Raw genomic sequence first — 72089 nt, forward strand, 5'->3', positions numbered from 1 at the left:
CTAAGCAAATGAAATTGTTATATGTTGAATACAATCACCAAGCCAAGAATCTGTCATGAGTAAGGATCTCTTGGTGATGTATTAACAAAAACAGTTAATAGAAGAAAGCATTAAATCATGGAAATGACTAAAACAAAGAGGAAATTAAAATGTTAAACCGAAAGAAAGATAAATTTGCGGAGGCATTATGATTATGCAGACAAGTGATGCTGCTGGATGGCTTGCATAAAAAATATAAGTGGCACACCAAACTTAGAATCTTAGTGTGACACTTCCATGTAGAATTGATGCAATCATCCAATAAGATTGAAAACAATTTGTTGCAAGGCAACACCAAACTTAGAACGTAACCATATGCCAATTTATTGAATTTAAACAAAGCAAAGAAAGAAAACAAAGCAGAGAAGAGAATTTATACCTACGGTTGACATGTTGTTCACTTTCTTCCTCTTCTTCCAGTTTGTTAAGAGAAATGACCTTAAGGGTGGGAGAAGATTCAGCTAATGTCCTTTGTCTTGGCCTTTCCTCAGCAAGCTTCCTTTTGCAAATGGCTTGATTCATCTTTCTTGCTGGATGATGAGCGGATAATTTATACGCTTTTTGGCATTGTTTTTACATAGTTTTTAGTATGTTTTAGTTAGTTTTTAGTATATTTTTATTATTTTTTATTTAAAAATCATATTTCTGGACTTTACTAGGAGTTTGTGTATTTTTCTGACTGAAATTGAAGGACTTGAGCAAAAATCTGATTCAGAGGCTGAAGAAGGACTACAGATGCTGTTAGATTCTTACCACCCTGCACTCAAAGTGGATTTTTTGGAGCTACAGAAACCCAAATGGTGCACTCGCAATTGAGTTGGAAAGTAGACATCCAGGGCTTTCCAGAATAATATAATAGTCTATACTTTGCCCAAGTTTAGATGATGCAAACTGGCGTTTAACGCTAGCTTTCTGCCCTATTATGGCGTTAAACGCCAGAAACAAGTTGCAAAGCAGAGTTCAACACCAGAAACAAGTTACAAACTGGCGTTCAACTCCAAGGAAGACCTCTACACGTGAAAGCTTCAACACTCAGCCCAAGCACACACCAAGTGGGCCCGGAAGTGGATTTCTGCATCATTTACTCATTTCTGTAAACCCTAGTAACTAGTTTAGTATAAATAGGACTTTTTACTATTGTATTTATATCTCTGGTTAGTCTTTGACTAATTTTATGTTCTGAGATCACGATTAGGGGGATGGCCATTCAGCCATTCCTTGACCTTGTTCTTATGTATTTTCAACGGTAGAGTTTCTACACACTATAGATTAAGGTGTGGAGCTCTGCTGTTTCTCATGAATTAATGCAAAGTACTATTGTTTTTCTATTCAACTCAAGCCTATTTCTTCTCTAAGATATTCATTCGCACACAAGAACATGATGATTGTGATGATTATGTGACGCTCATCACCATTCTCACTTATGAACGCGTGCCTGACAAGCACTTCCGTTCTACATGAAAGCAAGCTTGAATGCATATCTCTTAGCCTCCTGATCTACGATCAGAGTCTTCGTGGTATAGGCTAGAATTATTGGCGGCCATTCTTGAGATCCGGAAAATCTAAACCTTGTCTGTGATATTTTGAGTAGGATCTGGGAAGGGATGGCTGTGACGAGCTTCAAACTCGCAAGTGCTAGGCGTAGTGACAGACGCAAAAGGATTACTAGATCCTATTCTAGCATGATCGAGAACCAACAGATGATTAGTCGTGTGGTGACAGCGCATTTGGACCATTTTCACTGAGAGGACGGGATGTAGCCATTGACAACGGTGATGCCCAATATACTGCTTGCCCTGGAAAGGAGTATGAATGATTGGATGAAAGCAGTAGGAAAGCAGAGGTTCAAAAGGAATATAAGCATCTCCATACACTTATCCGAAATTCTCACCAATGAATTACATAAGTATTTCTATCCTATTTTATATTTTAATTATATTTTAATTATCAAATCTCCAAAACCAATTGAATCCGCTTGACTGACCCTTACTCACGTAAGGTTTATTACTTGGACGACCCAGTGCACTTGCTGGTTAGTTGTGCGAAGTTGTGACAAAGAACTAAGATTATGAACATGCGTATTAAGTTTTTGGCGCCGTTACCAAGGAATGAACGATCACGATTTCGTGCACCAAGTTTTTGGCGCCGTTGCCAGGGATTGTTCGAGTTTGGACAACTGACGGTTCATCTTGTTGCTCAGATTAGGTAATTTTATTTTAATTTTAAGTTTTTGTTTTTATTCTTTTTATTTTCGAAAAATTTTCAAAAAAAAATTTTAAATTTATTCTATGTTCTTCAGAATTTTTAAGAATGAATTCTAGAGTTTCATCATGATCTGTTGTAACCTGGCTGGCTGTAAAGGCATGTCTAAATTCTTTTGGACTGAGGCTTCCTCTTCACATGCTTGAACTATGTATGCTGAAGTTTGGCTGGCCATTAGCCATGTCTAGTGTTTTGGACCGGAGCTTTCACTGAAAGCTTGGCTGGCTAGTAAGCCATGTCTAATTCCTGAACCGGAGTTTTAGACTAACATTGCAAGATTCCTGGAATTCCTATTAAAAATTTTGATATCCTTATTTTCTTTTTCAAAATAATTTTCAAAAAATACCAAAAAAAAAATTTTATAAAATCATAAAACCAAAAATAATTTTGTGTTTCTTGTTTGAGTCTAGTGTCAAATTTTAAGTTTGGTGTCAATTGCATGTTCTAATTTTTCCTAAAAATTTTTGAAAACTCATGCATAATGTTCTTCATGATCTTCAAGTTGTTCTTGATGAATTTTCTTGTTTGATCTTTGCATTTCCTTATTTTGTATCTTTTCTTGTTTCTCATATGCATTTTCAATTTGTTAGTGTCTCAACATTAAAAATTTTTAAGTTTGGTGTCTTGTATGCTTTTCTTTTCTTAAAAATTTTCAAAATCATGTTCTTGGTGTTCATCTTGACATTCAAAGTGTTCTTGGTATTCATCTTGACATTCAAGGTGTTCTTGCATGCATCATGTGTTTTGATCTTAAATTCTCATATTTTGCATCCTTTTTATGTTTTTCTCTTTCTTCATTAAAAATTCAAAAAAAAAATATCTTTCCCTTATTCTCTCATAAATTTTCGAAAATTTGGTTTGATTTAGTCAAAAAGTTTTTAAATTTAATTGTTTCTTATGAGTCAAATCAAATTTTTAATTTAAAATTCTATCTTTTTTTTAATCTTTTTCAAAAATAAAATCTTTTTCATTTTTTTCTTTCATAATTTCGAAATTTTCAAAATTTATTTTCAAAATCTTTTTCTTATTTCCATTTCATATTTTCAAAATTAATGCTAACAATTAATGTTATTGATTCAAAAATTTTAAGTTTGTTACTTGCCTAGTAAGAAAGGTTCAATCTTTAAATTTTAAAATCATATCTTTTTGTTTCTTGTTAGTCAAGTAATCAACTTTAATTTTCAAAATCAAATCTTTTTAAATTTCTTTTTCAAATATTTTTCAAATTAAATTTCAAAATCATATCTTTTTCAAAAATCAATTTTCAAAATCTATTATAACTTCCTATCTTTTCAAATTTGATTTTCAAATCCTTTTTCAATTAACTACCTGACTTTTTGTTTGATTTTAAAAGTTTTCTATTTCAATCATATCTTTTTCAAAATGACCTAACTAATTTTCTCGCTCTAATTTTCAAAATCTCCTTCCCCCTTTTTCAAAATTCTTTTTAATTAACTAATTATTTTAAATTTTAATTTAATTTTATTTCTCTTTTTAATTTTTTAATTCTAATCAATATTTAAAATAAAACAAAATATTTTTATTTTATTTTAATTAATTTTTGAATTTTTCTCTTCTCATTCTTCTATTCTCCTCTTCTTCTACTCACATAAAGGAATCTCTATACTGTGACATAGAGGATTCCATATTTTCTGTTCTCTTCTTTTTCAAATGAGCAGGAGCAAGGATAAGAACATTCTTGTTGAAGCTGATCCGAAACCTAAAAGGACTCAGAAGAGGAAGCTAAGAGAAGCTAAAACACAACACTCTGAAGAGAACTTTACTGAAATTTTCGTAAAAGAAGTAGAGATGGCCGAAACCAATAACAATGGTGGAGGTGCAAGGAAGATGCTTGGTGACTTTACTGCACCAATTTCCAATTTCCATGAAAGGAGCATCTTAATCCCTGCCATTAGAGCAAACAATTTTGAGCTAAAGCCTCAATTAGTTTCTCTGATGCAACAGAATTGCAAGTTTCATGGACTTCCATCTGAAGATCCTTTTCAGTTCTTAACTGAATTCTTGCAGATCTGTGATACTGTTAAGACCAATGGGGTTGATCCCGAGGTCTACAGGCTTATGCTTTTCCCGTTTGCTGTAAGAGACAGAGCTAGAATATGGTTGGACTCTCAACCCAAAGATAGCCTAAACTCTTGGGATAAGCTGGTCACGGATTTCTTAGCCAAGTTCTTTCCTCCTCAAAATCCTAGCAAACTTAGAGTGGATGTTCAAATCTTCAAATATAAAGAAGGTGAATCTCTCTATGAAGCTTGGGAGAGATACAAGCAACTGACCAAAAAAGTGTCCTTCTGACATGCTTTCAGAATGGACCATCCTGGATATATTCTATGATGGTTTGTCTGAATTATCAAAGATGTCATTGGACCATTCTACAGGTGGATCTATTCACCTAAAGAAAATTCCTGCAGAAGCTCAGGAACTCATTGACATGGTTGCAAATAACCAGTTCATGTACACTTCTGAAAGGAATCCTGTGAGTAATGGGACGCCTCAGAGGAAGAGAGTTTTTGAAATTGATACTCTGAATGCCATATTGGCTCAGAACAAAATATTGACTCAGCAAGTCAATATAATTTCTCAGAGTCTGAATGGATTGCAAGCTGCATCCAATAGTACTAAAGAAGCATCTTCTGAAGAAGAAGCTTATGATCCTGAGAACCCTGCAATCGCAGAGGTGAATTAGATGGGAAAACCCTATGGAAACACCTATAATCCCTCATGGAGAAATCATCCAAATTTATCGTGGAAGGATCAACAAAAGCCTCAACAAGGCTTTAATAATGGTGGAAGAAACAGATTTAGCAATAGCAAGCCTTTTCCACCACCCTCTCAGCAACAGACAGAGAATTCTGAGCAGAATCCATCTAGCTTAGCAAATATAGTCTCTGATCTATCTAAGGCCACTCTAAGTTTCATGAATGAAACAAGGTCCTCCATTAGAAATTTGGAGGCACAAGTGGGCCAGCTGAGTAAAAGAGTCACTGAAACTCCTCCTAGTACTCTCCCAAACAATACAGAAGAGAATCTAAAAAGAGAGTGCAAGGCCATAACCTTACTTGGTGTCGCCGAACCCAGAGAGGAAGAGGAGAACGTGAATCCTAGTGAGGAAGACCTCCTGGGACGTTCACTAACCAATAAGGAGTTTCCCTTTGAGGAACCAAAGGAATCTGAGGCTCATCTAGAGACCATAGAGATTCCATTGAACCTCCTTTTACTATTTATGAGCTCTGATGACTATTCTTCCTCTGAAGATGATGAAGCCATCATTGAAGAGCAGGTTGCTAAATATCTAGGAGCCATCATAAAGTTGAATGCCAGTTTATTTGGTAATGAGACTTGGGAGGATGAACCCTCCTTGTTCACCAATGAACTAAGTGCATTGATAAGGCAGATATTGCCTCAGAACAAACCGGATCCCGAAAAGTTCTTCATACCTTGTACCATAGGCACCATGACCTTAAAAAAAAGGCTTTGTGTGACCTTGGGTCAGGGATAAACCTCATGCCACTCTCTGTAATAGAGAAAATGGGAATCTATGAGGTACAAGCTACAAGAATCTCACTAGAGATGGCAGATAAATCAATAAAACAGGCTTATGGATTAGTAGAGGACTTGTTAGTAAAGGGTGAAGGCCTTTACATCCCTGCTGATTTCATAATCCTAGACACTGGGAAGGATGGTGATGAATCCATCATCCTTGGAAGACCCTTCCACGCGACAGCAAAAGCTGCGATTGATGTGGATAGAGGAGAGTTGGTCCTTCAACTGAATAAGGACTACCTTGTATTTAAGACTCAAGGTTCTCCTTCTGTAACCATGGAGAGGAAGCATGAAAAGCTTCTCTCACTGCAGAGTCAACCAAAGCCCCCACAGTCAAACTCTAAGTTTGGTGTTGGGAGGCCACAACCAAACTCTAAGTTTGGTGTTGAACCCCCACATTCAAACTCTAATTTGGTGTTGGGAGGTCCCAACAATGCTCTGAACATCTGTGAGGCTCCATGAGAGCTCACTGTCAAGCTATTGATATTAAAGAAGCGCTTGTTGGGAGGCAACCCAATGTTATTTAATTATATCTATTTATTTTCCATTGCTATTTTATGTTTTCTTTAGGTTGATGATCATGTGAAGTCACAAAAACTACTGAAAAATCAAAAACAGAATGAAAACAGCATTAAAAACAGCTCACCCTGGAGGAAGATCTTACTGGCATTTAAACGCTAGTAAGAAGCATCAAACTAGCATTTAATGCCAGAAAGAAGCATCAAGCTGAAGTTAAATGCCAGAAACAAGCACCAGACTGGCGTTTAACGCCAGAACAGAGCATGGAGTTGGCGTTTAACGCCAGAAACAAGCAACAAGCTGGTGTTTAACGCCAGACATGCATTCTAAGGGCGTTTGCATGCCTAAATGGAGCAGGGATGATAAGTCCTTGACCCCTCTGGATCTGTGGACCCCACAGGATCCCCACCTACCCCACCTCTTCTTCTTTCCCTTCTTTCTTTCTTCTTTTGCTCGAGGACGAGAAAACCTTTTAAGTTTTGTATGGTAAAAGCATTGCTTTTTGTTTTTCCATAACCATCAATGGCACCTAAGGCCGGAGAAACCTCTAGAAAGAGGAAAGGGAAGACAAAAGCTTCCACCTTCGAGTCATGGAAGATGGAGAGATTCATCTCAAGGGTCCATAGCTCAGTAGTAGAGCATTTAACTGCACAACAAGAGAGCCCACTCATGGACCTCAACAAGAGCATGAGGAATTCCCTGACCAAGAAATCCCTGAGATACCTCAAGGGATACATTTTCCTCAACACCTTCCTAGGAGAATTAAGTTCCAACATGGGACAACTAAGGATGGAACACTAAGAGCACTCCATCATTCTCCATGAGATTAGAGAAGATCAAAGAGCTATGAGGGAGGAGCAACAAAGACAAGGAAGAGACATAGAGGAGCTCAAGAGCACCATTGGTTCTTCAAGAAGAGGAAGACGCCACCCTCACTAAGGTGGACCCGTTCCTTAATCTCCTTGTTCTTATTTTCCTGTTTTTCGGTTCTTGAGCCTTATGTTTTATTTATGTTTGTGTCTTTATTATATGATCATTAGTGTTTAAGTGTCTATGAGCTATGAATGTCCTATGAATCCATCACCTCTCTTAATTGAAAAAAGTTCTAAAAACAAAAGAACAAGAAGTACATGGTTTTCGAATTCATCCTTGAAATTAGTTTAATTATCTTGATGTGGTGACAATACTTTTTGTTTTCTGAATGAATGCTTGAACAGTGCATATGTCTTTTGAATTTGTTGTCTATGAATGTTAAAATTGTTGGCTCTTGAAAGGATGGTGAAAAAGGAAAAATGTTATTTGATGATCTGAAAAATCATAAAAATGATTCTTGAAGCAAGAAAAAGTAGTGAATAGAGAAAACTTGCGAAAAAAAAGGAAAACAAAAAAAAAGAAGCAAGCAGAAAAAGTCAATAGCCCTTAAAACCAAAAGGCAAGGGTAATAAAAAGGATCCAAGGCTTTGAGCATCAGTGGATAGGAGGGCCCAAAGGAATAAAATCCTGGCCTAAGCGGCTAAACCAAGCTGTCCCTAACCATGTGCTTGTGGCGTGAAGGTGTCAAGTGAAAAGCTTGAGGCTGAGCGGTTAAAGTCGAGGTCAAAAGCAAAAACAGAGTGTGCCTAAGAACCCTGGATACCTCTAATTGGGGACTTTAGCAAAGCTGAGTCACGATCTGAAAAGGTTCACCCAAATATGTGTCTGTGGCATTTATGTATCCGGTGGTAATACTGGAAAACAAAGTGCTTAGGGCCACGGCCAAGACTCATAAAGTAGCTGTGTTCAAGAATCAACATACTGAACTAGGAGAATCAATAACACTATCTGAATTCTGAGTTCCCATAGATGCCAATCATTCTGAACTTCAAAGGATAAAGTGAGATGCCAAAACTGTTCAGAGGCAAAAAGCTACTAGTCCCGCTCATCTAATTGGAGCTAAGTTTCATTGATATTTGGAATTTATAGTATATTCTCTTCTTTTTATCCTATTTGATTTTCAGTTGCTTGGGGACAAGCAACAATTTAAGTTTGGTGTTGTGATGAGCGGATAATTTATACGCTTTTTGGCATTGTTTTTACATAGTTTTTAGTATATTTTTATTAGTTTTTATTTAAAAATCACATTTCTGGACTTTACTAGGAGATTGTGTGTTTTTACTATTGTATTTATATCTCTGGTTAGTCTTTGACTAATTTTATGTTCTGAGATCACGTTTAGGGGGCTGGCCATTGGTGCACGAAATTGTGATCCCTGGTAATTGATGTGTATTTTTGTGGAAAAACGAATTTTTCCAAAACACACAAATCTAACCGGCAAGTGCACCGGGTCGCATCAAGTAATAAAACTCACGTGAGTGAGGTCGATCCCACAGGGATTGATGGATCAAGCAACTTTAGTGGATGATTAGTTTAGTCAAGCTAACATTGATGTGAATTGAGTGAAATTGTAACCAACAGGAAGTAAAGGACAATGAATTTAAAGTTGCAGAATGTAAATTGGCAAGTAACTTTAAGAGCAAGAAATGTAAATTGCAAGAATCTTAAATTGCAAGAAAAGTAAAATTGCATTAAATGTAAAGGGAAGTGGGTGCTGGAAATTAAAGAGAGCAATAGATCAAAGCTTAGAGAAAATTAAACTTGCAGGAAAAGTAAATCAGATCATGAACAGAAATGTAAAATGCAGAGCACTTGCAGAAGAATTAAATTGCTTGAATGTAAATTGAATTCAGTGAGAACAGAAAGCAATGAGAACCAAAGATCAAAATCAAGCTCAATGTAAATTAAATTGTAAACTTGCAGCAAAGGAACTTGTAGTAGAGGAGACATTAAAATTGCAGAAGAAGAAAACAGAGAGAATTCTCAAGGTGAGATTGAAACAGAATTTTTTTCAATTCTCAACCCAAGATTTAAAACAAAAAGAAACACTAAAGAGAGAGAGTTATGTATTCCTAATGCTCCCTAGTAGAGCTCGCCTCCCCTATAAAATGAAACAGATGCCTATTTATAGGTATTTTTACAAAATGAAAATGAAATTCAAAACAAATTATAATTAAAATGAAATTTCTATTCTAACTATCTCTTGTGCCTTTGAGTGGTGTCAATTGGGCCCTTGCTCTTGATGGAATTGGGTTGACAAAAGCCTCTGTTGATTGCTCTTGGAGTTGGAGAGAAACCCATTGTGAACCGGGCCATGAATCATAAAAGTTTGAGTAAAAGTTTGAGTAAAAGTTTGAGGCAAACTTTTACTCAAACTTTTTATACCAGCTGCCCTCATTTTCTGCTACCAACGTTTGGGCTAAAGTTTGAGGTCAAACTTTTAGCCAAACGTTGGGCCTTCTTGCATGCATGTTGGGGTACTACTTTGTCTGCTTGTCAACGTTGCAAATTTCATGCCCACTATAGACTATTATATCAGGTTAGAAAGCTCTGAATGTCAGCTTTCTAACCCAACTAAAATCACCTCAATTGGACATCTACAACTCAAGTTATGCTCATTTGAAGAGGACAAGGTCGCTGGCTTTGGTGTGCAGCGTTTGAGGTAAAGTTTGCCTCAAACGTGGTCGAAAACGCCAGTTCTGGAGGCTCAAACATATTGTCCATTCCATACTATTATATATTGTTGGAAAGCCCTGAATGTCTACTTTCCAATGCCGTTGGAAGCGCATCATTTGGAGCTCTACAGCTCGAGTTATACTCCGTCGAAGGTGCAGAGGTTAGTTGGCCTCACTGCAGGTTGCCACCATGTTCGTTTATGCACATTACGGGGCAGTTTTCTCCCTCAATTTTAGTGTCCACCATGCAGTGCCATATATGCTTGGAAAGCTCTCGATTCCTACTTTCCATTGCTTTTTGAATCACCTCATTTGGAGCTCTATAGCTCAAGTTATTCTTGTTGGAAGTATACCCCTTTAGGCTGTTGTGGTGTGTGGCGCCAACGTTTGCCAAAAAGCTTGAGGCAAACGTTGGCGCAAGCTTTTTCCTCCAGGGTGTTTGTTTTGTGGTGCCAACGTTTGCCAAAAAGCTTGAGGCAAACGTTGGCGCAAGCTTTTGCTCCCTCCAGGGTGTAGTCAAGCTCCTCCAAAAGTTTGAGCTAAAGTTTGAGGCAAACTTTAGCTCAAGCTTTTTTGTCCTCTCTTGCTCTTTGTTTTGAGCCACGCTTTTCTTCCTTTGGGCCACGCTTCTCTTCCTTGATTTGGTCATGGGTCACGCTTTTAGAAGCGTGGCCTAAGCCTCCAAAGTGTGCTCCAACTTCAAAGTGTGCCCAAAATTCCTCTTTTCTTCTTTTTAGCTTATTTTGTGCTCTTTTTGCTTCTTTTTTTTTCTTATTTCCTACAAAGTTTATCAAATCAAAAGATCAAAGAAATATACCATTTAAGCACTAAAGAATGCAATATTTAAACACTAATCATAAATTTCTTGTATGAAAAAGCATAGAAAAACATGACATGGTGACATGTCATCACAACACCAAACTTAAACCTTGCTTGTCCCCAAGCAAGAAAAGAATCATGCATTTAAAGATTGACAATCCAAGGTAAGAAGAATAGCAACTCAATGTTCATGGCGAGCTAGTTTTCTATGCGTGCTACAATCACAAAAGAATTGTAAATGATTGATGCTTCTATTTAGCTCATTTTATGAAATCTTTTCTTTATATTTCTTCCTTGAAACAAGCTTTTGATTTTCTTATTAGCTTCTCCTTTTGGGTGCTTTGCCCCATGAGTTGATAACAAAGCTACGACTTCTAAATGCTTTGTTTTCAAGTATTACCACTTGATACATAAGCACCACAAGCATTTGATTAGAGGACTTCATTAAGCTCATTTTTCTTTTCTTTTCTTGACTCTCTAATCATTGATGCTCAGAGCCTTGAGCTTTGAGGGAGTGCTTTTGCACTTTGAGCCTAACCTTGACTTCTAAGTGTTTTGTTTTCAAGCATTTGGCTTGATACATAAACACCACAAGTACTTAACAAATGAATTGCCATTGGTACTCAGAGCCTTCAGCTTTCTCATTCTTTCCCTTTTTCTTTTCTTGCTTTAATTGTATTTGCCTCTTCAAGGTTTTCATGATTTTCAAAAGATTTCACAAAATGTCCTAGATGAAAACTTCAATTAAATAAAATCCAATGCAATTAAGCAACAATCAAACATACTAGCTTTCCAATACTTTTATGCACATGCTAAAATCTTCTTTAATGCCTTGTTTGTTTATGATCATGATACTTTGTTGCTTTTGAATTCACAAAACTCAAGTTGGTAATCATAATGACACAGCACCATATTGCAAATCAAGATTCAAAAGTTATGCTTTATTCATACACACATGTAAACAGAAAGGATGAAGACAATCATGCAATTTAAGTGCTGGAAACAAATGAGGAAAAAAGGAACTCTACAACCTTGTAGTTCATCTTCATTATTGTTGTCCTTTTTCCTCTATTCTTCCTCCTTCCCTTGCCAAACTCAGAATGCTTGCTCATCCTTAAGCAACAATTAGAACCATGGCTATGGGGCTAAGATGGATCATGAATGTCTTACACAATAAAAAGTTAGTAGTACATGTGCTCTAAGCAAGCAAAATTAAAGATAATAATCAAGGCACAAGAGACAGAGACATTGTGATTGCAAACTTAAGAAGGTGAGCATAATCCTTTGCATAAAGAATAAGTGGCACACCAAACTTAGTGTGACACTTTCACTTAGAATTGATGCAAGTATCTTGTAAGGATTAGAACCAAATTTTGTTGCATAGCAACACCAAACTTAGAATGCAACCACATGTCAATTTATTTGAAATAAAACTAAACGAAAGAAACTGTTATATGTTGAATACAATCACCAAGCCAAGAATCTGTCATGTATAAAGCTCTCTTGGTAATGTATTAACAAACACAGTAAATAAGCAAACTAAAATGAAAGCATTAAAAACAAAGAATTAACTAAAGTAAACAGAGTAACACAATATCAAACTAAAAGAAAATTAACACTGCAAAGACATTATGGTTATGCAGACAAGTGGTGTTGCTGAATGATTTGCATAGAAAAATAGGTGGCACACCAAACTTAGAATCTTGGTGTGTCACTTTCATGTAAAATTGATGCAATCATCCATGAAGATGGAAAACAGTTTGTTGCAGGGCAACACCAAACTTAGAATGTAACCATATGCCAATTTATTGAATTTAAACAAAGCAAAGAAAGAAAATAATGCAGATAAGAAATGTTACCTACGGTTGGGTTACCTCCCAACAAGTGCTCTTTTAGTGTCATTAGCTTGACATGTTGTTCTTCACTTTCTTCCTCTTCTTCCAGTTTGTTAAGAGGAATGACTCCAAGAGGGGAGAAGTTTCAGTTGTTGTCCCCTGTCTTGGTCTCCTTTCAACAAGCTTCCTTGTGAAATTGGTTTGATTGATCTTGCTTGCTGGATCAGGAGGAGGATTGTTTGCAGTTGACCTTCTCATGAATGTTGTCCTTGGTGTCTTAGTCACAATCCTCTTCTTGGTGCTTTTGTCAATTGCCTTCACTTCTTGGATGTCAAGACATGGTTGCTGTGTGATTATTGGAGTGATTTCTTCATTAAGAGCCTCTTGTATTGGTGGTTCCATGAGCCCTTCCTTCATGTGATTTTCTGCTTCACTTGAGTGTGAATTCTCTGGAATGACTTCCTTACTTTCATGCTCTTCCACTTCCTCCCTTGCACCCAACATTTGACTTAATAGCTTTTTCATTGAGGAGGTTTGTTGATCTTCCCAACATTTCTTCATCTCCTCTTCATATTTTTCAATCACAGATTCAATTGTCGAGAGTTTTTGGGTCAGGGAAATTTGTGAGAGTTGTGATTCTTCATGTTCCTTTGTCATCTCAAGTGTAGTTTCATTTTTAACCACCTCATTCTTCATTGAAAGTTCACGTGATGCAGTAGCCTCCTCATCTTGTTTTTCCACTTCCTCACTCACAAATTGGTCTTCATCTTCACTATTTGATGGTTCTAAGTTCCCCCTTGATTGCTCTGAGGACTCATTCATCTTCTTGAATACGAATTCTTTCCAGGATGGGGATTTTGTGTATCTTTCCACGAGTTTTCTGTGTATTTCAATGGCTTGGAGGTAATCCTCATCTGTTGGTTCAAGAGATGAAGGTTGAGAGTAATTTTGGTGACATGGATGTGTTGTGGTGAAGTTGTGTTGATGGATATGGAATGAATTGTGTGATTGATGGGGTAACTTGTATGGATTTTGGAGGAAACTTTGTGTTGAGGCATAATCAAGTGATGAAGAAATTTCAAATGAGAGACTGGGACGTGAGGGTGGATGCTCTTCCATTCTTTGGTGATGCTTCCATCCACCATGAGGATAATGATATGAATCATTTTGTGGTGGTGGTTGGTATCCCATATGAATTTTTTGCTCATCTTGTGTCTCTGAAGCAAGTCTCCATGAATTGGAGTGCTCAGAATGTGTATTCTCTTGGTGATATTCCCAGCCACCATTAGAGATTGGTGATGGTGGGTAATATCCCATAAAATTTGTTTGATCATAAGATGAGTTGAACTCCATTTGAATTTTGTAAAACACAACACCAAGGAAAATTGAAATTCATATCTCAGAGATGAATTTCTTAGTGAGGCAATAACTCAAACACCTTGGTTTCAACTTAGAACAGAGAACAAAAATAAAGAAAATGCTTGATCTAGACCTCTCACCCACTTAATCATTGTTGATCTAAATCAATCCCCAGCAACGGTGCCAAAAACTTGATGTGCGGAAAACGATCCGACACAAAACTCACCGGCAAGTGCACCGGGTCGCATCAAGTAATAAAACTCACGTGAGTGAGGTCGATCCCGCAGGGATTGATGGATCAAGCAACTTTAGTGGGTGATTAGTTTAGTCAAGCTAACATTGAGTGATTTGAGTGACAATTGAAGCCAACAGAATGTAAATTTGCAGGAATTATAAAGTGCAGAAAGTAAATTGGACAGTAACTTAAAGAACAAGAAAGTAAAATAGCTGAAACTTAAATTGCAAGAAATGTAAATTGCATTAATTGTAAAGGAGAGTGGGTGCTGGAAATTAAAGAGAGCAATAGATCAAAGCTTAGAGAAAATTAAACTTGCAGGAAAAGTAAATCAGATCATGAACAGAAATGTAAAATGCAGAGCACTTGCAGAAGAATTAAATTGCTTGAAAGTAAATTGAATTCAATGAGAACAGAAAGCAATGAGAACCAAAGATCAAAATCAAGCTCAATGTAAATTAAATTGTAAACTTGCAGCAAAGGAACTTGTAGTAGAGGAGAAATTAAAATAGCAGAAGAAGAACAAGAGAAATCTTAGACCGAGAGGGAAACAGAATTCCTTCTCCCCTCAATCCAAGATTCAAATTCAAAGAAAGAAAAACTAGAAGAGGGAAAGCTCTCCAATCCTAATGCTCCCTAGTGGAGCCAGCCTCCTTTCTATGATGAAAATGATGCCTTATATAGGCTTTTTACAAAATAAAAATGAAATTCAAAACAAATTACAATTAAAATGAAATTTCTATTCTAACTATCTCTTGTGCCTTTGAGTGGTGTCAATTGGGCCCTTGCTCTTGATGGAATTGGGTTGACAAAAGCCTCTGTTGATTGCTCTTGGAGTTAGAGAGAAACCCATTGTGAACCGGGCCATGAATCATAAAAGCTTGAGTAAAAGTTTGAGTAAAAGTTTGAGGCAAACTTTTACTCAAACTTTTTACACCAGCTGCCCCATTCTTGCTGCTACCAACGTTTGAGCCAAAGTTTGGGGTCAAACTTTTAGCCAAACGTTGGGCCTTCTCGCATGCATGTTGGGGTACTACTTTGTCTGCTTGTTAATATTGCAAATTTCATGCCCACTATAGACTATTATATATGGTTAGAAATCTCTGAATGTCAGCTTTCTAACCCAATTGGAATCACCTTAATTGGACATCTACAACTCAAGTTATGCTCATTTGAAGAGGACAAGGTCGCTGGCCTTGGTGTGCAGCGTTTGAGGTAAAGTTTGCCTCAAACGTGGTCGAAAACGCCGGTTCTGGAGGCTCAAACATATTGTCCATCCCATACTATTAAACATTGTTGGAAAGCCCTGGATGTCTACTTTCCAATGCCGTTGGAAGAACATCATTTGGAGCTCTACAGCTCGAGTTATACTCCGTCGAAGGTGCAGAGGTCAGTTGGCCTCACTGCAGGTTGCCACCATGTTCGTTTATGCATATTGTGAGACAGTTTTCTCCCTCAATTCTTGTGTCCACCATGCAGTGCCATATATGCCTGGAAAGCTCTTGATTCCTACTTTCCATTGCTTTTTGAATCACCTCATTTGGAGCTCTGTAGCTCAAGTTGTTCTTGTTGGAAGTATACCCCTTATATGCCTTGTGGCGCCAACGTTTGCCAAAAAGCTTGAGGCAAACGTTGGCGCAAGCTTTTTCTCCCCTGGGTGTGTTGGTGTGGCGCCAACGTTTGCCAAAAAGCTTGAGGCAAACGTTGGCGCAAGCTTTTGCTCCCTCCAGGGTGTAGTCAAGCTCCTCCAAAAGTTTGAGCTAAAGTTTGAGGCAAACTTTAGCTCAAGCTTTTTTGTCCTCTCTTGCTCTTTGTTTTGAGCCACGCTTTTCTTCCTTTGGGCCACGCTTCTCTTCCTTGATTTGGTCATGGGTCACGCTTTTAGAAGCGTGGCCTAAGCCTCCAAAGTGTGCTCCAACTTCAAAGTGTGCCCAAAATTCCTCTTTTCTTCTTTTTAGCTTATTTTGTGCTCTTTTTGCTTCTTTTTCTTCTTATTTCCTACAAAGTTTATCAAATCAAAAGATCAAAGAAATATACCATTTAAGCACCAAAGAATGCAATATTTAAGCACTAATCATAAATTTCTTGTATGAAAAAGCATAGAAAAACATGACATGGTGACATGTCATCAGTAATGGCTCCAAAAACTTGGTGCTCTAATCTTAATTTATAGTTTATCACAACTTCGATACAACAAACCAGCAAGTTCACTGGGTCGTCCAAGTAATAAAACCTTACGTGAGTAAGGGTCGATCCCACGGAGATCGTTGGTATGACGCAAGCTATGGTCACCTTGTAAATCTCAGTCAGGCGGATATTAAATGGTTATGGAGTTTTCGAATAATGATAATAAATAAACAGAAAATAAAGATAGAAATACTTATGTAATTCATTGGTGAGAATTTTAGATAAGCGTATAGAGATGCTTTTGTTCCTCTGAACATCTGCTTTCCTGCTGTCTTCATCCAATCATTCCTACTCCTTTCCATGGCAAGCTTTATATAGGGCATCACCGTTGTCAATGGCTACATCCCATCCTCTCTGTGAAAAAGGTCCAAATGCTCTGTCACGGCACGGCTAATCATCTGGAGGTTCTCGATCATACTGGAATAGGGTTCACCCTCCTTTTGCGTCTGTCACTATGCCCAGCACTCGCGAGTTTGAAGTTCCTCACAGCCATCCCTTTCCAGATCCTACTCGGAATACCACAGACAAGGTTTAGACTTTCCAGATCTCAGGAATGGCGGTCCATGGGTTCTAACTTATACCACGAAGATTCTAATATCTCGGACTCGATCCTCTGTATTAGATATTTAAGAGATATTCATTCTAGCTTGGTTGCATGTAGAACGGAAGTGTTTGTCAGGCACGCGTTCATAAGTGAGAATGATGATGAGCGTCTCATAATCATCACATTCATCATGTTCTTGGGTGCGAATGGATAATTTAGAAGCGGAATAAGATGAATTGAATAGAAAAACAGTAGTACTTTGCATTAAATCATGAGGAACAACAGAGCTCCACACCTTAATCTATGGAATGCAGAAACTCTACCGTTGAAAATACATAAGTGATGAAGGTTCAGGCATGGCCGAATGGCCAGCCCCCAAACGTGATCAATGGATCAAAAGATAATCCAAAGATGTTTCAAAAAGATCCGAAGATACAATAGTAAAAAGTACTATTTATACTAGACTAGCTACTAGGGTTTACAGAAGTAAGTAATTGATGCATAAATCCACTTATGGGGCCCACTTGGTGTGTGCTTGGGCTGAGCTTGAAGTTTACACGTGCAGAGGCTTCCTTTGGAGTTGAACGCCAAGTTGTAACGTGTTTTTGGCGTTCAACTCTGGTTCGTGACGTGTTTCTAGCGTTTAACTCCAGACTGCAGCATAGAACTGGCGTTCAACGCCCTTTTGCATCGTCTAAACATGGGCACAGTATGGGCTATTATATATTGCTGGAAATCCCTGGATGTCTACTTTCCAACGCCGTTGAGAGCGCGCCATTTGGAGTTCTGTAGCTCCAGAAAATCCACTTTGAGTGCAGGGAGGTCAGAATCCAACAGCATCAGCAGTCCTTCTTCAACCTCTGAATCTGATTTTTGCTCAAGTCCCTCAATTTCAGCCAGAAAATACCTGAAATCACAGAAAAACACACAAACTCATAGTAAAGTCCAGAAATGTGAATTTAACATAAAAACTAATAAAAACATCCCTAAAAGTAACTAGATCCTACTAAAAACATACTAAAAACAATGCCAAAAAGCGTATAAATTATCCGCTCATCACAACACCAAACTTAAATTGTTGCTTGATGAGCGGATAATTTATACGCTTTTTTGCATTGTTTTTAGTATGTTTTTAATAGGATCTAGTTACTTTTAGGGATGTTTTCATTAGTTTTTATGTTAAATTCACATTTCTGGACTTTACTATGAGTTTGTGTGTTTTTCTGTGATTTCAGGTATTTTCTGGCTGAAATTGAGGGACTTGAGCAAAAATCAGATTCAGAGGTTCAAGAAGGACTGCTGATGCTGTTGGATTCTGACCTCCTTGCACTCAAAGTAGAATTTCGGGAGCTACAGAACTCGAAATGACACGCTTTTAATTGCGTTGGAAAGTAGACATCCAGGGCTTTCCAGCAATATATAATAGTCCATACTTTGGCCAAGAATTGACGATGTAAACTGGCGTTCAACGCCAGCCTTCTGCCCAAATCTGGCGTCCAGCGCCAGAAAAGAATCGAAAACCAGAGTTGAACGCCCAAACTGGCACAGAAACTGGCGTTCAACTCCACAAATGGCCTCTGCACGTGCAACACTCAGGCTCAGCCCAAACACACACCAAGTGGGCCCCGGAAGTGGATTTATGCATCAATTACTTACTCATGTAAACCCTAGTAGCTAGTTTATTATAAATAGGACCTTTTACTACTGTATTAGGTATCTTTTGAACATCTTTGGATTACCTTATGATCCTTTGATCACGTTTTAGGGGGCTGGCCATCTCGGCCATGCCTGGACCTTCACTTATGTATTTTCATACGGTAGAGTTTCTACACTCCATAGATTAAGGTGTGGAGCTCTGCTGTTCCTCAAAGATTAATGCAAAGTACTACTCTTTTCTATTCAAATCTTCTTATTTCTCTTCTAAGATATCCATTCGCACCCAAGAACATGATGAAGGTGATGATTATGTGTGACGCTCATCATCCTTCTCCCTTATGAACGCGTGCCTGACAAACACTTCTGTTCTACATGAAATAAGCTAGAATGAGTATCTCTTAGATCTCCTAACCAGAATCTTCGTGGCGTAAGCTAGAATGATGGCGGCATTCAAGAGAATCCGGAAGGTCTAAACCTTGTCTGTGGTATTCCGAGTAGGATTCAATGATTGAATGACTGTGACGAGCTCCTAACTCGCGATTGCAGGGCGTTAGTGACAGACGCAAAAGGATAGTAAATCCTATTCCAGCATGATCGAGAACCGACAGATGAATAGCCATGCCGTGACAGGGTGCGTGAGCATATTATTCACTGAGAGGATAAGATGAAGCCATTGACAAGGGTGATGCCTCCAGACGATTAGCCGTGCCGTGACAGGGCATTGGATCATTTTCCCGTGAGATGACCGAAAGTAGCCATTGACAGTAGTGATGTATCACATAAAGCCAGCCATGGAAAGGAGTAAGACTGATTGGATGAAGATAGCAGGAAAGCAGAGGTTCAGAGGAACGAAAAGCATCTCCATTCGCTTATCTGAAATTCCTACCAATGATTTACATAAGTACCTCTATCCCTATTCTTTTATTTATTATTCGAAAACTCCATAATTATTTTATATCCGCCTGACTGAGATTTACAAGGTGACCATAGCTTGCTTCATACCAACAATCTCCGTGGGATTCGACCCTTACTCACGTAAGGTATTACTTGGACGACCCAGTGCACTTGCTGGTTAGTTGTATCGAAGTTGTGACTATTATGAATTAAGATCAGAGCACCAAGCTTTGGAGCCATTACCAGGATTTGTTCGAGCCTGGAGATCACAATTTCGTGCACCAAGTTTTTGGCGCTGTTGCCGGGGATTGTTTGAGTTTTCGGCAAGCTTTTGGTCCGGTAACATCAGTGCCAGATTCCCTTTTGATCCGGCAACAACACCAAGTTTTTGGCGCCGTTGCCGGGGCTTGTTTGAGTTTAGACAACTGACGTTTCATCTTGTTGCTCAGATTAGGTAATTTTCTTTTTATTTTGTTTTCAAAAATCTTTCAAAAATATTTCAAAATTTTCTCACTTGTTTTCGAAAAAAAAAAAATAAAATAAAAATGTTTTCAAAAATAAATTATTCTATGGCTTCAAAATTTTTAAAGAATGAATTCTAGTGTTTCATGAAATATGTTGAATCATATCTGGCTGTAAAGCCATACCCAAACTACTTTGGGATTGGTATTCAACTAATCACTCCAGCCCATGTAATTATATGTTGCAGCCTGGCTGGCTGTAAAGCCATGTCTAAATTTATTTGGACTGAGGCAGCAATTTGTTATCAAGAGCAAGCTAGTTGGAGTTAATCCACCTGCTACTGTTTCTGATTTACCTGCTGAAGCTTGGCTGGCCATTGGCCATGTCTAGTGTTTTGGACTGGAGCTTTCTTTGAAAGCTTGGCTGGCTAGTGAGCCATGTCTAATTCCTGGACTGAAGCTTTAGACTAACTTGGCAAGATTCCTGGAATTCATATTAAAAATTTTGGAATCCTTATTTTTTCTTTTTCATATAATTTTCGAAAAAAATCCAAAAAAAATTTAGAAAATCATAAAAATCAAAAATATTTTGTGTTTCTTATTTGAGTCTTGAGTCAAATCATAAGTTTGGTGTCAATTGCATGTGCATCTTGCATATTTCGAAAATTTCATGCATTCATAGTGTTCTTCATGATCTTCAAGTTGTTCTTGGTAAGTCTTCTTGTTTGATCTTGATGATTTTTTGTTTTGTGTCTTTCCATGTTTATCATATGCATTCTTGAATTCTTAGTGTCTAAGCATCAAAGAATTCTAAGTTTGGTGTCCTGCATGTTTTCTTTACATTAAAAATTTTTCAAAATTGTGTCTATGATGTTCATCTTGGCATTCATAGTGTTCTTGATGTTCATCTTGACATTCATAGCATTCTTGCATGCATTCATTGTTTTGATCTAAAAATCTCATGCATTGCATAATTTTCATGTTTTCCATAAAAATTCAAAAATCAAAAAAATATCTTTCCCTTTTTCTCTAATCTAATTCGAAAATTGAGTTAACTTTTTCAAAAATTTTTAAAAATCAAATTGTTTCTCATCAGTCAAATCAAATTTTCAATTTGAAAATCTTATCTTTTTCAAAATCTTTTTCAAAAATAAAATCTTTTTCAAAATTCTTAGTTATTTTCGAAAATTCCAAAAATATTTTTCAAAAATCTTTTTCTTATTTTATATCATAATTTTCGAAAATAACATAATCAATTAATGTTTTGATTCAAAAATTTGAAGTTTGTTACTTGCTTGTTAAGAAAGATTCAAACTTTAAGTTCTAGAATCATATCTTGTGATTTCTTATGAATCAAGTCATTAATTGTGATTTTAAAAATCAAATCTTTTTCAAAAACCAATTCCTATCATATCTTTTCAAAAATATCTTCTTATCTTATCGTTTTCAAAAATATCTTTTCAAAATATCTTTTCTAACTTCCTAACTTCCTATCTTTTCAAAATTTGTTTCAACTAACTAACTAACTTTTTGTTTGTTTCTTAACTTTTTCAAAACCACCTAACTAACTCTCTCTCTCAATTTTCGAAAATATCTCTCCCCTTTTTCAAAATTTCTTTTTAATTTATTAATTATTTCAATTTTTAAAACTTAATTTTCGAAAATTACTAACAATTTTTCAAAAACCATTTTCAAAAATCACTAACTCCTTTTCAAAAAATAATTTTCGAAAATTCCCTCCTTCTCTCTCATCCTATTCTATTTATTCATTCATTAACTAACATCTCTTCCTCACATCATCACCAAATTCGAACCCCCTCTTCTATCTGTGTTCGAATTTCTTCCTCTTTTCTTCTACTCACATAAGGGAACCTCTATACTGTGGTAAAGAGAATCCCTATTATTATTATCATTTTTCTGTCCATTCTTCCTTGTCTTATGAGCAGGAGCAAGGATAAGAACATTCTTGTGGAAGCAGATCCAGAACCTGAAAGGACTCTGAAGAGAAAATTAAGAGAAGCTAAAATACAACAATCCAGAGATAACCTTTCAGAAATTTTCGAACAGGCAGAGGAGATGGCAGCCGAAAATAATAATAATGTAAGGAAGATGCTTGGTGACTTCATTGCACCTAATTCCAATTTACATGGAAGAAGCATCTCCATTCCTGCCATTGGAGCAAACAACTTTGAGCTGAAACCTCAGTTAGTTTCTCTAATGCAGCAGAACTGCAAGTTTCATGGACTTCCATCTGAAGATCCTTTTCAGTTCTTAACTGAATTCTTGCAGATATGTGATACTGTTAAGACTAACGGAGTAGATCCTGAAGTCTACAGGCTTATGCTTTTCCCTTTTGCTGTAAGAGACAGAGCTAGATTATGGTTGGATTCTCAACCCAAAGACAGCCTGAACTCCTGGGATAAGCTGGTCACGGCTTTCTTAGCCAAGTACTTTCCTCCTCAAAAGCTGAGCAAGCTTAGAGCTGATGTTCAAACCTTCAGACAAAAAGAAGGTGAATCTCTCTATGAAGCTTGGGAAAGATACAAACAGTTGACCAAAAAGTGTCCTTCTGACATGCTTTCAGAATGGGCCATCCTGGATATATTCTATGATGGTTTATCTGAGCTATCAAAGATGACACTGGACACCTCTGCAGGTGGATCTATTCACCTAAAGAAAACGCCTGCAGAAGCTCAAGAACTCATTGACATGGTTGCTAATAACCAGTTCATGTACACTTCTGAAAGGAATCCTGTAAGCAATGGGACGCCTATGAAGAAGGGAGTTCTTGAGGTTGATACTCTGAATGCCATATTGGCTCAGAACAAAATATTGACTCAGCAAGTCAATATGATTTCTCAGAGTCTGCATGGAATGCAAGCTGTATCCAACAGTACTCAAGAGGCATCTTCTGAAGAGGAAGCCTATGATCCTGAGAACCCTGCAATAGCAGAGGTAAATTATTTAGGTGAACCTTATGGAAACACCTATAACTCAACATGGAGAAATCATCCAAATTTCTCATGGAAGGATCAAAAGCCTAAACAAGGCTTTAATAATGGTGGAAGAAACAGGTTTAGCAATAGCAAGCCTTTTCCATCATCAACTCAGCAACAGACAGAGAACTCTGAACAAAATGCTTCCAATTTAGCAAATCTAGTCTCTGATCTATCTAAGGCCACTGTAAGTTTCATGAATGAAACAAGGTCTTCCATTAGAAATCTGGAAGCACAAGTGGGCCAGCTGAGTAAAAGGATCACTGAAATCCCTCCTAGTACTCTCCCAAGCAATACAGAAGAGAACCCAAAAGGAGAGTGCAAGGCTATTGACATAAGCTCCATGGCCGAACCTGTGAGGAGAGGAGAGGACGTGAATCCCAAGGAGGAAGACCTCCTGGGACGTCCAGTGATCAATAAGGAGCTTCCCTCTAGGGAACCAAAGGACTCTGAGACTCATCTAGAGACCATAGAGATTCCATTGGACCTCCTTATGCTCTTCATGAGCTCTGATGAGTATTCCTCTTCTGAAGAGAATGAGGATGTCACTGAAGAGCAAACTGCCAAGTTTCTTGGTGCAATCATGAAGCTGAATGCCAAATTATTTGGCATTGATGCTTGGGAAGTTGAACCTCCCTTGTTCATCAATGAACTAAGTGATCTGGATCAACTGACATTGCCTCAGAAGAGACAGGATCCTGGAAAGTTCATAATATCCTGTACTATAGGCACCATGATCTTTAAGGCTCTGTGTGACCTTGGTTCAGGAATAAACCTCATGCCCCTCTCTATAATGGAGAAACTGGGAATCTATGAGGTGCAAGCTGCTAAAATCTCACTGGAGATGGCAGACAGCTCAAGAAAACAAGCTTATGGACAAGTAGAAGATGTATTAGTAATGGTTGAGGGCCTTTACATCCCTGCTGATTTCATAGTCCTGGATACTGGAAAGGAAGAGGATGAATCCATCATCCTAGGAAGACCTTTCCTGGCCACAGCAAGAGCTGTGATTGATGTTGACAGAGGTGAAATAGTCCTTCAATGGAATGAGAACTCCCTTGTATTCAAAACTCAAGGATCTCCCTCTGCAACCATGGAGAGGAAGCTTGAAAAGCTTCTCTCAAAGCAGAGTCAACCAGAGCCCCCACAGTCAAACTCTAAGTTTGGTGTTGGGAGGCCACAACCAAACTCTAAGTTTGGTGTTGAACTCCCATATCCAAACTCTAAGTTTGGTGTTGGAGAGTCTCAACAAAGCTCTGCACATCTGTGAGGCTCCATGAGAGCCCACTGTCAAGCTATTGACATTAAAGAAGCGCTTGTTGGGAGGCAACCCAATGTTTATCTAATTCTTATTTTTATTGTTTTTCATGTTTTCTTAGGTTCATGATCATGTGGAGTCACAAAATAAACAAAAAATTCAAAAACGGAATCAAAAACAGTAGAAGAAAAATCACACCCTGGAGGAGCATCTGTCTAGCGTTCAAACGCCAGAACAGAGCATAGTTCTGGCGCTGAACGCCCAGAATGGGAGCATCCTGGCGCTGAACGCCCAGAACAAGCATGGTTCTGGCGTTCAACGCCAGAAATGGCAGCAAAGGGGCGTTAAACGCCCAAAATAGGCACCAACCTGGCGCTGAACGCCCAGAGTTGTGTGCAAGGGCATTTTGCATGCCTAAATTGGTGCAGGGATGTAAATGCCTTGACACCTCAGGATCTGTGGATACCACAGGATCACCTCAAGATCTGTGGACACCACAGGATCATCTCTGGATTTGTGAATCCCACAGGATCCCCACCCACCTCACCCTCTCTCTCTCCATTCATGACCATCCATTCTGTTCTCCATTCACCACTCACATCCATACACAGATCCCTCCATCTCCTCCATATCTTCTTCTTCTTCTATTCTTTCTTCTTTTGCTCGAAGGCGAGCAACATTCTAAGTTTGGTGTGGTAAAAGCATAAGCTTTTTTGTTTTTCCATAACCATTGATGGAACCTAAGGCCAGAGAAACCTCTAGAAAGAGGAAAGGGAAGACAAAAGCTTCCATCAAGGGTCTATAGCTCAGTGGTAGAACATTTGACTGCAAATCAAGAGATCCCTGAGATACCTCAGGGGATACATTTTCTTCCACACAATTATTGGAAGCAACTAAGGGTGGAACATCAAGAGCACTCCATCATCCTTCATGAAATCAGAGAAGATCTAAAAGCAATGAAGGAGGAGCATTAAAGACAAGGAAGAGACATAGAAGAGCTCAAGGACATCATTAGTTCCTCAAGAAGGAAACGCCACCATTACTAAGGTGGATTCATTCCTTGTTCTTATTTCTTCTGTTTTTCGTTTCTATGTTATGTGCTTATCTGTGTTTGTGTCTTCATTACATGATCATTAGTAGTTAGTAACTTTGTCTTAAAGATATGAATGTCCTATGAATCCATCACCTCTCTTAAATGAAAAATGTTTTAATTCAAAAAGAATAAGAAGTACATGAGTTTCGAATTTATCCTTGAACTTAGTTTAATTATATTGATGTGGTGACAATGCTTCTTGTTTTCTGAATGAATGCTTGAACAGTGCATATGTCTTTTGAAGTTGTTGTTTAAGAATGTTAAATATGTTGGCTCTTGAAAGAATGATGACTAGGAGACAAGTTATTTGATAATCTGAAAAATCATAAAAATGATTCTTGAAGCAAGAAAAAGCAGCAAAGAACAAAGCTTGCAGAAAAAAAAATATAGAAAAAAAAATTTAGGCGAAAAAAAAAAATAAAGAAAAAGAAAAAGCAAGCAGAAAATGCCAAAAGCTCTTAAAACCAAGAGGCAAGCGCAAAAAGCCAATAAAAAGGATCCCAAGGCTTTGAGCATCAGTGGTTAGGAGGGCCTAAAAGGAATAAAATCCTGGTCTAAGCGGCTAAACCAAGCTGTCCCTAACCATGTGCTTGTGGCGTGTAGGTGTCAAGTGAAAACTTGAGACTGAGCGGTTAAAGTCAAGGTCCAAAGCAAAAACAAAGAGTGTGCTTAAGAACCTTGGACACCTCTAATTGGGGACTTTAGCAAAGCTGAGTCACAATCTGAAAAGGTTCACCCAATTTTGTGTCTGTGGCATTTATGTATCTGGTGGTAATACTAGAAAACAAAGTGCTTAGGGCCACGGCCAAGACTCATAAAGAAGCTGTGTTCAAGAATCATCATACTGAACTAGGAGAGTCAATAGCACTATTCGAAATCTGAAGTTCCTATAGATGCCAATCATTCTGAACCTCAATGGATAAAGTGAGATGCCAAAACTATTCAAGAGGCAAAAAGCTATAAGTCCCGCTCATATGATTGAAGCTCTGTTTCATTGATAGTTTGGAATTTATAGTACATTCTCTTCTTTTTATCCTATTTGATTTTCAGTTGCTTGGGGACAAGCAACAATTTAAGTTTGGTGTTGTGATGAGCGGATAATTTATACGCTTTTTGGCATTGTTTTTAGTATGTTTTTAATAGGATCTAGTTACTTTTAGGGATGTTTTCATTAGTTTTTATGTTAAATTCACATTTATGGACTTTACTATGAGTTTGTGTGTTTTTCTGTGATTTCAGGTATTTTCTGGCTGAAATTGAGGGACTTGAGCAAAAATCAGATTCAGAGGTTGAAGATGGACTGCTGATGCTGTTGGATTCTGACCTCCCTGCACTCAAAGTGGATTTTCTGGAGCTACAGAACTCAAAATGACGCGCTTCGAATTGCGTTGGAAAGTAGACATCCAGGGCTTTCCAGCAATATATAATAGTTCATACTTTGGCCAAGAATTGACGACGTAAACTGGCGTTCAACGCCAGCCTTCTGCCCAAATCTGGCGTCCAGCGCCAGAAAAGAATCCAAAACCAGAGTTGAACGCCCAAACTGGCACAGAAACTGGCGTTCAACTCCACAAATGGCCTCTGCACGTGCAACACTCAGGCTCAGCCCAAACACACACCAAGTGGGCCCGGAAGTGGATTTATGCATCAATTACTTACTCATGTAAACCCTAGTAGCTAGTTTATTATAAATAGGACCTTTTACTATTGTATTAGGTATCTTTTGAACATCTTTGGATTACCTTATGATCCTTTGATCACGTTTTAGGGGGCTGGCCATCTCGGCCATGCCTGGACCTTCACTTATGTATTTTCATACGGTAGAGTTTCTACACTCCATAGATTAAGGTGTGGAGCTCTGTTGTTCCTCAAAGATTAATGCAAAGTACTACTGTTTTCTATTCAAATCTTCTTATTTCTCTTCTAAGATATCCATTCGCACCCAAGAACATGATGAAGGTGATGATTATGTGTGACGCTCATCATCCTTCTCCCTTATGAACGCGTGCCTGACAAACACTTCTGTTCTACATGAAATAAGCTAGAATGAGTATCTCTTAGATCTCCTAACCAGAATCTTCGTGGCGTAAGCTAGAATGATGGCGGCATTCAAGAGAATCCGGAAGGTCTAAACCTTGTCTGTGGTATTCCGAGTAGGATTCAATGATTGAATGACTGTGACGAGCTCCTAACTCGCGATTGCAGGGCGTTAGTGACAGACGCAAAAGGATAGTAAATCCTATTCCAGCATGATCGAGAACCGACAGATGAATAGCCGTGCCGTGACAGGGTGCGTGAGCATATTATTCACTGAGAGGATAAGATGAAGCCATTGACAAGGGTGATGCCTCCAGACGATTAGCCGTGCCGTGACAGGGCATTGGATCATTTTCCCGTGAGATGACCGAAAGTAGCCATTGACAGTGGTGATGTATCACATAAAGCCAGCCATGGAAAGGAGTAAGACTGATTGGATGAAGATAGCAGGAAAGCAGAGGTTCAGAGGAACGAAAAGCATCTCCATTCGCTTATCTGAAATTCCTACCAATGATTTACATAAGTACCTCTATCCCTATTCTTTTATTTATTATTCGAAAACTCCATAATTATTTTATATCCGCCTGACTGAGATTTACAAGGTGACCATAGCTTGCTTCATACCAACAATCTCCGTGGGATTCGACCCTTACTCACGTAAGGTATTACTTGGACGACCCAGTGCACTTGCTGGTTAGTTGTATCGAAGTTGTGACTATTATGAATTAAGATCAGAGCACCAAGCTTTGGAGCCATTACCAGGATTTGTTCGAGCCTGGAGATCACAATTTCGTGCACCATTGCTTGTCCCCAAGCATCTGAAAATCAAATAGGATAAAAAGAAGAGAATATACTATAAATTCTAAACTATCAATGAAACATAGCTCCAATCAGATGAGCGGGACTTATCGCTTTTTGCCTCTTGAATAGTTTTGGCATCTCACTTTATCCATTGAAGTTCAGAATGATTGGCATCTATAGGAACTCAGAGTTCAGATAGTGTTAGTGATTCTCCTAGTTTAGTATGTTGATTCTTGAACACAGCTACTTTATGAGTCTTGGCCATGGCCTTAAGCACTTTGTTTTCCAGTATTACCACCGGATACAAAAATGCCACAAACACATAATTAGGTGAACCTTTTCAAATTGTGACTCAGCTTTGCTAAAGTCCCCAATTAGAGGTGTCCAGGGTTCTTAAGCACACTCTGTTTTTGCTTTGGACCTTGACTTTAACCGCTCAGTCTCAAGTTTTCACTTGACACCTTCATGCCACAAGCACATGGTTAGGGACAGCTTGGTTTAGCCGCTTAGGCCAGGATTTTATTCCTTTAGGCCCTCCTATCCACTGATGCTCAAAGCCATGGGATCCTTTTTATTTACCCTTGCCTTTTGGTTTTAAGGGTTATTGGCTTTTTGCTCTTGCCTTTTGGTTTTAAGAGCTTTTGGCTTTTTCTGCTTGCTTTTTCTTTTTCTATTTTTTTTCTTTTTTTTTTTTGCCATTTTTTTTCTGCAAGCTTTGTATTCACTGCTTTTTCTTGCTTCAAGAATCATTTTTATGATTTTTCAGATTATCAAATAACATGTCTCCTTGTCATCATTCTTTCAAGAGCCAACATATTTAACATTCATAAACAACAACTTCAAAAGACATATGCACTGTTCAAGCATTCATTCAGAAACAAAAAGTATTGCCACCACATCAATATAATTAAACTAAGTTCAAGGATAAATTCGAAACTCATGTACTTCTTGTTCTTTTGAATTAAAAACATTTTTCATTTAAGATAGGTGATGGATTCATAGTCACTACTTTAAGGCATAGACAATTAAACACTAATGATCATGTAATAAAGACACAAACATAAATAAACATTTAACATAAGAAAACGAAAAATAGAAAATTTGAGAATAAGGAATGAGTCCACCTTAGTGATGGTGGCGTTTCCTTCTTGAGGAACCAATGATGTCCTTGAGCTCTTCTATGTCTCTTCCTTGTCTCTGTTGCTCCTCCCTCATAGCTCTTTGATCTTCTCTAATTTCGTGAAGGATGATGGAGTGCTCTTGATGTTCCACCCTTAATTGTCCCATGTTGGAACTTAATTCTCCTAGGGAGGTGTTGATTTGCTCCCAAAAATTTTGTGGAGGATAGTGCATCCCTTGAGGCATCTCAAGAATTTCTTGGAAATGAGCTTCTTCATGCGTCTCTTGAGATCCATGAATAGGCTCTCTTGTTTGCTCCATCCTTTTCTTAGTGATGAGCTTGTCCTCATCAATGAGGATATCTCCTTCTATGTCAATCCCAGCCGAATTGCATAGATGGCAAATGAGGTGAGGAAAAGCTAACCTTGCCATAGTGGAGGACTTGTCAGCCACCTTGTAGAGTTCTTGAGGTATAATCTCATGAACCTCCACCTCTTCTCCAATCATGATGCTATGGATCATGATGGCCCGGTCTATAGTAACTTCAGACCGGTTGCTAGTGGGAATGATTGAGCGTTGAATGAACTCCAACCGTCCTCTAGCTACAGGCTTAAGGTCCAGTCTTCTCAGTTGAACCGGCTTGCCTTTTGAGTCAATCTTCCATTGAGCTCTTTCCACACATATGTCCATGAGGACTTGGTCCAACCTTTGATCAAAGTTGACTCTCCTTGTGTAGGGGCGTGCGTTCTCTTCCATCATTGGCAAGTTGAACGCCAACCTCACATTTTTCAGACTAAAATCTAAGTATTTCCCCCGAACCATGGTGAGATAATTCTTTGGGTTCGGGTTCTTACTTTGATCATGGTTCCTAGTGATCCATGCATTAGCATAGAACTCTTGAACCATTAGAATTCCGACTTGTTGGATGGGGTTTGTTAAAACTTCCCAACTTCTTCTTTGGATCTCATGTCGGATCTCCGGATACTCATTTTTCTTGAGTTTGAAAGGGACCTCGGGGATCACCTTCTTCTTGGCCACAACATCATAGAAGTAGTCTTGATGTGCTTTGGAGATGAATCTTTCCATCTCCCATGACTCGGAGGTGAAAGCTTTTGTCTTCCCTTTCCCTTTTCTAGAGGATTCTCCGGTCTTAGGTGCCATCAATGGTAATGGAAAAACAAAAAGATTTATGCTTTTACCACACCAAACTTAGAATATTGCTCGCCCTCGAGCAAGAGAAGAAAGAAGAAATGGAGGAGAGGGAGAGAGGTTTGTGTTTCGGCCAAGAAGAGGAAGAGAGGGTTGTGTTGTGTGAAAATGAAGAAGAATGGAGGGGTTTATTGATGAGCGGATAATTTATACGCTTTTTGACATTGTTTTTAGTATGTTTTTAGTAGGATCTAGTTACTTTTAGGGATGTTTTCAATAGATTTTGTGTTAAATTCACATTTCTGGACTTTACTATGAGTTTGTGTGTTTTTCTGTGATTTCAGGTATTTTCTGGCTGAAATTGAGGGACTTGAGCAGAAATCAGATTCAGAGGTTGAAAAAGGACTGCTGATGCTGTTGGATTCTGACCTCCCTGCATTCAAAGTGGATTTTCTGGAGCTACAGAACTCGAAATGGCGCGCTTCCAATTGCGTTGGAAAGTAGACATCCAGGGCTTTCCAGCAATATATAATAGTCCATACTTTGGCCAAGAATAGATGACGTAAACTGGCGTTCAACGCCAGCTTTCTACCCAAATCTGGTGTCCAGCGCCAGAAAAGGATCCAAAACCACAGTTGAACGCCCAAACTGGCACAAAAACTGGCGTTCAACTCCACAAATGGCCTCTGCACGTGCAACACTTAAGCTCAGCCCAAACACACACCAAGTGGGCCCCGGAAGTGGATTTATATATCAAATACTTACTCATGTAAACCCTAGTAGCTAGTTTATTATCAATAGGACCTCTTACTATTGTATTAGACATCTTTGGATTACCTTATGATCCTTTGATCACGTTTTAGGGGGCTGGCCATCTCGGCCATGCCTGGACCTTCACTTATGTATTTTCAACGGTAGAGTTTCTACACTCCATAGATTAAGGTGTGGAGCTCTGCTGTTCCTCAAAGATTAATGCAAGTACTACTGTTTTCTATTCAATTTATCTTATTTCGCTTCTAAGATATCCATTCGCACCCAAGAACGTGATGAAGGTGATGATTATGTGTGACGCTCATCACCATCTCCCCTATGAACACGTGCCTGACAAACACTTCCGTTCTACATGAAATAAGCTAGAATGAATATCTCTTAGATCTCCTAACCGGAATCTTCGTGGCGTAAGCTGGAATGATGGCGGCATTCAAGAGAATCCAGAAGGTCTAAACCTTGTCTGTGGTATTCTGAGTAGGATTCAATGATTGAATGACTGTGACGAGCTTCAAACACGCGAGTGCTGGGCGTTAGTAACAGACGCAAAAGGAGGGTGAATCCTATTCCAGCATGATCGGGAACCGACAGATGAATAGCCGTGCCGTGACAGGGTGCGTGAGCATATTATTCACTGAGAGGAGGGGATGTAGCCACTGACAACGGTGATGCCCTTGCATAAAGCCAGCCATGGAAAGGAGTAAGACTGATTGGATGAAGATAGCAGGAAAGCAGAGGTTCAGAGGAACGAAAAGCATCTCCATTCGCTTATCTGAAATTCCTACCAATGATTTACATAAGTACCTCTATCCCTATCCTATTAATTATTATTCGAAAACACCATTATCCATTTATATCTGCCTGACTGAGATTTACAAGGTGACCATAGCTTACTTCATACCAACAATCTCCGTGGGATTCGACCCTTACTCACGTAAGGTATTACTTGGACGACCCAGTGCACTTGCTGGTTAGTTGCACCGAAGTTGTGACAATTATGAATTAAGATCAGAGCACCAAGCTTTGGAGCCATTACCAGGATTTGTTCGAGCCTGGAGATCACAATTTCGTGCACCAAGTTTTTGGCGCCGTTGCCGGGGATTGTTCGTGTTTGGACAACTGACGGTTCATCTTGTTGCTCAGATTAGGTAATTTTCTTTTTGTCTTGTTTTCAAAAAATTTTTCAAAAATCTTTTAAAAATTCTTCCTTTGTTTTCGAAAAAAAAAAATTTTAAAATAAAAATGTTTTCAAAAATATATTTTCCTTTCAGAATTTTTAAGAATGAATTCTAGTGTTTCATGGAGCATGTTGAAGCCTGGCTGGTTGTAAAGCCATGTCTCAATTCTTATACTCAAGAGAAGAGCTTCTTTATCTTAGCCAATTGGCTGTTGAATGTAAGGAATGTCAGGCGTGTCATGTCTGAGTTACATACTAAAGCTTGGCTGGCTATTAAGCCATGCCTGACCCTTTGATTGGAGCTTTAGAGCATAAGATTCCTGGAATTCATATTAAAAATTTTGGAATCCTTATTTTCTTTTTCAAAATTATTTTTCGAAAAACATAAAATAAAAATCCAAAAAAAAATAGAAAATCATAAAAATCAAAAATATTTTTGTGTTTCTTGTTTGAGTCTTGAATCATATCATAAGTTTGGTGTCACTTGCATATGCATCTTGCATTTTTTCGAAAATATCATGCATTCATAGTGTTCTTCATGATCTTCAAGTTGTTCTTGGTAAGTCTTCTTGTTTGATCTTGATGATTTTTTGTTTTGTTTCTTTTCATCTTTATCATATGCATTCTTGAATTCTTAGTGTCTAAGCATTAAAGAATTCTAAGTTTGGTGTCTTGCATGTTTTCTTTGCATTAAAAAATTTTTCAAAAATATGTTCTTGATGTTCATCATGACATTCATAGTGTTCTTGGTGTTCATCTTGACATTCATAGCATTCTTGCATGCATTCATTGTTTTGATCTAAAAATTTCATGCATTGCATCATTTTTCTTGTTTTTCTCTCTCATCATAAAAATAAAAAAATTAAAAAAAAAATATATCTTTCCCTTTTTCTCTCATCAAATTCGAAAATTGAGTTGAGTTTTTCAAAAATTTTTAAAAATCAAAGTTGTTCCTTATGAGTCAAATCAAATTTTCAATTTGAAAATCTTATCTTTTTCAAAATCTTTTTCAAAAATCAAATCTTTTTCAAAATTCTTAGTTATTTTCGAAAATTAAAAAAATATTTTTCAAAAATATTTTTCTTATTTTTATATCAAATTTTCGAAAATAATATAATCAATTAATGTTTTGATTCAAAAATTTGAAGTTTGTTACTTGCTTGTTAAGAAAGATTCAAACTTTAAGTTCTAGAATCATATCTTGTGATTTTAAAAATATAATCTTTTTCAAAAACTAATTTCTATCATATCTTTTCAAAAAAAAAATATCTTCTTATCTTATCTTTTTCAAAATTTGATTTCAAAATATCTTCTCTAACTTCCCAACTTCTTATCTTTTCAAATTTGTTTCAACTAACTAACTAACTTTTTGTTTGTTTCTTAACTTTTTCAAAACTACCTAACTAACTCTCTCTCTCTAATTTTCGAAAATATCTTCCCTCTTTTTCAAAAATTTCTTTTTTATTAACTAATTATTTTTATTTTTTATATAAAAAAAAATTTCGAAAAAATACTAAACTTTTTCAAAAACTATTTTCAAAAATCACTAACTCTTTTTCAAAAATTGTTTTCGAAAATTCACTTCCCCCTCTCATCTTCTTCTATTTGTTTATTGATATACTAACATCTTTCCTTTAACTCTCCAAAAATCCGAACCCCCTCTCTCTCTGAGTTCAGATTTTCTTCCCTTCTTTTCTTCTACTAACACAAGGATCCCTATACTGTGGTATAAAGGATCCATATTATTATTACTATTTTTTCTGTGCCATCTTCTTTGTCATATGAGCAGGAGCAAGGACAAGAACATTCTTGTTAAAGCAGATCCAGAACCTGAAAGGACTCTGAAGAAAAAATTTAAGAGAAGCTAAAATACAACAATCCAGAGATAACCTTTCAGAAATTTTCGAACAGGAAAAGGAGATGGCAGCAGAAAATAATAATAATATAAGGAAGATGCTTGGTGACTTCACTGCACCTAATTCCAATTTACATGGAAGAAGCATCTCCATTCCTGCCATTGGAGCAAACAACTTTGAGCTGAAACCTCAATTAGTTTCTCTGATGCAGCAGAACTGCAAGTTTCATGGACTTCCATCTGAAGATCCCTTTCAGTTCTTAACTGAATTCTTGCAGATATGTGATACTGTTAAGACTAATGGAGTAGATCCTGAAGTCTACAGGCTCATGCTTTTCCCTTTTACTGTAAGAGACAGAGCTAGATTATGGTTGGATTCTCAACCCAAAGACAGCCTGAACTCTTGGGATAAGCTGGTCACGGCTTTCTTAGCCAAGTACTTTCCTCCTCAAAAGCTGAGCAAGCTTAGAGTGGATGTTCAAACTTTCAAACAGAAAGAAGGTGAATCCCTCTATGAAGCTTAGGAAAGATACAAACAGTTGACCAAAAAGTGTCCTTCTGACATGCTTTCAGAATGGACCATCCTGGATATATTCTATGATGGTTTATCTGAGCTATCAAAGATGTCACTGGATACCTCTGCAGGTGGATCCATTCACCTAAAGAAAACGCCTGCAGAAGCTCAAGAACTCATTGACATGGTTGCTAATAACCAGTTCATGTACACTTCTGAGGGGAATCCTGTGAGTAATGGGACGCCTATGAAAAAGGGAGTTCTTGAAGTTGATACTCTGAATGCCATATTGGCTCAGAATAAAATATTGACTCAGCAAGTCAATATGATCTCTCAGAGTCTGAATGGAATGCAAGTTGCATCCAACAGTACTCAAGAGGCTTCTTATGCAGAAGAAGCTAATGATCCTGAGAACCCTGCAATAGCAGAGGTAAATTACTTAGGTGAACCTTATGGAAACACCTATAACTCATCATGGAGAAATCATCCAAATTTCTCATGGAAGGATCAAAAGCCTCAACAAGGCTTTAATAATGGTGGAAGAAACAGGTTTAGCAATAGCAAGCCTTTTCCATCATCCACTCAGCAACAGACAGAGAACTCTGAACAAAATGCTTCTAATTTAGCAAACTTAGTCTCTGATCTGTCTAAGGCCACTATAAGTTTCATGAATGAAACCATGTCTTCCATTAGAAATTTAGAAGCACAAGTGGGCCAGCTGAGTAAAAGGATCACTGAAATCCCTCCTAGTACTCTCCCAAGCAATACAGAAGAGAATCCAAAAGGAGAGTGCAAGGCCATTGACATAAGCGCCATGGCCGAACCTGTAAGGGAAGGAGAGGACGTGAAGTCCAAGGAGGAAGACCTCCTGGGACGTCCAGTGATCAATAAGGAGCTTCCCTCTGAGGAACCAAAGGACTCTGAGGCTCATCTAGAGACCATAGAGATTCCATTAAACCTCCTTATGCCCTTCATGAGCTCTGATGAGTATTCCTCTTCTGAAGAGAATGAGGATGTTACTGAAGAGCAAACTGCCAAGTTTCTTGGTGCAATCATGAAGCTGAATGCCAAATTATTTGGCATTGATACTTGGGAAGTTGAACCTCCCTTGTTCATCAATGAACTAAGTGATCTGGATCAACTGACATTGCCTCAGAAGAGACAGGATCCTGGAAAGTTCATAATACCCTGTACCATAGGCACCATGATCTTTAAAGCTCTGTGTGACCTTGGTTCAGGAATAAACCTCATGCCCCTCTCTGTAATAGAGAAACTGGGAATCTATGGGGTGCAAGCTGCTAAAATCTCATTAGAGATGGCAGACAGTTCAAGAAAACAGGCTTATGGACAAGTAGAGGACGTGTTAGTAAAGGTTGAAGGCCTTTACATCCCTACTGATTTCATAGTCCTGGATACTGGAAAGAAAGAGGATGAATCCATCATCCTAGGAAGACCTTTCCTGGCCACAGCAAGAGCTGTGATTGATGTTGACAGAGGTGAAATATTCCTTCAACGGAATGAGAACTCCCTTGTGTTTAAAACTCAAGGATCTCCCTCTGCAACCATGGAGAGGAAGCAGAAAAAACTTCTCTCCAAGCAGAGTCAACCAGAGCCCCCACAGTCAAACTCTAAGTTTGGTGTTGGGAGGCCACAACCAAACTCTAAGTTTGGTGTTGGAGAGTCTCAACAAAGCTCTGCACATCTGTGAGGCTCCATGAGAGCCCACTGTCAAGCTATTGACATTAAAGAAGCGCTTGCTGGGAGGCAACCCAATGTTTATCTAATTCTTATTTTTATTGTTTTTCATGTTTTCTTAGGTTCATGATCATGCGGAGTCACAAAATAAACAAAAAAATCAAAAACGGAATCAAAAACAGCAGAAGAAAAATCACACCATAGAGGAGCATCTGTCTGGCGTTCAAACGCCAGAACAGAGCATAGTTCTGGGGCTGAACGCCCAGAATGGGAGCATCCTGGCACTGAACGCCCAGAACAAGCATGGTTCTGGCGTTCAACGCCAGAAATGGCAACAAAGGGGCGTTGAACGCCCAAAATGGGCACCAACCTGGCGCTGAACGCCCAGAGTTGTGTGCAAGGGCATTTTGCATGCCTAAATTGGTGCAGGGATGTAAATGCCTTGACACCCCAAGATCTGTGGACCCCACAGGATCCCCACCTACATTCACTCACTCTCTTCTCTCTTCTCAATCATCCTCTATTCCCAATAAACACTCATCCCTTCTGTCTTCCATTTACCACTCACACCCATACACCCACTTACCTTCAAAAATTCAACATCTCTTCCCCACCCAATCCCACCCATATGGCCGAATACACACAGCCATCCATCTCCTCCATATCCTCTTCTTCTTCTATTCTTTCTTCTTTTGCTCGAGGGCGAGCAACATTCTAAGTTTGGTGTGGTAAAAGCATAGCTTTTTTGTTTTTTTCCATAACCATTGATGGCACCTAAGGCCAGAGAAACCTCTAGAAAGAGGAAAGGGAAGTCAAAAGCTTCCATCAAGGGTCTATAGCTCAGTGGTAGAACATTTGACTGCAAATCAAGAGATCCCTGAGATACCTCAGGGGATACATTTTCTTCCACACAATTATTGGAAGCAACTAAGGGTGGAACATCAAGAGCACTCCATCATCCTTCATGAAATCAGAGAAGATCTAAAAGCAATGAAGGAGGAGCAACAAAGACAAGGAAGAGACATAGAAGAGCTCAAGGACATCATTAGTTCCTCAAGAAGGAAACGCCACCATTACTAAGGTGGATTCATTCCTTGTTCTTATTTCTTCTGTTTTTCGTTTTCTATGTTATGTGCTTATCTGTGTTTGTGTCTTCATTACATGATCACTAGTATTTAGTAACTATGTCTTAAAGTTATAAATGTCCTATGAATCCATCACCTCTCTTAAATGAAAAATGTTTTAATTCAAAAGAACAAGAAGTACATGAGTTTCGAATTTATCCTTGAACTTAGTTTAATTATATTCTTCTTTCTGAATGTTAAATATGTTGGCTCTTGAAAGAATGATGCCTAGGAGACATGTTATTTGATAATCTGAAAAATCATAAAAATGATTCTTGAAGCAAGAAAAAGCAGCAAAGAACAAAGCTTGCAGAAAAAAAAAAAATAGGCGAAAAAAAAATATATATAGAAAGAAAAAGAAAAAGCAAGCAGAAAAAGCCAAAGCTCTTAAAACCAAGAGGCAAGAGCAAAAAGCCAATAACCCTTAAAACCAAATGGCAAGGGAAATAAAAAGGATCCCAAGGCTTTGAGCATCAGTGGAGAGGAGGGCCTAAAGGAATAAAATCCTGGTCTAAGCGGCTAAACCAAGCTGTCCCTAACCATGTGCTTGTGGCGTGTAGGTGTCAAGTGAAAACTTGAGACTGAGCGGTTAAAGTCAAGGTCCAAAGCAAAAAAAGAGTGTGCTTAAGAACCCTGGACACCTCTAATTGGGGACTTTAGCAAAGCTGAGTCACAATCTGAAAGGGTTCACCCAATTATGTGTCTGTGGCATTTATGTATCCGGTGGTAATACTGGAAAACAAAGTGCTTAGGGCCACGGCCAAGACTCATAAAGAAGCTGTGTTAAAGAATCATCATACTGAACGAAGAGAGTCAATAACACTATTCGAAATCTGAAGTTCCTATAGATGCCAATCATTCTGAACCTCAATGGATAAAGTGAGATGCCAAAACTATTCAAGAGGCAAAAAGCTATAAGTCCCGCTCATATGATTGAAGCTCTGTTTCATTGATAGTTTGGAATTTATAGTATATTCTATTCTTTTTATCCTATTTTGATTTTCAGTTGCTTGGGGACAAGCAACAATTTAAGTTTGGTGTTGTGATGAGCGGATAATTTATACGCTTTTTGACATTGTTTTTAGTATGTTTTTAGTAGGATCTAGTTACTTTTAGGGATGTTTTTAATAGATTTTGTGTTAAATTCACATTTCTGGACTTTACTATGAGTTTGTGTGTTTTTCTGTGATTTCAGGTATTTTCTGGCTGAAATTGAGGGACTTGAGCAGAAATCAGATTCAGAGGTTGAAAAAGGACTGCTGATGCTGTTGGATTCTGACCTCCCTGCACTCAAAGTGGATTTTCTGGAGCTACAGAACTCGAAATGGCGCACTTCCAATTGCGTTGGAAAGTAGACATCCAGGGTTTTCCAGCAATATATAATAGTCCATACTTTGGTTAAGAATAAACGATGTAAACTGGCGTTCAACGCCAGCTTTCTACCCAAATCTGGCGTCCAGCGCCAGAAAAGGATCCAAAACCAGAGTTGAACGCCCAAACTGGCACAAAAACTGGCGTTCAACTCCACAAATGGCCTCTGCACGTGCAACACTTAAGCTCAGCCCAAACACACACCAAGTGGGCCCCGGAAGTGGATTTATACATCAAATACTTACTCATGTAAACCCTAGTAGCTAGTTTATTATAAATAGGACCTCTTACTATTGTATTAGACATCTTTGGATTACCTTATGATCCTTTGATCACGTTTTAGGGGGCTGGCCATCTCGGCCATGTCTGGACCTTCACTTATTTATTTTCAACGGTAGAGTTTCTACACTCCATAGATTAAGGTGTGGAGCTTTGCTGTTCCTCAAAGATTAATGCAAGTACTACTGTTTTCTATTCAATTCATCTTATTTCGCTTCTAAGATATCCATTCGCACCCAAGAACGTGATGAAGGTGATGATTATGTGTGACGCTCATCACCATCTCCCCTATGAACACATGCCTGACAAACACTTCCGTTCTACATGAAATAAGCTAGAATGAATATCTCTTAGATCTCCTAACCGGAATCTTCGTGGCGTAAGCTAGAATGATGGCGGCATTCAAGAGAATCCAGAAGGTCTAAACCTTGTCTGTGGTATTCTGAGTAGGATTCAATGATTGAATGACTGTGACGAGCTTCAAACTCGCGAGTGCTGGGCGTTAGTGACAGACGCAAAAGGAGGGTGAATCCTATTCCAGCATGATCGGGAACCGACAGATGAATAGCCGTGCCGTGACAGGGTGCGTGAGCATATTATTCACTGAGAGGAGGGGATGTAGCCACTGACAACGGTGATGCCCTTGCATAAAGCCAGCCATGGAAAGGAGTAAGACTGATTGGATGAAGATAGCAGGAAAGCAGAGGTTCAGAGGAACGAAAAGCATCTCCATTCGCTTATCTGAAATTCCTACCAATGATTTACATAAGTACCTCTATCCCTATCCTATTAATTATTATTCGAAAACACCATTATCCATTTATATCTGCCTGACTGAGATTTACAAGGTGACCATAGCTTGCTTCATACCAACAATCTCCGTGGGATTCGACCCTTACTCACGTAAGGTATTACTTGGACGACCCAGTGCACTTGCTGGTTAGTTGCACCGAAGTTGTGACAATTATGAATTAAGATCAGAGCACCAAGCTTTGGAGCCATTACCAGGATTTGTTCGAGCCTGGAGATCACAATTTCGTGGACCATTTATATAGTGGAGGGAGAGGGGTTAGGTTCGGCCATTTAGGGTGGGTTTGGGTGGAAAAGTGATTTTGAATTTTGAAGGTAGGTGGGATGTATGAAGTAGGTTTATGGGGAAGAGTGGGTGGATGTGAGTGGTGAAGGGGTAGTAGGGAAGAGAGCTTGATGTGATTGGTGAAGGGTTTTGGGGAAAGGTGTTTATTGGGAAGAGAGGATGAACTTTGAGAAGAGGGAAGAGTATGAGTGGAGGTAGGTGGGGATCCTGTGGGATCCACAGATGCTGAGATGATCCTGTGGGGTCCACAGATCCTGAGGTGTCAAGGATTTACATCCCTGCACCAATTAGGCATGTAAAATGCCTTTGCATGCAATTCTGGTGTTTAAACGCCGAATTGATGCTTGTTCTGGGCGTTCAGCTCCCAGATGCAGCATGTTTCTGGCGTTCAACGCCAGTTCTATGCTTGTTTCTGGCGTTCAGTGCCAGCTTTCCTCAATGTGCATTCCTGGCATCTGAACGCCTGGATGCTGCTTGTTTTGGGTGTTCAACGCCAGATCCATGCTCTGTTCTGGCGTTGAACGCCAGCCAGATGCTCCTTACTGGCGTTTAAACGCCAGTAAGCCCTTCCTCCAGGGTGTGATTTTTCTTCTGCTATTTTTTATTCTGTTTTTGATTTTTCTATTTATTTTTTGACTCCACATGATCATGAACCCAATAAAACATGAAATAACAATAAAATAAAAATAAAATTAGATAAATAAAAATTGGGTTGCCTCCCAACAAGCGCTTCTTTAATGTCAATAGCTTGACAGTGGGCTCTCATGGAGCCACACAGGTGATCAGGTCAATTTTATAGACTCCCAACACCAAACTTAGAGTTTGGATATGGGAGTTCAACACCAAACTTAGTGTTTGGCTAAGGCCTCCCAACACCAAACTTAGAGTTTGACTGTGGGGGCTTTAGTTGACTTTGTACTCAGAGAAGTTTACTGTGCCTCTTTCCCATGTTTACAGAAGGATGACCTTGAGTTTTAAACACAAGGGAGTCCTCATTCAATTGAAGGACTAGTTCACCTCTGTCAACATCAATCACAGCTCTTGCTGTGGCTAGGAAGGGTCTTCCAAGAATGATGGATTCATCCTCATCCTTCCTAGTATCCAGGATTATGAAATCAGCAGGGATGTAAAGGCCTTCAACCTTTACTAACACGTCCTCTACTTGTCCATAAGCCTCTTTTCTTGAGTTGTCTGCCATCTCTAATGAGATTCTGGCAGCTTGCACCTCAAAGATTCCCAATTTCTCCATTACAGAGAGTGGCATGAGGTTTATTCCTGACCCAAGGTCACATAGAGCCTTCTCAAAGGTCATGGAGCCTATGGTACAAGGTATTAAGAACTTTCCCGGATCCTGTTTCTTCTGAGACAATCTCAGTTGATCCAATGCATTTAGTTCATTGGTGAACAGGGGAGGTTCATCTCCCTAAGTTTCATTACCAAATAAATTGGCATTCAGCTTCATGATTGCACCAAGGAACTTGGCAACTTGCTCTTCAGTAACATCTTCATTTTCTTCAGAAGAGGAATACTCATCAGAGCTCATGAATGGCATAAGGAGGTTCAATGGAATCTCTATGGTCTCTAGATGAGTCTTAGATTCCTTTGGTTCCTCAGAGGGAAACTCCTTATTGATCACTAGACGTCCCAGGAGGTCTTCCTCCTTGGGATTCATGTCCTCCCCTTCCTCCTTGGATTCGGCCATGATGGTTATATCAATGGCCTTGCACTCTCCTTTTGGATTTTCTTCTGTATTGCTTAGGAGAGCACTAGGAGGGGTTTCAATGATCTTCTTACTCAGCTGGCCCACTTGTGCCTCCAAATTTCTAATGGAGGACCTTATTTCATTCATGAAACTCAGAGTGGCCTTAGATAAATCAGAGACTAAATTTGCTAAGCTAGATGGATTCTGCTCAGAATTCTCTGTCTGTTGCTGAGTGGATGATGGAAAAGGTTTACTATTGTTAAACCTGTTTCTTGCACCGTTATTAAAGCCTTGTTGAGGCTTTTGTTGATCCTTCCATGAGAGATTTGGGTGATTTCTCCATGAGGGATTATAGGTGTTTCCATAGGGTTCACTGGTGCACGAATTGTGAATCACACTTCTCACAACTCGTACCACTAACCAGCAAGTGCACTGGGTCGTCCAAGTAATACCTTACGTGAGTAAGGGTCGAATCCCACAGAGATTGTTGGATTGAAGCAATCTATGGTTATTTTGTAATTCTTAGTCAGGAAGTCAATTATGTTTATCAGTTGAATTGTGAATAACCAAGAGAGCATAAATTAAAGGTTACTTGTTGTGCAGTAATGGAGAATATGTTGGAGTTTTGGAGATGCTTTGTCTTCTGAATCTCTGCTTTCCTCTGTCTTCTGATTCACGCACGCACGTCCTCCTATGGCAAGCTGTGTGTTGGTGGATCACCATTGTCAATGGCTACCTTCCATCCTTCCAGTGAAAACTACGCTTACGCGCTCTGTCACAGCACGGCTAATCACCGGTTGGTTCTCGATCCGGTTGGAATAGGATTTACTATCCTTTTGCGTCTGTCACTAACGCCCAGCCTTCAGGAGTTTGAAGCTCGTCACAGTCATTCAATCCCTGAATCCTACTCGGAATACCACAGACAAGGTTTAGACTTTTCGGATTCTCATGAATGCCGCCATCAATTCTAGCTTATACCACAAAGATTCTGATTAAGAGATCTAAGAGATACTCATTCAATCTGATATAGAACGGAGGTGGTTGTCAGGCACACGTTCATGGTTGAGGAAGGTGATGAATGTCACGGATCATCACCTTTATCACAGTTAAGCGCGAATGAACATCTTAGATAGGAACAAGCGTGTTTGAATGGAAAACAGAAATACTTGCATTAATTCATCGAGACACAGCAGAGCTCCTTACCCCCAACAATGGGGTTTAGAGACTCATGCCGTCAGAGAATACAAAGTTTTGATCTAAAATGTCATGAGGTACAAAATAAGTCTCTAAAAGTTGTTTAAATATTAAACTAGTATTCTAGGTTTACAAAAATTGGATAAACTGTGATGGATGATGCAGAGATCCACTTCTGGGGCCCACTTGGTGTGTGCTGGGGCCCACTTGGTGTGTGCTGGGGCTGAGACTTAAGCAATTCACGTGCAGAGGCCATTTGTGGAGTTGAACGCCAGTTTTTATGCCAGTTTGGGCGTTCAACTCCAGCTTTTGATCCTTTTCTGGCGCTGGACGCCAGAATTGGGCAGAGGACTGACGTTGAACACCAGTTTACGTCGTCTATCCTTGTGCAAAGTATGGACTATTATATATTTCTGGAAAGCCCTGGATGTCTACTTTCCAACGCAATTGGAAGCACGCCATTTCGAGTTCTGTAGCTCCAAAAAATCCACTTTGAGTGCAGGGAGGTCAGAATCCAACAGCATCAGCAGTCCTTTTTCAGCCTAAATCAGATTTTTGCTCAGCTCCTTCAATTTCAGCCAGAAAAATACCTAAAATTACAGAAAAACACACAACTCATAGTAAAGTCCAGAAATATGAATTTTTCCTAAAAACTAAGAGAATTAGAATAAAAACTAACTAAAACATCCTAAAAACTATATGAAATTAACCCCAAAAAGCGTATAAAATATCCGCTCATCACAACACCAAACTTAAACTGTTGCTTGTCCTCAAGCAACTAGACAAATAAAATAGAAGACTAGTAGGTTGAAAAGCAATAATATCTCAGAGTTTTTTGCATGATGCTCAGATTCTAATTAGATGAGCGGGGCTAGTAGCTTTTTGCTTCCGAACAGTTTTTGCATCTCACTTTATCCATTGAAGCTCAGAGTGATTGGCATCTATAGGAACTTAGAATTCAGATAGTGTTATTGAGTATCCTATTTCAGTATGATGATTCTTGAACACAGCTATTTTATGAGTCTTGGCCGTGGCCCTAAGCACTTTGTTTTCCAGTATTACCACCGGATACATAAATGCCACAGACACATAATTGGGTGAACCTTTTAGATTGTGACTCAGCTTTGCTAAAGTCCCCAATTAGAGGTGTCCAAAGTTCTTAAGCACACTCTTCTTTTTGCTTTGGACCTTGACTTTAACCGCTCAGTCTCAAGTTTTCACTTAACACCTTCACGCCACAAGCACATGGTTAGGGACAGCTTGATTTAGCCGCTTAGGCCAGGATTTTATTCCTTTTTGGCCCCCCTATCCACTGATGCTCAAAGCCTTGGGATCCTTTTTATTACCCTTGCCTTTTGGTTTTAAGGGCTTTGGCTTTTTGCTCTTGCCTTTTGGTTTTAAGAGCTTTGGCTTTTTCTGCTTGCTTTCTCTTTTTTCTTTCTCTTTTTTTTTTCTGCAAGCTTTGTTCTTTGCTGCTTTTTCTTGCTTCAAGAATCATTTTTATGATTTTTCAGATTCTCAATAACATGTCTCATGTTCATCACTCTTTCAAGAGCCAACATATTTAACAGTCTTAAACAACAAATTCAAAAGATATATGCACTGTTCAAGCATTCATTCAGAAGACAAAAAGCATTGCCACCACATTTAACTAATTAGAATTTCTCTTATTAAAACTCGAAATTTTATTGCTTCTTATTCAAAAGATCTACTACTTTATTCATGTTTGCTGATGATGAGAAAAATAAACTATAGCTTAATTGGAGATAAAATCAAAATAGATACTAATTACTACTATATGACTCCTAAGGTAAAATTAAAATAAGAACAGTTATCACAGAGTTAAGGCTAAGATTAGAACTCAACAACCTTGAGGTTTGGGAAGTGGATGTTCCTCTAGTCTGTGAGGTGCTTGGTCCTTCAAGAGAGAATTTCTGGCGCTTCAGTTCCTTTAAATCACGCCCTTGCTCCTCTTGGAGTGGGTTGTTTTCCTTTAGGGGCCATGATCTTAGTGATCACGGATAAGCACACCAAACTTAGAGCTTTGCTTGTCCTCAAGCAAAAGAAAAAGAAGGAGATGGGTAGAAGGAGAGCTCCTCCCCACCATCCTGGCGTTTGAACGCCCAAACACTGCCTGTTTTGGGCGTTCAACGCCCAAATGCTGCTCTCCTGGGCGTTCAACGCCCAGTTGTTGCCCTTTTCTGGCGTTGAACGCCAGATAGCTATCCTTACTGGCGTTCAGCGCCCACTGGATGCCCATTTTGGGCGCTGAACGCCCAAAATGGCCTTCACTGGCGTTTTCTTGCCAGTAAGCTCCCTATCTCTGTTTTGTGTGTAGATTCCTTCTGTAACCCTGTAAACTTATGCAAATGATTCTTTACCTTAGTGTCAGTGAACTTTATATAAACAAATAAAAATAAAAATAGGGCAAAATGCTTAGAGGATTGTTGCCCCATGGCTGGGTTGCCTCCCAGCAAGCGCTTCTTTATTGTCTTTAGCTGGACCTTGCTGAGCTTTTAATCTAGCTTCAGCCTTGAGCATTCTTGCTCAATGTTGCCCTCAAGATAATGCTTGATTCTCTGTCCATTGACAATGAACTTCTTATCAGAATCAATATCTTGAAGCTCCACATAACCATATGGTGATACACTTGTAATCACGTATGGTCCCCTCCACCGGGATTTCAGTTTCCTGGGGAATAGCCTGAGTCTAGAGTTAAACAACAGAACTTTCTGTCCTGGTTCAAAGATTCTAGATGACAGCTTTCTGTCATGCCATTTTTTTGATTTTTCTTTATAAAGCTTGGCATTTTCGAAAGCTGTGAATCTGAATTCCTCTAGCTCATTTAGCTGGAGCAATCGTTTTTCTCCTGCTAGTTTGGCATCAAAGTTTAGGAATCTCGTTGCCCAGTAGGCCTTGTGTTCCAGTTCCACGGGCAGGTGACATGCCTTACCATACACGAGTTGGTATGGAGAGGTCCCTATAGGGGTCTTGAATGCTGTTCTGTAAGCCCACAGAGCATCGTCCAAGCTCCGTGCCCAATCCTTTCTACGGGTATTTACTGTCCGTTCCAGGATTCTTTTTAATTCTCTGTTAGAGACTTCAGCTTGCCCATTGGTTTGTGGATGATATGGAGTAGCCACCTTGTGGCGAATTCCATACCGAACCATGGCAGAGTAAAGCTGTTTATTGCAGAAGTGAGTGCCCCCATCACTGATTAGTACTCTAGGGACACCAAACCTGCTAAAGATATGTTTCTGGAGGAATTTCAGCACTGTCTTAGTATCATTGTTGGGTGTGGCAATAGCCTCCACCCATTTTAATACATAGTCGACTGCCACCAGAATATAAGTGTTTGAGTATGATGGTGGGAAAGGTCCCATGAAGTCAATTCCCCATACATCAAACAACTCTATTTCCAAGATTCCTTGTTGAGGCATGGCGTAACCATGAGGCAGATTACCAGCTCTTTGGCAACTGTCACAATTACGTACAAACTCTCGGAAATCTTTATGGAGTGTGGGCCAATAGAAGCCACATTGGAGGACCTTGGTGGCTGTTCGCTCACCTCTGAAATGGCCTCCATATTGAGATCCATGGCAATGCCATAGGATTCTCTGTGCTTCCTCTCTGGGGACACACCTACGGATAATTCCGTCTGCACATCTCTTAAAGAGATAGGGCTCATCCCACAAGTAGTACTTTGCATCAGTAACTAATTTTTTCTTTTGTATTCGATTGTACTCCTTGGGTATGAACCTTGCAGCTTTATAGTTTGCAATATTGGCAAACCATGGTGCTTCCTGAATGGCAAATAGATGCTCATCAGGGAACGTCTCAGAGATCTCAAGAAAGGGGAGGGACGTCCCTTCCACTGGCTCTATCCGGGACAAATGATCAGCTACTTGGTTCTCTGTCCCTTTTCTGTCTCTTATTTCTATATCAAACTCTTGCAGAAGCAATACCCATCTGATGAGCCTGGGTTTTGAATCCTGCTTTGTGAGTAGATACTTAAGAGCAGCATGGTCAGTGTACACAATCACCTTTGATCCTACTAAGTAGGATCTGAACTTGTCAATGGCGTAAACCACTGCAAGTAATTCCTTTTCTGTGGTTGTGTAATTTTTCTGGGCATCATTTAAAACGCGACTAGCATAATAAATGACATGCAGAAGCTTGTCATGCCTCTGTCCCAACACTGCACCAATGGCATGATCACTGGCATCACACATTAGCTCAAATGGTAATGTCCAGTCTGGTGCAGAAATAACTGGTGCTGTGACCAGCTTAGCTTTCAGTGTTTCAAACGCCTGCAGGCATGCTGTGTCAAACTCAAATGACGTGTCAACAGCTAGCAGATTGCTTAGAGGTTTTGCGATTTTTGAAAAATCCTTTATAAACCTCCTATAGAATCCTGCATGCCCCAGAAAGCTTTTGATTGCCTTAACATTGGCAGGTGGTGGTAATTTTTCAATTACCTCTATTTTTGCTTGATCCACCTCTATTCCCTTGTTTGAGATTTTATGCCCAAGAACAATTCCTTCAGTCACCATGAAGTGACACTTTTCCCAGTTTAAAACTAGGTTGGTTTCTTGGCATCTTCTCAAAACAAGTTTCAGGTGATCAAGACAGGAGCTGAATGAGTCTCCATATACTGAGAAGTCATCCATGAAGACTTCCAGAAATTTTTCCACCATGTCAGAGAAAATAGAGAGCATGCATCTCTGGAAGGTTGCAGGCGCATTACATAGCCCAAATGGCATCCTTCTATAAGCAAACACTCCGGATGGACATGTGAATGCTGTTTTCTCTTGATCCTGGGGATCTACTGCAATCTGGTTATAGCCTGAGTAGCCATCCAAAAAGCAGTAATAATCATGACCTGCTAGTCTTTCTAGCAACTGGTCTATGAATGGTAAAGGAAAATGATCCTTTCTGGTGGCTGTATTGAGCCTTCCGTAGTCAATACACATGCGCCACCCTGTAACTGTTCTGGTAGGAATCAGTTCATTTTTTTCATTATGAATCACTGTCATGCCTTCCTTTTTTGGGACGACTTGAACAGGGCTCACCCAGGGGCTATCAGAAATAGGATAAATAATCCCAGCCTCCAGTAATTTGGTGACCTCTTTCTGCACCACTTCCTTCATGGCTGGATTTAGCCGCCTCTGTGGTTGAACCACTGGTTTGGCATTATCCTCCAATAGGATTTCGTGCATGCATCTAGCTGGGCTTATGCCCTTAAGGTCACCTATGGACCACCCAAGAGCTGTCTTGTGTGTCCTTAGCACATGAATAAGTGCTTCCTCTTCCTGTGAATTTAAAGCAGAGCTTATGATCACTGGAAAAGTGTCACCTTCTCCCAGAAATGCATATTTCAAGGATGGTGGTAGTGGCTTGAGCTCGGGTTTAGGAGGTTTTTTCTCTTTCAGAAGAGAGTTCAGAGGCTCTTTCATGTCCCCCTGAATCCTCCAAATCAGGCTGAACATCTTTAAAGATGTCTTCCAACTCTGATTCGAGACTCTCAGCCATGTTGATCTCTTCTACCAAAGAGTCAATAAGATCAACTTTCATGCAGTCTGTTGATGTGTCTGGATGCTGCATGGCTTTGACAGCGTTCAACTTGAACTCATCATCATTGACTCTCAGGGTTATTTCCCCCTGTTGGACGTCAATGAGGGATCGTCCAGTTGCTAGGAAGGGTCTTCCTAGAATGAGAGTAGCACTCTTGTGCTCCTCCATTTCCAGCACAACAAAATCAGTGGGAAAGGCGAATGGCCCAACTCTGACAATCATGTCCTCAATCACGCCTGATGGGTATTTAGTGGAACCATCAGCAAGTTGGAGACACATCCGGGTTGGTTTAACTTCTTCAGTCAAGCCAAGCTTCCTGATAGTGGATACAGGTATTAGGTTGATGCTTGCCCCAAGATCGCATAAAGCTGTCTTGGTGCAATTACCTTCAAATATGCATGGTATCAGAAAACTCCCAGGGTCTTTAAGCTTTTCAGGAAAGCTCTCTAGAATGACTGCACTGCATTCTTCAGTGAGGAGAACTCTTTCTGTTTCCCTCCACTCCTTTTTATGACTCAAGATCTCTTTCATGAACTTGGCATAAGAAGGTATTTGCTCAAGTGCCTCTGCAAATGGAATCTTTATTTCAAGAGTCCTTAGATAATCTGCAAAGCGAGCAAATTGCTTATCCTGCTCCTCTTTCCGGAGTTTTTGAGGATAAGGTATCTTGGCTTTATATTCCTCACCCTTAGTGGTTAAAGAAGCCTTTTTAGAGGGGTTGTTATCAGCACTTGTGTGTGTCTGATCCCTCACTGGCAATTGAGTGCCAGAGTCAGAAACTGGAGTGACGTTAGATGCCAATTCACTGTCTGTTCCTGGCGCCTGAACGCCAGAAATGTGCCCATTTTGGGCGTTCAATGCTGGATTCTGCCCCATTTGGGCATTCAATGCCAGATTCTTGCCCATTTCTGGCGTTGAACGCCAATCTTGCCTTGTTTTTGGCGCTGAACGCCAGTTTTGGGCATGGTCTGGGCGTTCAGCGCCAGCCTTCCACCCATTTTCTGGCGTTTTAGTGCCAGAATTATTTTTCCCTGGGCTTTTACTGTCCTCAGGTGAATCTTTGGTGGGTCGCTCATTTATTGAATTTTTGATGCCTTGAGGTGGGGTATTTAGTGTTTTCCCACTCCTCAATTGAACTGCTTGACATTCTTCTGCTATTTGCCTTGATAGCTGCTGCTTTGTTTGCTTAAACTGTTCGTCCATATGTATATTAGCTATCCTTGTCTCCTGTAGCCTGTCCTTGAATTCAGCTAACTGCTTTGTTAGAAAATCCAATTGCTGATTGAATTCAGCAGCTTATTTTACAGTACTGAATTCAGCAGTTACTGTTTTAACCTCTTCATTCATGGAAGGGTTGCTGCTTAGATACAGATGCTGATTCCTGGCAACTGTATCAATGAGCTCTTGAGCCTCTTCAATTGTCTTTCTCATATGGATAGATCCACCAGCTGAGTAATCTAGAGACATCTGAGCTCCTTCTGCAAGCCCATAGTAGAAGATGTCTAACTGAACCCACTCTGAAAACATTTCAGAGGGACATTTTCGTAGCATCTCTCTGTATCTCTCCCAGGCATCATAAAGAGATTCATTATCTCCTTGTTTAAAGCCTTGGATGTCCAGCCTTAGCTGTGTCATCCTTTTTGGAGGAAAATACTGATTCAGGAATTTTTCTGTCAGCTGTTTGCATGTTCTTATGCTGGCCTTAGGTTGGTTATTTAACCACCTCTTAGCTTGATCTTTTACAGCAAATGGTAACAGTAATAGTCTGTAGACATCCTGATCTATTTCCTTATCATGTACTGTGTCAGCAATTTGTAGAAATTGTGCCAGAAACTCTGTAGGTTCTTCCTGTGGAAGACTGGAATACTGGCAACTTTGCTGTACCATGATAATGAGCTGAGGATTCAACTCAAAGCTACTGACTCCAATGGAGGGTATGCAGATACTACTCCCATATGAAGCAGTAGAGGGGTTAGAATATGACCCCAGAGTCCTCTTGGGCTGTTCATCTCCAATTATGTCCATGATGGATATATGGATATAACTTGGACTGATTTACCTTTTTAATTATTTTATTTTATGGAAAGAGGACAACTTAACCAAAAATAAAAATAACAAAAATTATGATTTTCGAAAAAGTGAGGGGAGAAAAAGTGGTTAGAAAGTTTTGAAAAAGATATGATTTGGAAAAGATTTTAAATTTTTTTTTTATATAATTTTCGAAAATTTGTTTTTAAAATAGAGAGAGAAGTGATGAGATATTTTGGTGAAAAGTAAATTTCTCCAAAAACACCCAAATCTAACCGGCCAGTGCACCGGGTCGCATCAAGTAATAAAAACTCACGGGAGTGAGGTCGATCCCACAGGGATTGATGGATCAAGCAATTTTAGTGGGTGATTAGTTTAGTCAAGCTAACATTGAGTGGTTGGGTGAAATTTTGAGAGCAGAATGTAAAATGCAGAGAATTTAAAGTTGCAGAAAATAAATGTGCAGAAACTTAAAGTGCAAGAAAAGTAAATTGCAGAGACTTAAATTGCAAGAAATGTAAATTGCATTAAATGTAAAGGGAATTGGGAATTGGATTTGCAGAAATTAAACAAGGAAAAGTTAAATTGCAACAAGCAGAGAAGTAAAAGATGGATTTGATTGATTCGGAACCAAAACAGAAATGTAAATAAACATGAAAAGCAATAAACAGAGAATGTAAAATTGGAATTAAGATCTCAGGACCCAAGAGACTAGATAACCAAGTCTAGATCTCAATGCCTTCCTAGATCCAACAAGAACAATTGCAAGAGAAATTAAAGAAAAGTAAATTGCAGAAGCCAAGAGAAGGTGAAGTAGTAAACAGAAATGGAAATTCAATTGTGCAGAGAAAGTAAACAAGAAAATTCTCAAGGTGAGATTGAAACAGAATTTCTTCAATTCTCAACCCAAGATTCAAAACGAAATTGAAAACTAAGAGAAAGCTCTCAAATCCTAATGCTCCCTAGTGGAGCCAGCCTCCTTACAAATATGAAACAGATGCCTATTTATAGGCATTTTTACAAAATGAAAATGAAATTCAAAACAAATTACAATTAAAATGAAATTTCTATTCTAACTATCTCTTGTGCCTCTAAGTGGTGTCAATTGGGCCTTTGCTCTTGATGGAATTGGGTTGAAAGAGGCCTTGGTTGATTGCTCTTGAAGTTTGAAGAAGAACCGAAGTGAACCAATTGAACCGGTTTTGAAGTTAGCCATAGTTGGTCCCAACGTTAGGGCCAAAGTTAGGGGTCTAACTTTGACCCCAACTTTTCACCTCAGCAAACACAATCTGCTGGTTTGGACGTTGGTGCCAACGTTAGGGGTCTAACTTTGACCCTAACGTTGGCCTTGCTTATGCACATTTATGGCGCCAACTTTGTCCTCTTGTCATGTTGCCAATTTTATGCCCAATATAGACTATCATATATGGTTGGAAAGCTATGAATGTCAGCTTTCTAACCCACTTGGAATCACTTCAATTGGACATCTACAACTCAAGTTATGATCATTTGAAGAGGGCATGGTCGCTGGCTTTGGTGTGCAGCGTTTGAGGTAACGTTAGCCCTCAAACGTTGGCGAAAACGCCAGTTCTGGAGGCTCAAATGTATTGTCCACCCCATACTATTATACATTGTTGGAAAGCCCTGGATGTCTACTTTCCAATGCCGTTGGGAGCACATTATTTGGAGCTCTACAGCTCGAGTTATACTCCTTTGAAGGTGCAGAGGTCAGTTGGCCTCACTGCAGGTTGCCACCATGTTCGTTTATGCACATTGCGGGGCAGTTTTCTCCCTCACTTTTAGTGTCCACCATGCAGTGCCATATATGCTTGGAAAGCTCTTGATTCCTACTTTCCAATGCTTCTTGAATCACCTCATTTGGAGCTCTGTAGCTCAAGTTATTCTTGTTGGAAGTATACCCCTTGTATGCCTTGTGGTGTGTGGCGCCAACGTTAGCCTCCAAGTTAGGGGGCTAACGTTGGCGCAAACGTTGGCCCCTCTCCCTTTGTAATTCATATGCCAACGTTAGCCTCCAAGTTAGGGGGCTAACGTTGGCGCAAACGTTGGTGCCCAGGGGAGAAACTCTCAAGTTCCAACGTTAGCCTCCAAGTTAGGGGGCTAACGTTGGGGCTAACTTCATGCCTCTTCCTTGAATGTTCATGTGCCAACGTTAGCCTCCAAGTTAGGGGGCTAACGTTGGGGCTAACTTCATGCTTCCTGGTTCAATTTTCACTTATTCCATTGTCCTCTCTTCACTCCTAGCCATTCCTTTTTGCTTCAACCTTTCTCCAAGCTTTCTTCACCTATCATTAATCAACCAAACTCATCAAAGCTATGCTCAAAATCATGAGATATTCATTCTTTCATAATATGTGACAATTTTAGCATAAAACCTCATGAAATAGCATGAATTCATACATGGTTGATTAACTCAAAGGAAACATGAAAATCTACCCAATTGGCTTGCTTATGGCTCAAGAAAGTGCATAATTCAATTGAAAACAAAAGAAAAAGGCTAGTTAAAATAGGCTAAGATGACTTGTCATCACAACACCAAACTTAAAGCTTGCTTGTCCCCAAGCAAGAAAAGAATCATGCAATAAAGATTGACAATCCAAGGCAAGAAGAATAGCAACTCAATGTTCACGGTAAGCTAGTTTTCTAAGCATACTACAATCACAAAAGAAATGTAAATGATTGATGCTTCCATCTAGCTCAATTTATGAAATCTTTTTCTTATATTTCTTCCTTGAAACAAGCTTTTGATTTTCTTATTAGCTTCTCCTTTTTGGGTGCTTTGCCCCATGAGTTGATAACAAAGCTACGACTTCTAAATGCTTTGTTTTCAAGTATTACCACTTGATACATAAGCACCACAAGCATTTGATTAGAGGACTTCATTAAGCTCATTTTTCTTTTCTTTTCTTGACTCTCTAATCATTGATGCTCAGAGCCTTGAGCTTTGAGGGAGTGCTTTTGCACTTTGAGCCTAACCTTGACTTCTAAGTGTTTTGTTTTCAAGCATTTGGCTTGATACATAAACACCACAAGTACTTAACAAATGAATTGCCATTGGTACTCAGAGCCTTCAGCTTTCTCATTCTTTCCCTTTTTCTTTTCTTGCGTTATTTTGCATTTGCTTCTTCAAGGTTTTCATGATTTTCAAAAGATTTCACAAAATGTCCTAGATGAAAACTTCAATTAAATAAAATCTAATGCAATTAAGCAACAATCAAACATACTAGCTTACCAATACTTTTATGCACATGCTAAAATCTTCTTTAATGCCTTGTTTGTTTATGATCATGATACTTTGTTGCTTTTGAATTCACAAAACTCAAGTTGGTAATCATAATGACATAGCACCATGTTGCAATTTAGAAATCAAACTATGCCTTTTCATACACACATGCATACAGAGAAGGTACAGACAATCATGTAGTTTATGGTGCTTGAAACAAATGACAGGAAAAGGAACTTTACAACCTTGCAGTTCATCTTCATTATTGTTGTCCTTTTTCCTCTATTCTCTTCCTTCCCATACCAAACTCAGAATGCTTGCTCATCCTCAAGCAACTATTAGAACCGTGGCTATGGGGCTAAGATGGATCATGAATGTCTTACACAAGGAATGTTAGTAGTACATGTGTTTCAAGCAAGCAAAATTAAAGATAATAATCAAGGCACAAGATACAGAGACATTGTGATTGCATACTTAAGAAGGTGAGCATAATACTTTGCATAGAAGATAAGTGGCACACCAAACTTAGTGTGACACTTTCACTTTGGAATCAATGCAAGTATTCAGTAAAGATTTGAAGCAAACTGTGTTGCATAGCAACACCAAACTTAGAATGCAATCCTATGTCAATTTATTTGAATTAAAACTAAACAAAAGAAACTGTTATATGTTAAATACAATCACCAAATGAAGAATCTGTTATGAATAAGGATGTCTTGGTGATGTATGAACAAAAATAGTTAATGAAGGGAAGCATTAAAAACAAGTAAATAAATGAAACAAAGAGAAAACAAAAATTATCCAACTAAGAAGAAAAATAACACTGTAAAAGGCAATATGATTATGCAGACAAGTGATGTTGCTGGATTGATTTGCATAAAAAAAATAGGTGGCACACCAAACTTAGAATCTTGGTGTGTCACTTTCATGTAAAATTGATGCAATCATCCATGAAAATGGAAAACAGTTTGTTGCAGGGCAACACCAAACTTAGAATGTAATCATATGCCAATTTATTGAAATTTAAACAAAGCAAGGAGAAGAATTGTACCTACTGTCTACCTGTTCTTTACTTTCTTCCTTTTCTTCCAATTTGTTAAGAGAAATGACTTCAAAGGAGGAGAAGTTTCAGCTAGTGCCCCCTGTCTTGGTCTCTCCTCAGCAAGCTTCCTTGTGAAATTGGCTTGATTGATCTTGCTTGCTGGATCAGGGGGAGGATTGTTTGCAGTTGACCTTCTCATGAATGTTGTCCTTGGTGTCTTGGTCACAATCCTCTTCTTGGTGCTTTTGTCAATTGCCTTCACTTCTTTGAATCCAAGTTTTGGTGGTTGTGTGATTGTTGGAGTTTTGTATTCATCCAGAGCCTTTTGTATTGGTGGTTCCATGAACTCCTCCTTTATGTACTTCTCTGCCTCACTTGAGTTTGGAATGACTTCTTCACTTTCTTGCTCCTCCACTTCCTCTTTTATATCCATCAATTGGCCTTCATTTTTCTTGCTCAGTGGTTCTAAGCTCCTCCTTATTTTCTCTACTTCTTCATTCATATTTTTGAAGAAAGCTTCTTGCCTTTTCTCAGATATTTGTGCTTCTTTCGCATATTTTTCGAACTTGGACTCAAGCTCTGAAAGCCTTGAGTGGTTCATGGAAGTTTGTGTGGGTGGTGAGTTTTGAAAGGGGCTTTCGGTTGAAGTATGGTCAAGTGATGATATCTTTGGATGATTATCATATGGAGCACTAGGATTCCCTTCCCAGCCACCATTAGAATCATGACTTGCATTATTTTGTGGTGGAAAGAAATATCCCATATGATTTTCTTTCTCATCTTGTGGTTCTGAAGCATAGCTCCATGAATTGGAGTGCCCAGAATTTGAAGTTTCTTGGTGATATCCCCAGCCATCATTAGAGATTGGTGATGGTGGTTGATATCCCATAAAATTTTGTTTGACCAAATGATGAGTTGAACTCCATTTGTATTTTGCAAACATCAATGAAAATTGAAATTACTCATATCAGAGATGAGAATTTCTTAGTGAGGCAATAACTCAAACACCTTGGTTTCAACTTAGAACAGAGAACAAAAATAAAGAAAATGCTTGATCTAGACTTCTCACCCACATAATCATTGTTGATCTAATCAATCCCCGGCAACGGCGCCAAAAACTTGATGAGATATTTTGGTGAAAAGTAAATTTCTCCAAAAACACCCAAATCTAACCGGCCAGTGCACCGGGTCGCATCAAGTAATAAAAACTCACGGGAGTGAGGTCGATCCCACAGGGATTGATGGATCAAGCAATTTTAGTGGGTGATTAGTTTAGTCAAGCTAACATTGAGTGGTTGGGTGAAATTTTGAGAGCAGAATGTAAAATGCAGAGAATTTAAAGTTGCAGAAAATAAATGTGCAGAAACTTAAAGTGCAAGAAAAGTAAATTGCAGAGACTTAAATTGCAAGAAATGTAAATTGCATTAAATGTAAAGGGAATTGGGAATTGGATTTGCAGAAATTAAACAAGGAAAAGTTAAATTGCAACAAGCAGAGAAGTAAAAGATGGATTTGATTGATTCGGAACCAAAACAGAAATGTAAATAAACATGAAAAGCAATAAACAGAGAATGTAAAATTGGAATTAAGATCTCAGGACCCAAGAGACTAGATAACCAAGTCTAGATCTCAATGCCTTCCTAGATCCAACAAGAACAATTGCAAGAGAAATTAAAGAAAAGTAAATTGCAGAAGCCAAGAGAAGGTGAAGTAGTAAACAGAAATGGAAATTCAATTGTGCAGAGAAAGTAAACAAGAAAATTCTCAAGGTGAGATTGAAACAGAATTTCTTCAATTCTCAACCCAAGATTCAAAACGAAATTGAAAACTAAGAGAAAGCTCTCAAATCCTAATGCTCCCTAGTGGAGCCAGCCTCCTTACAAATATGAAACAGATGCCTATTTATAGGCATTTTTACAAAATGAAAATGAAATTCAAAACAAATTACAATTAAAATGAAATTTCTATTCTAACTATCTCTTGTGCCTCTAAGTGGTGTCAATTGGGCCTTTGCTCTTGATGGAATTGGGTTGAAAGAGGCCTTGGTTGATTGCTCTTGAAGTTTGAAGAAGAACCGAAGTGAACCAATTGAACCGGTTTTGAAGTTAGCCATAGTTGGTCCCAACGTTAGGGCCAAAGTTAGGGGTCTAACTTTGACCCCAACTTTTCACCTCAGCAAACACAATCTGCTGGTTTGGACGTTGGTGCCAACGTTAGGGGTCTAACTTTGACCCTAACGTTGGCCTTGCTTATGCACATTTATGGCGCCAACTTTGTCCTCTTGTCATGTTGCCAATTTTATGCCCAATATAGACTATCATATATGGTTGGAAAGCTATGAATGTCAGCTTTCTAACCCACTTGGAATCACCTCAATTGGACATCTACAACTCAAGTTATGATCATTTGAAGAGGGCATGGTCGCTGGCTTTGGTGTGCAGCGTTTGAGGTAACGTTAGCCCTCAAACGTTGGCGAAAACGCCAGTTCTGGAGGCTCAAATGTATTGTCCACCCCATACTATTATACATTGTTGGAAAGCCCTGGATGTCTACTTTCCAATGCCGTTGGGAGCACATTATTTGGAGCTCTACAGCTCGAGTTATACTCCTTTGAAGGTGCAGAGGTCAGTTGGCCTCACTGCAGGTTGCCACCATGTTCGTTTATGCACATTGCGGGGCAGTTTTCTCCCTCACTTTTAGTGTCCACCATGCAGTGCCATATATGCTTGGAAAGCTCTTGATTCCTACTTTCCAATGCTTCTTGAATCACCTCATTTGGAGCTCTGTAGCTCAAGTTATTCTTGTTGGAAGTATACCCCTTGTATGCCTTGTGGTGTGTGGCGCCAACGTTAGCCTCCAAGTTAGGGGGCTAACGTTGGCGCAAACGTTGGCCCCTCTCCCTTTGTAATTCATATGCCAACGTTAGCCTCCAAGTTAGGGGGCTAACGTTGGGGCTAACTTCATGCCTCTTCCTTGAATGTTCATGTGCCAACGTTAGCCTCCAAGTTAGGGGGCTAACGTTGGGGCTAACTTCATGCTTCCTGGTTCAATTTTCACTTATTCCATTGTCCTCTCTTCACTCCTAGCCATTCCTCTTTGCTTCAACCTTTCTCCAAGCTTTCTTCACCTATCATTAATCAACCAAACTCATCAAAGCTATGCTCAAAATCATGAGATATTCATTCTTTCATAATATGTGACAATTTTAGCATAAAACCTCATGAAATAGCATGAATTCATACATGGTTGATTAACTCAAAGGAAACATGAAAATCTACCCAATTGGCTTGCTTATGGCTCAAGAAAGTGCATAATTCAATTGAAAACAAAAGAAAAAGGCTAGTTAAAATAGGCTAAGATGACTTGTCATCAAGAAGATATTTTTGAATTTAAAGAGGAGAGAGAAAAACAATAAGATAGCACAAGATTTAAAATTTTTAGATCTAATGCTCCCTATTTTCGAAAATTTTGGAGGGAAAACACCAAGGAACACCAAACTTAAAAATTTTAAAATCAAGTCACAAGGAAAACTCAAGAACACGAAGAAAGAACACCAAACTTAAAATTTTTAGAAAACCAAGCCAAAATTTTTGAAAACCAAAGGGAAATCAACAAGAAAACACCAAACTTAAAGTTTGGCACAGGATTTAATAGAAAAAATTATTTTTGAAAAAGGTTTTAAAAAATATGATAGCCAATTACCATGAACATAAACACCACGTTCTAACTAATAAAAGACTCTAAACAAAAAAAGAAATTTTTCCTAATCTAAGCAACAAAATAATCCATCAGTTGTTCAAACACGAACAATCCCCGGCAACGGCGCCAAAAACTTGGTGCACGAATTGTGAATCACACTTCTCACAACTCGTACCACTAACCAGCAAATGCACTGGGTCGTCCAAGTAATACCTTACGTGAGTAAGGGTCGAATCCCACAGAGATTGTTGGATTGAAGCAATCTATGGTTATTTTGTAATTCTTAGTCAGGAAGTCAATTATGTTTATCAGTTGAATTGTGAATAACCAAGAGAGCATAAATTAAAGGTTACTTGTTGTGCAGTAATGGAGAATATGTTGGAGTTTTGGAGATGCTTTGTCTTCTGAATCTCTGCTTTCCTCTGTCTTCTGATTCACGCACGCACGTCCTCCTATGGCAAGCTGTGTGTTGGTGGATCACCGTTGTCAATGGCTACCTTCCATCCTTCCAGTGAAAACTACGCTTACTCGCTCTGTCACTGCACGGCTAATCACCGGTTGGTTCTCGATCCGGTTGGAATAGGATTTACTATCCTTTTGCGTCTGTCACTAACGCCCAGCCTTCAGGAGTTTGAAGCTCGTCACAGTCATTCAATCCCTGAATCCTACTCGGAATACCACAGACAAGGTTTAGACTTTTCGGATTCTCATGAATGCCGCCATCAATTCTAGCTTATACCACGAAGATTCTGATTAAGAGATCTAAGAGATACTCATTCAATCTGATATAGAACGGAGGTGGTTGTCAGGCACACGTTCATGGTTGAGGAAGGTGATGAATGTCACGGATCATCACCTTTATCACAGTTAAGCGTGAATGAACATCTTAGATAGGAACAAGCGTGTTTGAATGGAAAACAGAAATACTTGCATTAATTCATCGAGACACAACAGAGCTCCTTACCCCCAACAATGGGGTTTAGAGACTCATGCCGTCAGAGAATACAAAGTTTTGATCTAAAATGTCATGAGGTACAAAATAAGTCTCTAAAAGTTGTTTAAATATTAAACTAGTATTCTAGGTTTACAAAAATTGGATAAACTGTGATGGATGATGCAGAGATCCACTTCTGGGGCCCACTTGGTGTGTGCTGGGGCCCACTTGGTGTGTGCTGGGGCTGAGACTTAAGCAATTCACGTGCAGAGGCCATTTGTGGAGTTGAACACCAGTTTTTATGCCAGTTTGGGCGTTCAACTCCAGCTTTTGATCCTTTTCTGGCGCTGGACGCCAGAATTGGGCAGAGGACTGGCGTTGAACGCCAGTTTACATCGTCTATCCTTGTGCAAAGTATCGACTATTATATATTTCTGGAAAGCCCTGGATGTCTACTTTCCAACGCAATTGGAAGCACGCCATTTCGAGTTCGGTAGCTCCAAAAAGGCCACTTTGAGTGCAGGGAGGTCAGAATCCAACAGCATCAGCAGTCCTTTTTCAGCCTGAATCAGATTTTTGCTCAGCTCCTTCAATTTCAGCCAGAAAAATACCTGAAATTACAGAAAAACACACAACTCATAGTAAAGTCCAGAAATATGAATTTTTCCTAAAAACTAAGAGAATTAGACTAAAAACTAACTAAAACATCCTAAAAACTATATGAAATTAACCCCAAAAAGCGTATAAAATATCCGCTCATCATTCACCCATGTAATTAACCTCTGCAATTGCAAGATTCTCAGGATCATAAGCTTCTTCTTCAAAAGATGCCTCTTGAGTACTGTTGGATGCAGCTTGCATTCCATTCAGACTCTGAGAAATCATATTGACTTGCTGAGTCAATATTTTATTCTGAGCCAATATGGCATTCAGAGTATCAATTTCAAGAACTCCCTTCTTCTGAGGCGTCCCATTACTCATAGGATTCCTCTCAGAAGTGTACATAAACTGGTTATTAGCAACCATGTCAATGAGTTCTTGAGCTTCTGCAGGCATTTTCTTTAGGTGAATGGATCCACCTGCAGAAGTATCCAATGACATTTTAGCTAATTCAGACAGACCATCATAGAATATATCCAGGATGGTCCATTCTGAAAGCATATCAGAAGGACACTTTTTGGTCAGTTCCTTGTATCTCTCCCAAGCTTCATAGAGGGATTCACCTTCTTTTTGTCTGAAGGTTTGAACATCCACTCTAAGCTTACTCAGCTTTTGAGGAGGAAAGAACTTGGCTAAGAAAGCCTTGACCAGCTTATCCCAAGGGAAAAGCATGAGCCTGTAGACTTCAGGATCTACTCCATTAGTCTTAACAGTGTCACATATCTGCAAGAATTCAGTTAAGAACTGAAAGGGATCTTCAGATGGAAGTCCATGAAACTTGCAGTTTTGTTGCATCAGAGAAACTAATTGAGGTTTAAGCTCAAAATTGTTTGCTCCAATGGTAGGAATTGAGATGCTTCTTCCATGTAAATTGAAATTAGGTGCAGTAAAGTCACCAAGCATCCTCCTTGCATTATTATTATTTTCGGCTGCCATCTCCTCTTCCTGTTCGAAAATTCCTGTAAGGTTGTCTCTGGATTGTTGTATTTTAGCTTCTCTTAGTTTCCTTTTCAGTGTCCTTTCAGGTTCAGGATCTGCTTCAACAAGAATGTTCTTGTCCTTGCTCCTGCTCATATGACAAAGAAGGGAATAACAAAGAAAATATGGAATCCTCTATGTCACAGTATAGAGATTCTTTTGTGTGAGTAGAAGAAGAAAAGAATGTGATGTAAAGAAGAATGGATAATCCAAACACAAGGGTGAGGATATGAGCAGAGATATGAGATGAAGAGAAGTGTTAGTAAGTAATTAAATAAATAGAAGAAGATGAGAGAGAAGTTTTCGAAAATAATTTTTGAAAAGGAGTTGATGATTTTCGAAAATTAAAGGAAAAATAAAATTAAAATTAAAATTAAAAATTAAAACAATTAATTAATTAAAAAGAATTTTTTGGAAAAGAGGGAGGTATTTTCGAAAATTAGAGAGGGATAGTTAGTTAGGTAGTTTTGAAAGAGATAAGAAACAAACAAAAAGTTAATTAGTTAGTTGAAACAAATTTTGAAAATCAAATTTTTAAAAGATAAGAAGATAAGAAGTTAGAAAAGATATTTGAAAAAGATAAGATAAAAAGATATTTTTGAAAAGATATGATTGAAATTAGTTTTGAAAAAGATTTGATTTTTAAAATCACAATTAATGACTTGATTCACAAGAAATCACAAGATATGATTCTAGAACTTAAAGTTTGAATCTTTCTTAACAAGTAAGTAACAAACTTGAAATTTTTGAATCAAAACATTAATTGTTGATGATATTTTCGAAAATATGATGTAGAATTAAGAAAAAGATTTTTAAAAAAATATAAAAAAAATATTTTTAAAATTTTCGAAAATAAATAAGAAAAATAAAAAAGATATGATTTTTGAAAAAGATAATATTTTTAAATTAAAAATTTGATTTGACTCATAAGAAACAATTGAATTTTAAAATTTTTTGAAAAAGTCAACTCAATTTTTCGAAAATTTATGAGTGAAAAAGGGAAAGATATTTTTTTAATTTTTGAATTTTTAATGAAGAAAGAGAAAAACATGAAAAAGACTCAATGCATGAGAATTTTAGATCAAAACAATGAATGCATGCAAGAACACTATGAATGTCAAGATGAACACCAAGAACACTTTTGAAGATCAAGATGAACACCAAGAACATATTTTTGAAAAATTTTCAAGAAAAGAAAACATGCAAGACACCAAACATAGAAATTTTTCATGTATAGACACTATGAATGCAAGAATGCATATGAAAAACAAGAAAAGACACAAAACAAGAAAATATGAAGATCAAACAAGAAGACTAGCCAAGAACAACTTGAAGATCATGAAGAACACTATGAATGCATGAATTTTCGAAAAATGCAAAAAACGTTTTTTGAAAAAATGCAATCGACACCAAACTTAAAAATTTACTCAAGACTCAAACAAGAAACACAAAATATTTTTGATTTTTATGATTTTATGATTTTTTTTTTGTATTTTCTTTTAAATTTTTTTTCGAAAAACATATAGGAAAAAGAAAATAAGAAATTCAAAATTTTTAATAAGAATTCCAGGAATCTTTCAATGTTAGCTTAAAGCTCCAATCCAAGGGTTAGACATGGCTCACTAGCCAGCCAAGCTTTAGAAGATACAAATCAGGCATATAACAGCTGATACTTCATCCAACTTCATATACATGCCTTTTATGTTGACAAGTGGAAGCCTCAATCCAAAAGAATTTGGATATGGCTTTACAGCCAGCCAGGCTTCAACATGTTACCATGAAACTCTAGAATTCATTCTTAAAAATTTTGAATAATTTTCGAAAGCAGATGAGAAATTTTTGAAAGATTTTTGAAAAATTTTTGAAAATAAAACAAAAAGAAAATTACCTAATCTGAGCAACAAGATGAACCGTCAGTTGTCCAAACTCGAACAATCCCCGGCAACGGCGCCAAAAACTTGGTGCACAAAATTGTGATCCCTGGTAATGGCTCCAAAAACTTGGTGCTCTAATCTTAATTTATAGTTTGTCACAACTTCGATACAACTAACCAGCAAGTGCACTGGGTCGTCCAAGTAATAAAACCTTACGTGAGTAAGGGTCGATCCCACGGAGATTGTTGGTATGAAGCAAGCTATGGTCACCTTGTAAATCTCAGTCAGGCGGATATCAAATGGTTATGGAGTTTTCAAATAATGATAATAAATAAACAGAAAATAAAGATAGAAATACTTATGTAATTCATTGGTGAGAATCTCATAAGCGTATAGAGATGCTTTCGTTCCTCTGAACCTCTGCTTTCCTGCTGTCTTCATCCAATCATTCCTACTCCTTTCCATGGCAAGCTTTATATAGGGCATCACCGATGTCAATGGCTACATCCCATCCTCTCTGTGAAAAAGGTCCAAATGCTCTATCACGGCACGGCTAATCATCTGGAGGTTCTCGATCATACTGGAATAGGGTTCACCCTCTTTTTGCGTCTGTCACTACGCCCAGCACTCGCGAGTTTGAAGTTCGTCACAGCCATCCCTTCCGAGATCCTACTCGGAATACCGCAGACAAGGTTTAGACTTTCCGGATCTCAGGAATGGCTGTCCATGGGTTCTAACTTATACCACAAAGATTCTAATATCTCGGAATCGGTCCTCTGTAATAGATATCTAAGAGATATTCATTCTAGCTTGGTTGCATGTAGAACGGAAGTGTTTGTCAGGCACGCGTTCATAAGTGAGAATGATGATGAACATCATATAATCATTACATTCATCATGTTCTTGGGTGCGAATGGATATCTTAGAAGCGGAATAAGTTGAATTGAATAGAAAAACAGTAGTACTTTGCATTAAATCATGAGGAACAGCAGAGCTCCACACCTTAATCTATGGAGTGCAGAAACTCTACGGTTGAAAATACATAAGTGATAAAGGTTCAGGCATGGCCGAATGGCCAGCCCCCAAACGTGATCAATGGATCAAAAGATAATCCAAAGATGTTTCAAAAAGATCCGAAGATACAATAGTAAAAAGTACTATTTATACTAGGCTAGCTACTAGGGTTTACAGAAGTAAGTAATTGATGCATAAATCCACTTCCGGGGCCCACTTGGTGTGTGCTTGGGCTGAGCTTAAAGTTTACATGTGCAGACGCATCTTTTGGAGTTGAACGCTAAGTGGTAACGTGTTTTTGGCGTTCAACTCTGGTTCGTGACGTGTTTCTGGCGTTTAACTCCAGACTACAGCGTAGAACTGGCGTTCAACGCCCTTTTACGTCGTCTAAACTTGGGCAAGGTATGGACTATTATATATTGCTGGAAAGCCCTGGATGTCTACTTTCCAACGCCGTTGAGAGTGCACCATTTGGAGTTCTGTAGCTCCAAAAAAAAATAACTTTGACTGCAGGGAGGTCAGAATCCAACAGCATCAGCAGTCCTTCATCAACCTCTGAATCTGATTTTTGCTCAAGTCCCTCAATTTTAGCCAGAAAATACCTGAAATCACAGAAAAACACACAAGCTCATAGTAAAGTCCAGAAATGTGAATTTAACATAAAAACTAATAAAAACATCCCTAAAAGTAACTAGATCCTACTAAAATCATACTAAAAATAATGCCAAAAAGCGTATAAATTATCCGCTCATCAGCCATTCGGCCATGCCTGGACCTTGTTCTTATGTATTTTCAACGGTAGAGTTTCTACACACCATAGATTAAGGTGTGGAGCTCTGTTGTTCCTCATGAATTAATGCAAAGTACTATTATTTTTTTATTCAACTCAGGCCTATTTCTTCTCTAAGATATTCATTCGCACATAAGAACATGATGAATGTGATGATTATGTGACCCTCATCACCATTCTCACTTATGAACACGTGCTTGACAAACACTTCCGTTCTACATGAAAGCAAGCTTGAATGCAAATCTCTTAGCCTCCTGATCTACGATCAGAGTCTTCATGGTATAGACTAGAATTATTGGCGGCCATTCTTGAGATCCGGAAAGTCTAAACCTTGTCTGTTGTATTCCGAGTAGGATCTAGAAAAGGATGGCTGTGACGAGCTTCAAACTCGCAAGTGCTAGGCGTAGTGACAGACGCAAAAGGATTACTGGATCCTATTCTAGCATGATCGAGAACCGACAGATGATTAGCCGTGCGGTGATAGCGCATTTGGACCATTTTCACTGAGAGGACGGGATGTAGCCATTGACAACGGTGATGCCCAATGTACAGCTTGCCATGGAACGGAGTATGAATGATTGGATGAAAGCAGTAGGGAAGCAGAGGTTTAGAAGGAATAAAAGCATCTCCATATAGTTATCTGAAATTCTCACCAATGAATCACATAAGTATTTCTATCCTATTTTATATTTTAATTATATTTTAATTATCAAATCTCCATAACCAATTGAATCCACCTAACTGAGATTTACAAGGTGACCATAGCTTGCTTCAAACCGACACTCTCCGTGGTATCGACCCTTACTCACGTAAGGTTTATTACTTGGACGACCCAGTGCACTTGCTGGTTAGTTGTGCGAAGTTGTGACAAAGAACTAAGATTATGAACGTGCGTATTAAGTTTTTAGCGCCATTACCAAGGAATGAACAATCATGATTTCGTGCACCACTGGATTAGGGACAAAATTGGTACTCTTGCTAGTTGCCTTCACTTCTTTGGATTCAAGACTTGGTTGCTGTGTGATTATTGGAGTTTTGTCTTCATCAAGGGCCTTCTGAGTTGGTGGTTCAATGAGCTCTTCCTCTGTGCACTTCTCTACTTCTCTTGAGTGTAAATTCTCTTGAGTATCTCCCTCCATGTCTTCTTCATGATTTTTCATTACATCCTTTGGGAGGGAATCTTTATGTTTCATTGTCACCTCAAGTAGCTTTTGTGAATGTAAAATCCTTGGCTCATGTTCCTCATCCTTCATTGCAATTTCACTTGACACATGGACCTTTTGTTCTTGTTTTTCTACTTCCTCACCCACAAATTTGTCTTCATCCTCACTGTTTGATGGTTCTAAGTTCCTCCTTGTTTGCTCTAAGGGCCCATTCATCTTCTTGAAGAGGATTTCTTTCCAGGATTGGGATTTTATGTATCTTTCCACAAGTTGTCTGTGTACTTCAATGGCTTGGCATCGGCTTTCTGAGGGTTCTTTAGACCATTGAAGAGATGAAGGTTGAGAATAATTTTAGTGACATGGATGTATTATGGTGAATTTGTTTTGAGGGGTGTGGGATGAGTTGTGTGATTAGTGGGATGACTTGTATGGATCTTGGAGGAAACTTTGTGTTGAGGCATAATCAAGTGATGAAGATCTTTCAAATGAGAAACTGGGACGTGAGGGTGGATGCTCTTTCATTCCTTGGTGATACTCCCAGCCACCATTACAATAATGACTTGCATCATTTTGTGGTGGAGGAAAATATCCCATATGACTTGATGTGCGGAAAACGATCCGACACAAAACTCACCGGCAAGTGTACCGGGTCGCATCAAGTAATAAAACTCACGGGAGTGAGGTCGATCCCACAAGGATTGAAGGATTGAGCAACTTTAGTTTAGTGGTTGAATTAGTCAAGCAAACAAGTGTTGATTGTGTGAAATTGTGTTGACAGGAATTAAATTGCAAAGAATGTAAAGGGGAGTGGATGATTTGCAGGAAATTAAAGGGAACAAAAAGAAAAATAGCTGAATCTTAAAGTGCAAGTAATGTAAATTGCAGAAACTTAAAGTGCAAGAAATATAAATGACTTGAAAAATAAAAGGGGAATGGGAATTGGATCTGCAGGAATTAAACAGGGAAAAGCAAAACTTAACAGAATGAAGAGTAGTTGATGTAATTAATTGAACCGGATCTCAAAACTAAAAGGAAAATAAACTTGGTGTAGTAATTAAACAAGGAAATTAAAATGGAAACCAATAGATCTCAGGACCCAAGAGACTAGATAACTAAGTCTAGATCTCAATGCCTTCTTAGATCCAAATTTAGAGAGCAAATGCCAAATAAAAGAAGAGAGCAATGTAGAAATGTAAATTCAAGTTCAATTTTCCAGAAGCTGCAGTAAGAAAAACAGAGAGATCTCAAACGTTGATCCCTCTTTTCAAGCCCATTCTTGCAACCTTCTTCCAAGATTTTTTCCACCTATCATCAATCAACAATTGTATCAAAGCTATGCCATAATCATGAGAGTTGTTCTTCTTCTTGTCACATGAGCAATTATGGCACAAAAACTCATGAAAATACATCAATTTATCCCTGGTTGATTGAATCAAAGGAAACATGAAATTCAATCCAATTGGCTTACTTATGGCTTAAGAAAGTGCATAAAACTAAATGAAAACAAAGGAAAAAGACTAGTGAAACTAGGCTAAGATGACTTGTCATCATGACTCTCTTGCTCATCTTGTGTCTCTGAAGCAAATCTCCATGGATTGGAGTGTTTAGAATTTGTATTTTCTTGGTGATATTTCCAGCCACCGTTAGAGATTGGTGATGGTGGATAATATCCCATAAAATTTGTTTGATCATAAGATGAGTTGAACTCCATTTGAATTTTGGAAAACACAACACAAAGGAAAATTGAAATTGCTCATATCAGAGATGAGAATTTCTTAGTGAGGTAAAAACTCAAATACCTTGGTTTTAATCTAAAACAGAAAAGAAAATGCTTGATCTAGACCTCTCACCCACTTAATCATTGTTGATCTAAATCAATCCCCGGCAACGGCGCCAAAAACTTGATGGGTTGGAAACGGATTCCAACACCTAAAACTCACCGGCAAGTGTACCGGGTCGCATCAAGTAGTAAAACTCACTTAGAGTGAGGTCGATCCCACAGGGATTGATGGATCAAGCAACTTTAATGGGTGATTAGTTTAGTCAAGCTAACATTGAAGTGAATTAAGTGAAATTGAAGCAACAGAATGTAAATGACAAGGAATTTAAGTTTGCAGGAAGTAAATTGGAAGAAGCTTAAAGAGCAAGAAAAGTAAATTCGCAAAATCTTAAATGACAAGAAATGTAAATTGCATCAAATGTAAAGGGGGCTGGGTGTTGGAAATTAAAGAAAGCAATAGATCAAAGCTTAGAACTCTTGCAGAAAGCTTAAATTGCATGAAAGTAAATTGAGAGCAATGTAAACAGAGAAGCAAAATTGCAGTGAATAAGAATTTAGAGCAATTGCAGAGGAATTTAAAATTGTGCAGGAAATGTAAATGAGATTTGCAGCAAGCATCAAATGTAAAGTGCAGAAGAACAAGTAGATTTAAGTTGCATGAAAGTAAATTGAAAGCAATGAGAACAGAAAGCAATGGGAACCAAAGGTCAAAAGCAAACTCAATGTAAAATGAATTTTAACTTGCAACAAGAGAAAATTGTAGCGAATCTCAAACAGAAAAGTAAAATTACTTGAAGAAGCAAAATAGAAATAAAACTCAGCTTAATTGTAAAATGAAGTTGAAGATCTCAGGGGATCAAAGAGACTAGAAAACAAGTCTAGATCTCAATTCCTTCCTTGATCAAACAGAGAACAAATTTGCAAAAGAAAAGAAGATAAAAGTAGTAAATAAAACTCAAATCCAATTTCTCAATTATGCAGAAGAAGAACAAGATGAATCTCAGATTAAGAATGAAACAGAATTTCTTTAATCTCAATCCAAGATTTAAAACAAAGAGTAGAGAGTGTTGAAGTAAGAACAAGGAAGAAGAGAGATCACTTCTCCTTCCCAATTCCCCAATCCCAAATTCAAAGAAGAAAATTAAAAGAGAGCTCCTATTACCACTACTCTCTGGTGGAGCTAACCTTCCTAACAAAGATGAAAATGATGCCTTATATAGGCTTTACAAAATGAAAATGAAAATAAAATTGAAAACAAATTACAACTAAATGAAATTCCTATTCTAACTTGTTCTTGTGCCTTTGAGTGATGATGTGGGCTTTGGTTCAATTGGTGAAGAATTGAATAAATTTGGAATTTTGATTGAATTTTTGGTCTATGGGTCACACTCCCAAGATCAAGCTCGGTTCTTGGCAAGAGCTGAGCCTTGGTGCTTGTTTCCTTGGCACTTGTGGTAGCGCTCCTTACTTCCTTGGTGAGGCTCCAGGTTCAAGCCTTGGTGAAAGCATTTGAGGAGCAATTTCTTTGTGAAGCAAAAAGAGGTAGCACCCTGCCTTGAGTGGAAGGCCTCAAGTTCAAATCCTAGTGAAGCCATATTGGCTTATTTTCCTTGCATTTTCTTTGGGAGAGAGCACGACAAAGCTCTTACCAAGAGCTCTAAGCTCTCCACAAGAGTGCTACTTCCTTGGTTTCCTTGTGTCTCCCCCTTCGAATCTTGGTGGTTGCACTTTGGTTTATTTTTGCTTATTTTTGGTTCTTAAAGATGCTTTTCACTTGTGCCTCAATTTCATGCCGAATATGGATTGCCATATATTGTTGGAAAGCTCTGAATGTTAGCTTTTCAACGCAACTGGAAGCAAATCAATCAAACATCTGTAGCTCAAGTTATAGCCCTTTGAAAGAGGCATGGTCATGTTGTGAGCGTCCAAGCTTAACTTAGTGAAAATTCTTACTTCCAAGTTGAAATTGCATCACGATAAACCTAGACTCTTGGCATGAACCGAGGTTTGTGTGTTGATTGTCAATCTTCCTTGATTTGGTCATGGGCCACGCTTTTAAAAGCATAGCCTGAGGCTCCAAAGTGTGCTCCAACTTCAAAGTGTGCCCCAAAGCTCTTTTCTTCTTCTTTTTAGCTTATTTTGTGCTTCTTTGCTTCTTTTTCTTCTTATTTCCTACAAGATTTATAAAATTAAAAGATCAAAGAAATATACCAATTAAGTACAAAAGTATTCAATATTTAAGCACAAATCATCAATTTCTTGTATGAAAAAGCATAGAAAAACATGACATGGTGACATGTCATCAGGCATCAGAATTACACTTAAGCCAAGATCACACAGGGCATTTTTAAAAGTGATCTTTCCAAAGGTACATAGAATCTGGAAGCTTTCTGTGTCTGACATCTTCCTTGGTAACTCAATCTGAATTACTGCACTGTACTCCTTAGTTAGTACCTCTAATTCATCTTCCTCTAAGGCCTTCTGTTCAGGGGGTAAGCTCTTTATGAGTGCATTAGAGAGAGGCCTTTACTCCTGAACTTCAACAGTAGGAGTATTGATTTGCAATTTCTTAGAAACTTCTAAGAACTGTGAGGGGTTCTCATCCTTGGTTTCCTTTTGTGGCTTTTAAGGGTGTAGTATTTCAGGCACCTGTGCCACCAATGGGGCATGTGACAGAGTCCTTTCAATCTCTTGTTGAGCCTTTTCTTCATTTAGTCCCTCAACAGTGTGTACCACCTTGGGCTCAGCATCCTTGGTCCTGATGAAGCCCGTACACTCTTCTCTTGGATTCACCTCCATGTTACTGGGAAGAGTGTTAGGAGATCTCTAAAGTTTCTGAGGGTATGGCAGTTTGTCTGGTAATCTGGGGTCTTCGGTAATGCAGGATGAGTGTCCAGAGTAACTGGAAAGGGGTTGTCAGGGTGCCTGAGGGAAGTATCTCCTGAATTGATTTCCATTACCCGCCTTTCTGGGCGTTGAACACCCTTCGTGATTCCTTCTTGGCAGTCAATGCCAGTGTTGCTCCCTTCTGGGAGTTCAACTTCAGCTCTGCTAAAGTTGTGAGTATCACCTTGATGGAAGTTACCACTCATATCACCATGAGTATCTGGAGTTTTACTATGAACCTCAGCAACTTGATTCTGCATGTTACTGTATATTTGATCCAACATAAGTTCGTTCTTAACAATCTTTGCAGCTATAGTCTCCACTTCTTGAGCTTCTATCCAAACTGGAGTCTCCTTAGATGAGTATAAGTACTGGTTATTGACAACCATCTCAATGAGCTCATCTACCTCTTTGAATGTTATTTTCCAAGGGTGCAGAGACTCACCTGTAGAGTGATCCAAGAACCACTTGGCCATCTCAAAGAGACCTTGATAGAAGATCTTTATCCTGCGCCAACATGCGAATATATCAGGGGGGAATTTTCTGATCATCCACTTGTACTTCTCTCAAGCATCATAGAGGGATTCTCCATCTTTCTGCTTGAAAGTCTGAATGTCTGTCATTAGCTTAATCCATTTCTACGAGGAGGAGAACCTATTCAGGAATTTGTTAACAGCCCTATCCTAAGTGTTCACACTTCTTTTGGGTTCATAATTCCACCATAACTTTGCTTGATCATTCAAAGCAAATGGGAAGAGCATTCGCATGTAGACTTCAGGCTCCATTCCATTGGTCTCTACAGTGTCACAGAACTGCAGGAAGTCAGAGTTGAATTTTTTGGGGTCTTCTTATGGGTTTCCATGAAACTGGCAATGTTGATGCATCAGCATGATCAGGTCGAAGTTGACCTTAAAGTCATTTGGATCAACAGGAGGTCCACTAATACTCCTTCCATAATACTCCAGAGGGGGAGTTGTATAAGACCCAAAGTTCTTCTGGGTTGTGCATTTCTAATTGGGTCCATAGTGAACTCTTCTTGTTCCTGCATACATGGACAAGAAACAAAGAAACAAGAAATAAAATTAATTTTCTTTTTAATTTCAAAAATAAATAAACAAAATAAAACCTAATTTGAAAAATAAAAATAAAAAAATAATTAAGAAATTTCGAAAAAATAAGAAAAGGAAAGATTGAGAAAAGATATGACAACCAATTAACTAACAAGATTTAATTAAAGAGCAAATCTTCGAAAAGTAGAAAGAAAATGTCAAATAAAGAT

At 38.6% G+C, this 72089-nt stretch overlaps 2 non-coding genes across 2 annotated transcripts; one reads left to right on the forward strand and one right to left on the reverse strand.

Moving 5' to 3' along the window:
• Nucleotides 1-34633: 34633 nt before the first annotated feature.
• On the reverse strand, nt 34634-34741 carry LOC148564236 (small nucleolar RNA R71). The gene has a single exon (XR_015884471.1). It is a non-coding gene; the product is annotated as a small nucleolar RNA R71 (small nucleolar RNA).
• A 26079-nt stretch (nt 34742-60820) lies between these two features.
• LOC148564237 (small nucleolar RNA R71) lies at nt 60821-60928 on the forward strand. Its single transcript, XR_015884338.1, has one exon. It is a non-coding gene; the product is annotated as a small nucleolar RNA R71 (small nucleolar RNA).
• The last annotated feature ends 11161 nt before the right edge of the window (nt 60929-72089 follow it).

This window comes from Arachis ipaensis, chromosome B5, assembly GCF_059453495.1.
Source record: "Arachis ipaensis isolate K30076 ecotype BB chromosome B5, ASM5945349v1, whole genome shotgun sequence".
NCBI classification, from domain to species: domain Eukaryota; kingdom Viridiplantae; phylum Streptophyta; class Magnoliopsida; order Fabales; family Fabaceae; genus Arachis; species Arachis ipaensis.